The sequence below is a fragment of the Corvus moneduloides genome, chromosome 3 (assembly GCF_009650955.1).
Source record: "Corvus moneduloides isolate bCorMon1 chromosome 3, bCorMon1.pri, whole genome shotgun sequence".
Taxonomy (NCBI): Eukaryota; Metazoa; Chordata; class Aves; order Passeriformes; family Corvidae; genus Corvus; species Corvus moneduloides.
Genome location: NC_045478.1, coordinates 86,425,743 through 86,497,831, shown reverse-complemented (window position 1 = coordinate 86,497,831; position 72,089 = coordinate 86,425,743). Strand labels below are relative to the sequence as shown.

The 72,089-nt window shown below is 38.7% G+C and overlaps 1 long non-coding RNA gene across 1 annotated transcript; it reads right to left on the bottom strand.

Moving 5' to 3' along the window:
* Nucleotides 1–46,421: 46,421 nt before the first annotated feature.
* Nucleotides 46,422–69,114, bottom strand: LOC116441064. Its single transcript, XR_004238867.1, has 3 exons — nt 69,091–69,114; nt 52,629–52,696; nt 46,422–48,793 (listed from the first exon to the last, which is right to left on the bottom strand). It is a non-coding gene; the product is annotated as an uncharacterized LOC116441064 (long non-coding RNA).
* Nucleotides 69,115–72,089: the final 2,975 nt, after the last annotated feature.

Genomic DNA, 72,089 nt, shown 5'->3' with positions numbered 1-72,089 from the left:
TCACCTGGGAAATGCCTTTCTTTTAAGCCTTGCTGAAGAAAGTCATGTAGGGATGAATCTAGGAAATTGAAACAGAAATGACCAGAAGTCACGGTGAACAGTCAATGCAGCAATGACCTGTTTCTTGTATCTGAGACAGACCTCTACACTGCAAAGTCTCCATATTTTAAATACATTCAAAGCTGAAGAACCACCAAATCTCTCCTGACTGGCCTCCTACTGGCCTGTCTCCAGCTTTGAACTGATTCTTGCCTGGATGTGCCTGGCCTCTCCTAGAGCTTAGGCTATCCCTGAACAACCACACAGACAAAGCACAGGGACAGTGCCCATATCACAGGGGCTTTAGGAACTTAAGGTTGGCACCTAGCCAGTGAAAGTGCTGTCCCTGGAAGCATCCAGGGCATTGGCTTCTACTAAGGGGGATGTGCAGCAGGATCACTGATAAGGTCTGAAGTATAATTAACCCCCATCAAGATCCATAGGAGCTTGTTCTTCTTAACAAGGTTCCCACAGGGTTTGGTTTCATCACTGCTGCCCCTCTGAAGGACCTTTCAGAGTTGTTAGTTGTCGTCCCTGACAGTTTACAAAATCATTTATGTCAAGCTTAAAATGAAGATCCTTGCTTTTAATAACATCTCCTCTGTCACTCTGTCAGGGAAGTCTGCATCTCAGGTAATTCTCTGACAGAGGCTTTCATGCAATACTGCTATTCAAAACCACCAGAAAAAAACCCCAAACTGTATTTTGTCTAATAGCAAAATTTAACAGCTTATGGCTGAAAGTTTACCTTGGTAAGATTAAACTTGAAATAATGGAAAAACTCTGACTGTCAGGATAATTAGCCATTCAAATATGTTATTGAACAAATTCTGATTTTTCTTTTCTGAATTGGTATTTATTTTTTGTCTTCCACATTTATACATACTCATTTTTCTCTCTCATGTTTGATTGCTGATTTCATCATAGCATACAACATCAAAGGCTTATTTGTTTTATCACATAAACCAAGATTTTCCTAAATATTTGATGATCTGAAATCCTCTAATTTTTCCGGTGCTATTGTTCTTAAAACTATCAGTCTTGTTTGTACAAGTTGCATATCTCAATGTCATTAATTCCTAAAAAATAGCTGTTTGTAGCTTATAAATCCCAGTGCAGTGGCTTCCTTGTAAAGCTTATGAAAAATGGTGTGGTCTGTAGCTCCTTGCTCATGTCTAAGATGATTCTTCAGTGGATCTGACTTGAGTTATCCTTGTTAGCTTGGCAGAGGGTCTAGACAGTCTGTCACTTAACTGCTGTTCTTCCCATGAGCATTAAATAAAGGCTTAAATTAGGGCAGGAATGACTATATTAGCTTCTGTGTTTTGTGTGGTGCAAGCTGGAAGAGGAAATCATAGAGGAAACACTGTGGCTGCTATTAGCTTAATGTATTTCATGCTAAATAATAGAGTCCTTGGCCTCTGCTTTCATAGCAGGCACACACCTCTCCCCATTTTCATACCTGATTTGTGGAAAAAGTCAGGGCTCCCTCCTGAGAGTCAAGTCAGTCAAGTGACTCACAAGCATTTGAATCTTCAGGCATTTGTCCGCTGGGCCCTGAGGGTTTCTGGGTTTCTTGATTTTACAAGAGATTAAGTCTGGAATGGCAAAAGTAGTGTAAAGGGGTTGTGCTATGAAACAGTGATCTTGCTAACCTTTGCAAGACCACTCATGCTTTATTTGAGGCTGAGTGGGCTACGAGAGCATTTGAAATAAAATAGAGAGTGCAGAAGAAAACTCCTCAAAAAATCTCCCTCATGGCTTCCTGAAGGGGTAGGTTTCTAGGCAGAGGAGGGGAATTAAAAGGTCTGGTCTTGGCACCCATCCTTTGAAACCAGCAACCTGTTTTGAGGTGGATGCTCTCCAACAGCTTCTCTTCTCTTTCCCAGAGATGAGGTGAATGGAGGTCATTGCCTGCCTTGATGATCCATACTGACTTTGGGCTCCCCTAGATGGTGTCTGCACTCTCAAGCTGTAAGCTTTGTAATGGCAGTTACCCTCTTTTGTTCTGCTGTTCTGTGGCTATGGACACTGAGCAAGAGTAGTTGTTTTCCATGACCTGGGCTGGTACAGAGAACCTCAGAAATGCCACAGAAAACAGCAATAAATGGTCATAAGTGAATGCACAGTAAGCACACCCAGGACAAAAGTTTTCATCTGAAACACAGAAAGAACTTCAAGAATCCAGCTTCTCATCTGGATAGGAAAATACCTTTTCAATTCAGGTTCATAAACCCACAGCTTTTTCCAATAGATGCAATGCCAACTTGTTCAGTCATTAGATTAATTACTGTTATCTGCTCCATGTGATGTAACGATTTGTGCTATTACAAGAGGGCCCAATAGGTCTGAGAACCCAGGAAGTGAAGTCCTATACTTGGCTGCAAGTAGAATATCTCTAAACTTGTTTCCCCCCAAAAGCAGGGATTATAAGAGAGCAGTGCTCATGAAAAGCAGTGCCTTGCTGAGAGTCACTCACAAGGGTGGAGCAGAGTTGGAAATTGGACCTAAATGTATTGTCTTACCTGGGAGGGCCAAGCCTGGTCTGTGTCCTAGCTCAACAGATGTCATTCCTCAGTTTCTTAAGATTTAAAATCCATCACTTAATATAAAGTAGCTGATACTGTTTTAGAAGCACAGTTTCCCAGGTGGTCTCCCATGTCATGTTTCAATTCTTTATATCATACTGGGATGAGCAAGGTGAATTTTCATACACCTACCTGAAACTGAACACATCAAGAAATAACTGAATGAAACATCCCCAGAGGAAGAGGCCTGAAAAGACTATTTTCTTGCCCAGTTATTCTATTTGTTGTGACAATTTGCATTTCCCTGGAATGCATCCAGATGACAAGGAATGCAGCTGACTTTATTACACATGACAGAAAAACATCATGAAGGATAACTCATTTAAAAGCCTTTGGTCTTTGTCTGTTGTTCTTTTCATTACATTTTTTTTGTATGAGATTGCCTGCCTTTGAGGCTTAGCCAGTGCCTAAAGGGACAGCAAACCACAGGGCTATAGGGAGTACAGGGAACAAAGGGAAGAAAACTAAGGAGCTGCTCTTTGAGAGAAAAGCAAAGAGCACCTGTTCAAACCAAACCTCAAACCCCCTTTTTTTCTGGGTATAAAACCTTTAAGTATGTAAAGATTTGATTGCTCCTGTGAGCTCTCCAACCTTTCTCTGAAGTATCCACTTGCTTCCAACACCACCCAGATGGAAAAATCTTAATTTTCCTCAATTTTCCTCTTATCAGCTTCTCCCCCCAGAAAGGCTAACCCCACTTTTTTTGGGCTGCATGGGTAGTATAAACTGTGGGGCTGACACCCAGGCTGTCATGCTGTACCTCCCCTGTGTATACCTCATGACCCAAATTCCAGCCAGTCCAGATATAATCCTCACCCTGCCACTCCTGGCCTTGAACATAACCTCTGTTCACCACCACCCACCCAGCAACATCCTGTAAGTTTTGTTCCCTGTTTGTTTTCTTCATGTTGCTTGTAGTGAATACAGCAATACCACAGTCAGTGCAAATGCTGGTAGGATAGGAAAACACTCTTCTGAAACCTGCGGCATCACCAGCAGTGCTTTTCTGTCAAGTTTCTGAACTCAGCTCTCCCATCTGCCTGCTTCTTCCTTCCCTGTCTGGCTTTGCATCTGCAGGAGAGGGGTAAGTGTCCTGTAGAGCACTGTGGTGGCCAGGCTCTCCCAAGGCTTCCTCCACAGTGCAGCAGGTGGTTTGTGCTGAAAAGACAAAGTTTTACTCTGGAGAATAAGGATGCCAAGGGAAGTTGCATAACACAACATTATAGCTGAAGTCATGGAAATCTATCAGGCATGGAAAAGCAGGTCTTCCTGCGAAGCTGAGACTACCTGATTTGAATTTCTTATGCTCATTCAGAAATGCTATTTCCAAGAAGTAAAATCCCCTAAAATATAATTCCCGAACTATTTGTGTAGGACATGCTTCATCAAACAGAGCTTATATGTTGAATAGAGGGACTTTCAATAGGAATAAAACACAGATTTTTCTTCTGCTCCATGTTTTGGTTTTGGAGATGGTCTATTCATAAAATACAACCAGTTTTGTCACAGGCCATCATTTGCCTTTTATACCAAAATGTGTGTTGGGATTATTGGAATTCAGTGATGATGCAAGACTTCTCAGAAACATAGTCAAATTGAGTTTTTCATCTTCCTCAAACGAAGGTTCTGGTTTGGGCTGTGGCTGGGAAAATCCTGCCTTAGGAAGAAGAGAGGCAAGATGGAAGAAGAGACCTGGGATGCTTTTTGCAATGGCCGGTCACTAGATTGTGGTCCCACTTATTACAAAATGAGAGCTTGAAACTCTGAAACTTCCTTCCTAATGGAGAGTGCTTTTATGGTCTCTATGCCTGAAAATAAATTGGGTTACATTTCCTTCCCTCTGTGTGCTCCAAATGACTGACTATAATTTGAAAGTGTCAAAGCTCACCAGAGAAATAAAATTGTAGAGAGATTTTAGAGCCACGGCTGTCCAGCTGAATCTGCAAGGCAATCCTGGAGCTACAGGCACTGAGGTAACAGACTTTGATATAGCTGCCAGATCCTTAAGGGGCCATATGGAGCTGTGCCAAGGAGCACACCAGGCTTTACTGAGGTCCCTGGCTCAGCCTCCTGCTACAGAAGGGATGTAGCAAAGGGACCAGATGCAAACTGAGGGAAGTCAAAATTGGCTGGGCTGTCACCAAACAGTCGTGCAGCAGCAGGCCCCATCTCACACGCCCCTGCTCGGCCTTTGGCTCCAGCAGCAGAGGTCAGACCTTGGCTTCCAGTGCTCTGGCAGGAGTTATGCATATCCTTATGCCCTTATGTCCAGACAACTGCCAGTCTATCTGCTTTTTACACATATATATGCAGATTATCTGTGTGTGCCTCTATGTGTCTGTTAGTGTTATTCAAAATATGAGAAGAAATAAAACTAACCCTGAACGAACTAACAAAAATTCAATCAGTGAACACTTCTAGCAAGGCTTTTCACATCTACACTGCTACATAATGCACTTGCATCACCCACACATGGTTGAATTTGCCCTCTAACTATTTATTATTGTTTATTTCTGGGTATCAGCAATAACACATGCAAAAGTCCTGATGAATTTAGTGCCTATAGTTTTTCCTTTTCAGTTTAATAATGAAGGTTAGACATGGAAATAAACTTCAACACTCTAGAGCAAAATTGCCCCTGTTCAGCACATATACCTGATACTTATCATCTCTGCTCATCCTAAAAACTTATTCTGCATAGTCTGATTCATCATCTCCATGATCCCTTGCTTTTTCTGGGGAATTATTTGAAACAGAAGACTTACCAAAGTGCAAAGCACTTGTGCTAACAGTTTATATTTGTAGTGGAAGCTGTTCTGGTATTTTTCTTCTGTTTAAAAAAAGTAAAAAACTCAACTATAAGTAAAACCCAAAATCCAACAATTAAGCATCCCAGAGACTAAAAAATTATTAGAGAGAAAGCCATGGGCCTGTGTGTTAGTTATAGTGACATATTAGTCTTAACTAATATTTAATGAAAGTCAACTAGAATGAAGGTACCAGAGAAAAAGAAAGCAACAGAAATTACACATTGGAAAACATGATCCCAGCCAAGAATGAATGGCTGGATTGGCACAGAAAGCTCTACAGGGGAAAACAGTGGAATACTTTAATACTGTCCCTGCTTGGCTCTGTGGGGTCCCGCGTGCACCCACAGAAGCATGGGTGGGTTCAGTGTTACAGTCGGTAGTGTAATAAATGGTTAAAAGTTTTTTCTTTTGGTTAAAAAGAAGTTAATAGTTACTTGTTATATACAGTTAATAAGTTGATTATTATTGTGACTGTAGGGTGTAATGCTGCTATGTGATTGCTAGATGGTGACACCAATGGGGGAGAGTGGTGGGTCTATAGAAAAGAGGGGAACGTTCTGGAATGTTCTTGAGATGACTCAATAATTTATGATGTAAACATCTTGAGGAATTATTGGTTAGGGGGCAAACCAATCACTCGACGCCCCAGAGACTGACGGAGCTGAACACCAATGAGGACCCTAGCAACAAGCCATCAGAGGGAGGATCGGAGCTCCACCAATCATAACATCAGAGAGACTATATAACAGCCCCGGGGCTCAGCCCCTCGTGGGGGTCTTCCTGAGGAACCTGAGTCCGAAGGAATGCCCTGTGCGTCGCACTGTTGTTTTTTTCTGGGTTGCCGAGTGGGACTCGGGCTTATCTCGAGTCTCCGCTTCTGGTTTTTCTTTTTAAATAAACGAGCAGACTTTTACTCCACCCAAAAAAGTCCACGCCTCGTTTATAACAGGTAGCAAAGAGTCGAGAAGGGCATTTGCGTGCGTTCCGCCAGGAGCATTTATTGCTGCTACACTGTCGAAGGTTGCAGGGGCAAATGCAAACACAATCCCGAAACTCACAGTTTTATCTGGGGCAGGGAAAAGGCGGGACTAGGGAACGGGGACCAATGGGGAAGCTCTGGGGGAGTGACGAGGGGTAGAGGCTGACAGCCAACCGGGGAATTCAAACTGGGATAGATTAACATAACAGAGCAAGCATCCTGGGAGAAGCCTTTTTCGTCACCCTAATGTAAAGTGGTTCTTGTGGTACTGGGGACTTGTCTTACTGAAAACTCTCTGTCCGTTGTAATGTGTGTTCACCGGCCACCACAATACTTAGCCAAGAGTTAACAGTGATGCTAAGGGAAGCACAGTGCTAAAACACAAATAATCCTGGAAAAATAGGTGACCTTAAACATGTCTGTGAAATGTTCTGTTGCTTTCATCTGCCATTCACCTGTTTATATAAGTCCTATAATTTTAATTTTCTACAGAAGGGAAATTGAAATTAGTCTTAATATTGTACTTATTTCACAGTGACTATTGATTGTTGTAATAAATAATATCTCTTTAATCAATGTGTCGTGTATTTGGCTGGCTCAGGCAATCATTTATTTCCCGTTGTTTTGGAGATCCGTTGCTCTTCTTGAAGTGACATTTGCTAGAAGCTCCTCTCTGCAATTTTGTTTCTCTTGTGAGTTCTGACACTTTCACACTGCAGTCAATCATTTGGAGCACACAGATGGAGGAAATTAATCAATCAGATTTCAAAAAATATTGACCATAATGTGGAACCCATGAGGTGCTAAAAAAATTCCAGGACTTCAGTATTTTGTTGGAGACCATAATTTGTGACCAAATATCCACACAGTCACAGGGTAAATGAGTGTTAGATAAGCTTGGGCCAAAAAGAGAGGTTAAAAATTTTTGTATTCATTCAAAGAAGGTTTAGCATCAAAGATCAGGGGGCTCATTGCCTTGTCTGGACTGTCAGACTTCCTGCCATGTCTAGATCTCTGTGATGGTGAGGAAACACGGACTTCAACAGAGGAAAAATCACTGTCTTTTCAGCACTGTTTACTTTGCTTTACAAACATAAATTTGAGGTTGACTCAAGTCTAGACCTGCTCTGCGTCCACAGCCCCCAGAAGTGCATGCAAGCAAAGTGTCTGTACACCTTTGGACACACCTTAATTACACAATATTCATTACAGATATCCTGGCTATTGCTATACCTGCCAAGGTGGATTCTCAATCCCAAACACCACAGTCTTGCTGCATCAGAGTCACAGGGCTTCCTGTCACATAGAGGGCTGACACTAAGGAAGACAGGGTGTGATTGTAGACAACTGGACTGGTCTACTGCCATGAGGTAGCTCACATGAGCACAGGGTAAGAAATGCCTGAAGGTTCAGCCTGTCAATACATATTTTCATGAAAGAAGAAATGTAGCTTAAACAGCAGACTCTGAGATGAGGAGAGTTGGAGTGTGAAGCTGTAGCCACACGTTCAGCCAGCCCATAGTCAGGAGTAACACAGGGGTACGTTGTAAGGGCTTCTCATATAGACTTACTGCCTAGCAAAGAGTCTTCTTCTACACGTAAAGTTTCTTTTCCTGCTCAGAAAAAATTTTACCCTCCCGTTTCCTCCAATTTCGGCCCATTTATCAGTTTTGTTTGCATTCAAATTTTCCTAATTAAGTAGGGGAAAAAATGCATCATTATTCCTGTCTTTCATGCAGGTTCTTCTTGAAGCAGTTCATGATTACATAAAAGTGTAGAAAGAGGCTTGCACATCTCAGAAACTGGGAATGAGGTTTGGGGTACTCTGGCTTCCTGTGCTTGGTATTTTCCTTATCTAACAGCTCAGTCTGTTATCTCCTCCAATAACCAGTTTATTTCTTTGTCCAGTCAACTGCTGCATGCATCCTCTGCAACTCCAGAGAACATCTTTGTTACTGGGCACTCGGATCATGTAAAGTGCCTTCTGCTCACGAGCACTATCCTTCCTGGAGTCACAATTTTCGAATGTGTTTGGACATGAGCTTTTATTACTAACACCTCACTGTTAAATGCAATTTTTTAAGGATATCACCAGAGTTTACCAGCATTTTGGACATGCTCATAATTCTCCTGTCATCCATTTCTAATCCAAAAATATAATTCTATATCTGTTACTTACCCCTTTCAGACTGTCTTCAGAATATCCTGTAACGAGAGCCATCTATCAGAAGTTCCGAGGACAGGTCTCCTAAGTATATAATCAATATGATCCTTATTCCTTTTCGTATCTAGAAACTGGGCTTGTCTTTTAGAATTTACATTATTACAGTGCTTATTTGTACATATGAAAGATTACCATTAAATTGTGAAATTAGGTTATACTTAGCAGTAGGTCACTATATCAAACAGGGCACAGCCCACAGAAATACTTCATTGCAAACTAGTTAGTTCTTCATGTTAGTGCTCCAAGTTACCGGTTTAGAAAAACAGTTAATCTTATCCAGATGTGCATAGGATGGATGCACTCCATTTCTATTTCACTAGATCAGCTAAAATCTTGGTAGTTTTCCAGACAGGGTCCAAATCTGGAAACATTTGCACAGCTATTTCAATGATGACCATAAAATACTACCTTGCAACCCAGTACAGAGCAAGCCAAAATCTGTCTGGGTGGGGACGGTCTTCACCTAAAGCACTGACAAGGCTTGGATACCTAGCAAGGCCTTCTCTCAGCTTTGCTGTTAAAGCATTCACTAGTTTTAGAAACAAAAGGAGATTGTGTTGGGAAAAGGGACAAGAAGAAAGGATTCCAGAAGGCTGCCTGTTTTGTGTGCCTAAGATTCTTGCAAAGATGTCTGTCCAGAACCTCAGCACTGATGAGAGAAAGGCTCAGCCCAGCCTTAGACAGCTGTATTTTGAGTGTGCTAGATAGGAAAGAGTTGTGGTTGCAGTGGCTGTCAAAATGTTAAGCTGTGAAGATCAAGTCTCCCAGTCAATTGAATGTTAGAATCACAAAGTATGAATCTCTACTACCTCCTTTCTGAATAAAATATTCCTATACATTTTTTTAAATGAAAATGGAAAACTACCTTCCATCAGGAGAATGCTCTAACATTGAGTTGGACAGAAGTGACTCTGACTCTGACTCAAGTATTAAGTTCCAGAGAAGAAAAATGAATTTAAATAATACTTGAATTCAGCATTATGAGTTAAATAGCTCTACTGACCTTGCTAGGCAGCTTAAAGTCTTTTTGATCTGCCCTCTTAAGAGATCCAGTTCCTTTCATGTGCATATAGGATTTATGATTTGAAAGCTTGGATTGAGGTCCAAGGAATAGATCCAGAGAAACCTATACTCTCTCTTTTCAGATACATTTAATTATCTACTGACTCTTTCAAATTTCTCTGTGATCTTTGTTTTTGTTGAGATCACTTCCCATCCTTCTTCATGTTTATTACTGAAGGTCTGTACCCTCACTGTGTCCCCTAAGCCATTTACCTGTGCAATGTTGTCTGCATTTAATGTACACTGTAAACTTTTTGCAACATGGTGTTTTCAGCCTAGAACAAGAATAATAGCTTGGGTTATTAACCTCAGTATGTATTTTGAGAAAAATCAACAGTCTCAGTTGACACGATGCTGACCTAGTTAAATGTCAAAAAATATAATTCATACTGTAGTTAGGATCTTTCTTTTCAAAAGCTGCCACAGCCAATTGTTCTCTCCTTCTTTCCAGACTAATATCATGCCAATTCTATGTATTGCTCCCTGCTGTAGTAAAGTGAAGTCTTGCAAAATGAAAACAGGAGTGCTTTGTAAATTCCTTCTCTTATGCTCAATATTTTGTGGCAAATTTCCCAACAAGTTTAAGGATTTTCCCAATAGACCACACAGATAGAATCAATGAAAAGTCTACCCAACCATGTCCCTAGCTGTCTTGTATTTCCAGTTGTTCTTACTTCACGAAATCCAGCCTTTTCTGATTGCTTTTATTAATAGACAATAAGAACGATGACTTAACTTACTGATTATTCTCCTTTGGCTTTTAAACTGCTCTGAAATCATCACAGTGAGGTTATTTTTCTGTATAGAAGTAGATGGAGGAGAATAGTAGCATCGCATCTTTATGTAAATGAGTTTGTTAGGTTTATGACGTTACCAGCACCAGGAAGAAATGGCCTTAATGAGGAAACGAGCTACATAATACAAGATGAAGTGTTTCATTAAGACTGAATGCTATTGTTCAGGTATTATTGCTGGAGAATTTGGATGAAAGTAAGTTCATCTTTACTCGGATGAAAGTAAGTTCAACTTACCGTCTCGTGGCTCAGTAGGCCTAAAATCAGTAAATTGAAGAGTCTGGGGAGTTTCAGTTATTCCTTCTAGTTTTCCTGGCTGAAGATAACCAGTTTGTTTTATAGTGTGCTATGTCTTGAATATTGGTACTGTAAAATTTCAAATTTTTCTTTTCCTGTCCTCCTCCACTAGCTCAGGAAAACCACTCACCCATCACACAAAGCTAAAGAGAAAATTCAGTCTACCTTAATTTCCTGTTGTATTTTATGTTTCTGGATGAAAACTCTCTTACTCTCAAGTTGTAGGTGGGTGAAACCCATAGTCATGGGAAGCCTCACCAAAATGAAATTGTTTGGGGAAAGGAGAGAGCTGGAAGGAGTGTTAAAACACCAGGACAAGGGTTGATGAAGGAAGCTGCCGACAGGTCTTCATGCAAGTACAGTGATCGCACCCTGCAAGGGTGAAACAGGATGATGCTTTCCTCTTCTAGACAGATTTGCTTCACTACAAAAATGAAAGAACAGGTGATACTCACTTTCTTTTGTGGGTGATGGGGGGAAGGGGTCAGTAACTTCTCTCATTTCAGGAAAGCAGAAAAGGAGAAGGACTAAGGGGAAGGGGGTTTGTTTCTAGCTGTGTTACAGCAGGCACTCAGCTTTTTTTTGGTCTTACATCTCAGGAATGTCTGATAGCTAGGAAGAGCTGTAAGAAGCTGGATCTTCAGTATCAACTAGGTAGCATCTCACTGCTGATGCTCACAACTCAGGGAGCTGGGCTGTAGGAAACTTTTATGTTCATTTTTATTTCCTTTCCTAGGCTCTATGGAACCAATTTGAGCTTGTGGGATGTAATATTGGAACTCATGTCTTTGAAGTATAATGTCTCATGTAATACCTTCTTAGCATGTGAACAGAAGGCAACTGGACCCTTGCAAGGCAGCTGTTGGTCTCCAAAAGCATAGGCATTTTCCAAGCTACCTGTCTGATAATATGTGTGTTTTTCAGGGCTCCTGTATCATAACACTGTCTTCTAGATACATCCCACTGAAGCCCGACTTCCTTCTGTAAAAAATCAGCATGGGTGGGCATTTCTTTGGGTGTTTTTTGTTTGTTTTTCAAAAAAAAAAAAGAAAAAAAGAAAATAGATTCTCTGAATCTGTGACAGCATTGATTGGTACCAACAGCTGAGTGTCACTGGTCAGATTGCTGGCACAAATACAAGGTCAAAATCTAACTGTTGATGTGACTTATCCAAAATAGCCTTCCTTTTTTGTAGAATGGAAAATATATTTTCAAGCATATTCTTTTCAATCTGTTCTGTACTGGCTTTGCAATTATCAAGCAGACTTCATGGGTATCTTGTTATGGGAAGCAATGAAAGACAAAAGTAGGCAGAAATACTGATATTTTCATAATATTATCTACAATTTTCTGCAATATGTGGATATCTCCCAATATTAATGGAATTCTCATTTTCTATCCAGATCAGAAACTAGAATGAAAAACTTCTAACATATCTGATCGTATAATACGCTAAATTTAGGTTGTCAATTGTTTCCAAAAAGACTGTCACATTCCAGTTTTTTAAGAAGGAAAACCACCAGCAAGAGTTGGCTTTCTGGTCCAGGAGTCAGTGTTATTCAATTAAATGTGTTGGCATTTGTCTATACATTTTTTCTTGAACATCAGTCACAATTAATGAGTCCATTGACTTTCACCATGAGAGTTAAACTCGATTTGCAGTTGTCGGGTGCTTTTTTGGAAATAAGGGAAGATTGGCTGAAATCCTAGAAGACTCCATCTGCCCCATTTTTTTGCTCCATAGAGGAAAGTGATGCATAATCTGTTATCACCATGCCATCCAGCTCTGACCAAATTTGATCACCTGAGACTGTGAAGTACCTACAGACTTTTCTGGTTTAGCACAAGAGGAAAAGCTTGATTCTGAATTTAAAACAGGGGTTCATCATCACCAAAGGCAGATTTTTTTAAATGCTGTCATTCTGTATCACAAACTTTGAAAGAAAGAGAAACACATTATCTCAACTCCAGCAATAGTCTATAACAACAGCAAAGTTTGCTAAATGTGATCTGTCTTCTACAGCACAAATAGAGGGAGGAAGTGCCAGGTTTTATGAAATGGCTTAACCCTACATTTTGTAGCATGTAACATTTTAAGCTGGCAGGAACAGATTCTACAGCTCCACAAACAGCGTGCTTCTGCTCCCAACAGATAAGAAAATGCTATGCGCAGTGCATTGATTTTCCTTCTAGTACAACACAATAATGCTGCCAAAATTATAATGAAATTAGCAGATATTTAGTATGGATATAGATGAAGTGTGCAGTCTTTTGTATTTACAGGGAAATTACAAGAAGACTTTGTATATTTTTTCCTACACACAAACAAACACATACTTTGACCTTTTTTAATCATTTTCTCCTTTATACTTAGTTTTTGTTCTTTTTGCTTTCATCCACAAGGCCTGTTTCTATTTGAATTATTTTTGGATATCATCCCAGATGCAACAGGTTGCTGTGCTAATTTATAAATAATATAAATTCAGTAACCATAAAATTGGGTTCCATGTTTCAAATTGTTTTCAGTGACCTTCTTGTTTGCATTATGACCGTTTTTCATGAGCAGCGATTTGCATCATCAATTCCACCTGCTCCTTCAGGAGATTTGTTATCCCTGTTTTTTGCTGGGAAGAAAAGAGTAGAAGTGACAAGTGATATGTGTCTTGCTTCATGCATGTTGAAATGAGCTGCGTAATTTGATATCATAACTATTAGCAGTAATCTTAAGGGTTTTCCAGAATAGTGTGTTCGGTAAATTGCTACTAATGTTGTGAATTATTAGTCCTGGCTACTTTTTTGCTTAGTATGTCTAATGGTTTTGCCCTTATAACTCTGCCTGCCTCAGCTGAACTATAAACTATGACCCTTTCCAGTTAACCTGATGCTCTTCTTCATCATAAAAAAAAAGTCGCTGATTGATGCTATGTAAAGTACAATGCTCAGTTCTTGCAGGCAAATTTTGACCCAGTGGGAGCAGAACTTTTCCACCTGAGAGGTTCTTATGGACAACAGTGAATGATAAAAAATTCTTTGGTCAAGGATCTTTGATGTTCGAATGTACTACAGGACACTATACTGAACAATATATTCTAACACTAAGAGATAGTGCATGCAATGCTGGGGTATAGCACTGCCTTTGGCTCCCTCCTTTTACAAGAAAAATTTCTGATCTCTTCTGGTCTGAGACAGATTCCTATGTGTGGTCTTGGAACAATGCCAATCTCTTTAATTCATATGAAACCAATTTATATGTGTGGGAGGGAAAATATTGCTCAGTTAATCAAAGTTCTCCAACATATTGTTCAAGCAAGAGTCTGGCTTTCTTCTACAACTTTCATGGCATCTTGACAGAGGGTTATTTACTGACTTTGCTACTGAGACAGAAGACATCATGAATATTAGCTCCATTTTCTTCCAAGATTTAAGTCCTTTCATTCAGATATAGATTTGATGTTCCATTGACAGAGTTTAGAACTTACTTGATAGGTCAAGTAAAGTGATCTATTAAAACAACTTTCCAAATCCAACAGGTTTTACCATCTAGATAAGAGATAAACCACGGTCTGATAACAACAGCATTTCCTAATTAAGCACAGTAAAAGATGGGATACAGCTATTTAAACAGAAAGAGGTATACTTGACCAGTGTCTACAGAGAACTAAAGGTCTATATAATATATCAAAGCTCTCAACCCAACACAAGCCTTGTCCCTAAACCTAAACCTAAAGCTGACCAAACCTAACAAAACCCTAACACAAACACAAAAAAACCCCCAAAACCTAACACTAAAACAAACCAAAACAATAAACTGTAATCATAATAACCCCAACCATAACATCAAACAGAATATTAAAGCTAAATCAAATCCTAAATCTAATCAAACTCCTAACACTACTCCTAACCCTAACCCTAATCCTAAAATTAATGGGAAGCTAACCCTAAAACTAAACTGAGAAATAAATCCTAACCCTAAAACTAATCCAAACCTAACACTTACTCAAAGGCTAAACCTAACCTTAACCCTAACCCTACTCCTAACCCTAAACCTAACCCTAACACTAACCCAAACCCTAAACCTAACCGTAACCCTAACCAAGTAATAAAAATTGTTCTGCCATCCAAGCCTTTCTGCCAACCTCTCACCAAATTTTGTGTGACAGGAACATGGAGATTAATTATATTAACATTTTTTACAACATAAAAGAAACACAACTCTTTGTTTAAAAGTAGAAAATATTAAGCTATTGTGACTTTATTCTAAAAGCCTGTTTGAAACTCTGCGAAGCTGTCCTCTCCTAATTTCTTTCCTCATCCTTAATTTTGTATCTCCTTATAATCTCCTCTCTTTGTAAATCCTTGTGTTGTCAATTCCAATTGCCTGTTTCAGGGAAGTAACTTAAAGACTTTCATTGCCCTGTCTTACAGACATTGTTCCCAGCAGGCATCTAATTCTTACATCAGGCAGCATCTAAACTTTGTCTCCTATTCATCAGTGGTACCAGGTCCCTCTGTAAAAGTTTAAGGTAAATAGGTCTGAATTATAGAGGATGTGTAGATATTGGAATGCCTTCTTGGCATTTATTATTGGCATGTCAATGTACATCCATCAAACGGCAAAAAATACTGGAAACCCTTCTCTCTTTAGAGTAGCTGTGTATGAAGGCTAATGACACCCAGGAGGGCCAGCCTCTGTACACAATCATTTGTATCCTTAGCAGACAATGTTCATTTCTTGACTGACAGGTTTGTGGGTGCTCTGTGGAGACTTGTTCCTGGGGTTTGAGCAGGCTGGCCATATGAGGAACAGAACAAATATCCATACTGCTTGCAGAGATAAATACTTCTGGTGTAGCACTTAGTTTGATGCAACCAGATTATTCAAAGTGGCTGATGGATAGGAATCATGTTAAAAATGTAATTGTTCTGTCCCTGCTCCTGATCTGATCTGAGGGTGCAGTCTAGATGTGTGCAAGTCAGTCAATCATCCGCTGCTCCTCAAGCTATATTTTATGTCAGGGACACTTCTTTTCTCTGTCCTGACCAATTTGTGGTTTATGGTCATAAAATTCTTCACAAATTACACACTTCTGATTTCTCCAGTGACCACCTCAATAATCAGTCTCACCCTCACCTGTATTTTATAAACAGCTTCATCAAGGGAAACTCTCCTTCTTCTGCCCCTGTCTGCTCCAAAAGTCACAATGGCTGACAGCTATAGTCTCAGTGGTTTTGGTCTACTTTCCAGGGAAAAACTGTTCAGGAATAGGCCTTTGCCTAAAAGTAATAATAGTATGTTTCCTTGCTATAACAACAAATTCAGGTTGGCTCTTTTACAGATATTTGCCTAGGAGTACTAAATTAGGAAAAATCATGCTAAATATAAAATACAGCAAAGTGTCGTGTTTTAGAAGTCTTCCCTTCTGAGATGAAAGGTATTAAAATAATATTTATTTACATGGAAGAAAAGCAAATATTCAATTCATATTAAATTATTGAATTAAATTCACAATTTTTTTTGAATTTAATTGTTTGGTTGTTTGCCTGCAAATAAAATTCTATTAATGACAGTCATGTTTGGATATATTTGTGTAAAATATGTAGTGGCTACTTATAAACCAATGAAAATTTATATTCTTGCTTAATTAATCACTATGGTGGGTTTTTTTTAACTATAGTTGTGCCCCTTCATTAAATCTGCAATTTATTAAAAATATTTAAATTTATTAAAAATAGTTTGAGATTAATAAATAACAGACCTTGCTCTAATGAAGCTTTTCTCAGAATCAGTATTAGCTTCAAAACTTTACATAGTCAAAAGTACAGTGAATGCAACTAGCTAAGTATAGGTGCTGGAGTTCATGCTAGAGTTATTTTGGCCGCAGCCACTGCAAATACTGAAGTAGTGGAGTAGTAAAGGCTTTTGGGGGGTTTTAGTGCACAATTGTTATTTTAAGCCTCAGGAACTTTTGAGGCTAATTCTTGTATGGAAATAGTTAAAAACCCAGCCTCTTTTACTATGAATGAAAAGGATATCTATGGCTTTTAACTAAGTATAACCTAAGAATGAAGGGTCCAACAGGGTGCACTGTAATCGTCTCTTTGCCAACTTGCCAAAAGAGGCCCCCAGCTAAACTTGAAAGGTTCTTTTTAGTTAAAGGTCATGTTTACTGTTGAGTTTTCTACCTACTTAAAAGTGTGCCATTTACTAACAGAACATATGTTCTGCTAAACTTCTGTGTTTGAAGAACTTTGTTCTTTGCAGTGTGCATGATAGTTTCCCAGAAGAAACACTGGCGACAGGCTTGAGCAGTTCCTCTGTGTGATTTTTAATGCATCATTTAAAAAAAAAAATCTCTAAATATCTCTAAAATGTGCTTGTACTGGTAGGGCAACGTCTCCTGACTCCTTATTAGCTGACTTTAATGATGTATAGTTATTTATGGCACAGACTGCAAGTATAAATTCCTCTTCATTAGTCTATGACTCAGGTTTAATCAGTGGTGAGATTTGGGGTCTGGGGACCATTAATGCAGCTCTACCATTTACCCAGCTCTGTGACATCACTACGAGTTAAACATTACCTCACAAACTAACAGTATTCTTGCCATCTACTAATTGCCTTCTGGGAGTGAAATGCCTCTTGGCTTCATTCAGTGCAGCTTTTTGCTTTGCAGATTTCTCAACCATCAATCACTACACTCAGGATTCAAAATATTTCAGCATAAGAGTAATGATCCTGGGAAAGGAATTTAGTTTTTTTCCATATTTTGATGGGGAATTAGGAGAAATATATGTGCTTTGATCTCTAACCACCGGATCTGTTCTGGTCTGAACAGATAAAACTGGTGTCAGTAATTGAAGACAACATTTCTGGGCCTTAAATAGAAAGTTTTTTTAAGTGTTTTGCAGGAGAGAAGGAGGAAAAAGACATACAATTATTTCTAAGTTATTTTTTCCGAAAAGGGACTAGAATTTTGGCAAATTCTTATGCTAAGTAGACTAATATTGAAAATGAGGTAGAAGTGTTTTGTTTTCATAAATGCACAGATAAGTGTAAGATGTTTGGAAAAAGAACACCTAATTCAACATATTTATTTTAAAGAAAAATTGTGTGAACTCTATGATCTTTAACTATCTTTTAGGTCTGCTAACTGTATTTGTTACCCAAATATACTGTCTACAAAAGAGAGAGTTAAAAAGATTAACTAGTACATTTCGTGTTAAATTCATTTGTTAAAAATTTTTGTGCACTTTTTGAGATCATGGAGATTATGTGATAAAAATTGCTGAGAAATGTCTTTGAGGAGCAAATATTTCTTGAGTGTAAACTGGAAGACTTCTCTTAAGCTTCCTCTTTCACTCCGTGAACTCTTTGCACAGTGGTTGCTTTTTAGTAGCCTGCCATGGTTTGCCCTGTGAAGAGCACTTTTAGTTACTTGGCATCCTCTGAACAGACCTGGTAACTTTGCATTTTGTAAGTGATTGGGTGACCATGTTTTGGGCTGTAAGTGCTAAGATTTTGGAGGATTAAGTGGCTTTCCTAAGAAGAAATGCCCATTGAAAATAGAGCAAAGCTGGTAAAGGAGATATCATCTCTTTCATTACATAGGGGAAAAAAAATCTAATTTTTGGTGAGCAAAAGGAAACTATGGAGAGAAATTTAACAGAAACAAAAGTAGAATGGAAGAAGGACAGCATAGAAACCCTGTAAAGGACCACTAATTACAACTGTTTTCATAAAACTGTTGAGGTTGAAAAAGACCTTTAAGATTGTCAAGTCCAACGATCAATTTAGCACCACTACCATGTTCACCATTAAACCATGTCCTCAAGCATTGGGGTCCCTCCCCTGCCGTGTAGCCCTGGGAGAGGGGCCCTGAGGGCACAGACACGGGGCTTCCCTGCCCCTGCTCAGCCTCGTTCCCATTGGTTGGTTTGTGTTCCCTGCGCGGGCAGAAGGACCCTCGGGTCCCGTGACTGGGACAGTTCCTCGGCAGAGCCCCAGCCATGCGGCTGGAGAAATAAACATCTCTGAAACAGCTATCAAGAATCTGTCCATATATATTTCTTTCCACGGGCCTCGTTGTCTGATACACGTGTTGCAACATCCCCATTGCAACACTCAAGTGCCATATCCACACATTTTCTGAACACTTCCAGGGATGGTGACTTCACAGTTCCCCTGGGCAGACTTCTCCAGTGCTTTACAATCCTTTCCATACAGAAATTTTCTTTAATATTAGATCTAAATGTCTCCTGGTGCAACTTAAAGACATTTCCTCTCATCCTGTCACTTGGTACCTGGGAGAGGAGACTGACACCCACCTGACTACAACCTCCTTTCTGATAGTTGTGGAGAGTGATAAGGCCTTCTTTCTTCCTTCAGCCTTCTTTCTTCCAAGATAAACAACCTCAGCTCCTCACTAGAGGTTCACGATGATTTCCTGAGCCCTGCAGCAGACAACTCTGTTGGCATTTCTATTTGATGTAATTCAGAGCAATTAGAAGTCAGGGTCAGCATACTGCCTGACAGTGGGAGCTAAACTACCACCTCCCTTTACCAGAGTAAATAGCACCAACTAGCAAGGTGTGAGGTGTAGATGGAGGACTAAATGACTTTGCTGTGAAATGAGGTCTGACGGTGTTAAACAACTGCACTTTAGTCCACATCTTTATGAGTGTATATTATAATACACTATAAATAGTTCATATTTAGTCCATATTCAGTCCAGAAGAGGCATTCTCATATTCCTTGCGTAAGTCAAATTTGATTGCTGAATGTCATTAGTATGTTCAGCTGCATATGTTGCAGTACTTACTATTTACTATCTAGAAGTAATATCACTACACAGAAGCAAATAGAAATGTATGATAGATGGTTCAGGACAAGTGGCCGTAATATTAAGTAAGGTTAGGAGTTAAAAGCAAACTTAGAGCAGAAAGGATCATTTTGTATTGTCTTTGCATACATTGTCTTTGTATTGTCTAGCTGCTGTCATTTACTCCCTTAAAGCCTACAAGTTTGACTGACATATGCAACACTCATATGAATTAATTTCAGAGCCCTTTTATGAATTTATTTTTCTAACAGAAGTGCACTTGTCCTGCCCTCTTCCTTTCCTCTTCTTGCCTTCAAAATCTTCTGTTTTTCTAAGCAAGTTTGGCTGTAGTTCAGATTCTGCAGTTAGTTTTCTTGTGTGATGTCTACCCCTTACAGTTGGACACCTACATAACCTCCAAGGCTGGGCTGTTTTCCAGCTCCAGGTGGAGGATCTTAGTGAGAATCATGTAGCGAAATAACTACTTGCTATTAATTTAGTAAGGAACTTCATTTACATCACAGAATAAACCCGGGAGATATGACAAAGAAAAAAGAGGCAAGTGGGAACCAGCTCTTGGTGACCACAGGAATGCAACATTTCTGAGACAGAAGTGGTAAATCAGTTCCAATTCCAGTACACAAATCGGTGAAAAGAAATTAGAAGCCATTGAGGTGCAAAGAGAAAGTGGCTTAGGTAACTTTGGAAATTGTTCAACTGCAAATGCCTGAGAGCAGTTAGTAAGCAAAAGTGATGGAACTGTCTAAACTCACAAAAGCCAGACAAGACGCAGTAGAAGCAGAGAAAAAGTTGTTTGAAATTTTACAACTTTGGAAAATGCAAGATTTTTAAAAAGGCTGAGACTGCTTTCTGCTGTGACACCCTCTTCCCCCATAAGAGCAGCACACTAAGGTAGGGAGTCAGCTCTCTTACTAGGGTTCTGTAATTTACAGACTGATGTCAAATTCCTGAACACAATTTGTGTCATGAAAACAGACTTTAAATATTAGGTACATTGAAATAAAAGCAAAAGAGAAACGTCAGGGTATTCTCTGACTGATTTGCCCATGCTCCATTCTGCAGAGTTCAAACTTTGTTACATCTTGCATTTAATGAGATGGAGATGTTGCAGTGGGAACACAAAGTCATGCATGAGCTCTTAGGTGATTCCTCCACTCCTGAAATAGGTGTTAGGCTTCAAATTTCACACGCCTCAGGTCTAAGCATGATGGATGCACTGTGTTAGACTGGGTCCATTTTCTAGGTAATACAGGCCACGATAAACAGTGTTTGTGAGGATGTTCCTAATAGCAATGGCAGTAACATTTTGGCTGACAACTTCTTTTATCACCTGTAATCACAGTCACCATACAGACATTCCATCACTTACAAATGCTCTCATTTTAGGAACCCAAATAATTTTGAACCCAAATTTTAATTTATTTTTCACTCCAGAAAATTAAAACCAAATATGGCTTCTCCCAGCCTGGAAAAGCACTCTGAAAAAATTATGAACCTGACCTCCCACACATATGCATCCCAATGCCCTTTAAGTGTCGTGTTGATTAACTGCAATGCTGATGGTAAAGCACAAAGGCACAGTTCTGCATTGGGCTCCTGGCACTGAGAAGCCAAATATAACATCATTGACTATCATACAATTAAGGTCAAACTAGTCTCAAGTATACAAATATGATAGAAATACGGAATATTTCTTGTGAATATCGTGTGAATGAGCTTGCATTTCCATTCTGCAGGGACATAAGCATGCAACACAGCTGCAGTCCACATCTCTGGTACAGGTCATTGCCTTTCTGCATGCTCCCTTCCTAAAGACATGGTCACAGAGGCAGTCCATGCTTGGAATCATACTTTTCTGCTATGGCAATTCCTCCACTGATGCATTTTTCACATATGTACCCTGGCAGTCTCACATGTGTGGATTGTGGGAAGTTTTTCATAATGTTCTCAGTGGGCTTCCAACATCAGAGATCTACTGCAAGGACAGTAGAAATATCGCCAAAGGGACTTTATGTTTGGGGAAAACCAGCCCTACAATGTTCTTATTTGCAGCAACACAGTCACTGGCAGCCCACCAAGCTGTGCAGATCCCTGTTTATTGTGTTTTGAATGGAGCTAGCTTCTGGTGTGTATAAATGGGAAATTATAAGTGTATTAAATCCCATGTGTAGACACTAGTTTATAAAGACTGAAATTGTGAACTTAAACAGTGAAGGATAAAGCCTGGTAGCAGCCAGTACAAGCTTTAAAATTGAGGTTTGTTTCCTTTCTGGGATATGCTCCATAATCAGTCCCATAGATCTCTGGTTTTATTACCATGATGGCTTATCATGCTGCAGACTAGATGCTCCTAACAGGATGTGCACATATAAATATAAAGATATAAAGTGTTCTATAATAGCACCCCTACAACTTATTTACTAGATTTGTAAGCTGGTTTCCATAGAGCCACACAGCTTTCCATAAGCTTTGTGCCAATACATTTAAAAGCAATTCATAGTCTTTTTTGGCTCTGTGTGTTCCTAATGAATGATTAAATATTTATTACCTTCAGTGCCTGCTGATGGCATGAAGTGATCTGACAATTATGGATACTTGTTGTGCTTACCAATGTGCTCACAGGCTATTACTCTGGAGAACAACACTATTGTCAGTGGAATAAAGCTAGGCAAACCAGGCATTGTGCATTTTATTAGTGTTTTCAAAAAAATCAATACTTGCATGCTGGGGAAAGACTTAAATCATAACTGCTATGCACACTTTGTTAACCAATGGCAGTTTTTCTGGCTGAAGGGATTTCAGACAACCTCTTCAGATGGCCTTGCACTCTGAGCTGTTGGTATGTAGTTCCAAGCCTGCTGGTTGCTTATGAATCTTTGATGGAGAACCTTTCAAAATTAGTAACAGTACTTGTGAGCCTTCCACCAAAAATGTTCTGATAAATAGATGAATCTATTTTAACATTGCTAAAAATAGGAAATAAATTCAAGAACACATACACACGAAGCTCCAAAAATAAAAATGAAAAATCTAAAATTCACTAACCAAAAAAAATACAATAAAATAAAAATATTAAAATATTAAAAATACCTGGGGAGTACAGTATAACTCTCTAGATAAATAGTCTTGTTATGCAAGTCTATGTTTGTACAGAGTCCTGGAAACTAGGTGTCAAAAACCTACACAAAATATAGGTAAGATCATACCATTTTCCTTTAGCCACAGTAGAAAAAAAAGACAAAAAAATCCCCCCCCAAAAAACCAAACAAAAACCCCCCTATTATGACCCATATTAGTTCACTGTTTAAGATATTAATATTTGGTACTCTAAATATTTTTCAATGCCTGGAAGACATGTTAGGCTTGCATTAAATTGTAGAAATAGTGAACACTCGTGGCCCTAGCACCAACATCCTTAAAAAGAAAAGTGTATAAAAATGGTTAAGGCTTTTCAAGTTTTTTATTATAATTCCAAAAGTGAGATTTGCCATGATTCATTCACTGTACTCAATGGATTTCATCAGCCAGACTTAAATATAATTTGTTTAGTGTGGTGATACAATCTAAAGAGCTGGACAATACCCATGATATGAGAGACATTTTATGTTCTAGGCAACAGGTACTTCTCAGTCATGTGTGTTTACAATCATCCAAAAATTTTGTTTTAAAGAAAAAATTTAGCAAAACATTCAAGCAAAAATTTGATTCTTCAGGGATCCTCTTTGATTTCAAATTCAGTTCTTACCACTTCAGGTTTTCTCATGACTTTGATTTGAGAGTCTTTCCCACATGTGGAATACAATATTCTCTGACAGAAGATATTGGCTGATACAGCAGGAGCCTGTCTCTGACTCATTCAGAATACCACAATTCCTGCATGTTAAATAGGGCATTTACAAGGACAACATCCTGTAAAAATGTTTGAGTTTTTTGTTTGATTCCTTTACTTTCTGCCAAAATCCAGAATTTCTTGAACTGCTTTTCTGTACATTCTTCCCAAGCAATCAGGTGACTTACAAGGAAGTCCAAATAGACTAACAGGTACCTGTCTAAGGCCAAGTAGAGGAAATAATTCTGATGGGTCGTCATATGCCCAAATCACCATGGAAGTATTGTAATCTATTATTACAGGCACAACATAATAAAAAATGCTACTCTTCAGTCAATACTGATAGTAAAGTCTGGGTTTACAGATCCAGTTTATGGGCATATCCTTTTACACAGATAATTTTCAGATTTTTTTAGATCACCTTCAACAATCATAGTCAGTCTCTCAGAGCTTACTATCTGTGCCTAACAGCTTTGGTTTGATAAACCCAGAAATGCACAAAACAACTGTGTAATAATGTTGCTACACTTTTCCTGTGTCATGAGAGGAACTGCTTAGTGAGACCAAATTGTATTGCAAGCAATGGGGGAATCTGTCTGACATGACCAAAAGTAATAGCTCATACATAAATACTATGGATCAAAAACTATTTGTTGAGTGATGGATTGAATAGGAGTAAAAATGCTAGTTATTTTATTTTCTGGTGGCCCTAATGCCAATGTTAAGTTTGTGTTTTATTTTCTTTTTACCATTTTCCAAATGTTTAGTACAGTGTTATTTAAAACCCTGATAGTGTTACTATATTAATAAGTTCCTTTTCCATGCAGCACCTGTAAATTTTGTTTGCTGAGACACACAATCAAACTACTTCACAGCAGCAATGTGGTCCCAAGGGCTTGGAATCTCCTACCCTGAGGGAAGAATGTAGGTGTTGAAACCCACCTTGTACCTCAAATAATTTTGTTATAAGAATTTATTGCTCTTGTCAGGCAGTAACTGGTTGTGAAATTAACTTTTACAATACATTCAGCGATGGTAGATTTGCAGTTAACAAAATCTTTCAGAATCAGGACTGATCAACCTGATAACACTTCAAATTTTACAGGTACCACGAAGCTCACCAAAGAGTCTTCTGAGTTTAAAAGAGCACATCCTTCAGATTTATTCACTCAGATGTTCACTCAGTTTCAATTTTCTTTTCCTCTATTTTCATCACTATCCCAGCAGTTACTAAAACTGATTTTTTGTTAGCATTAGCCACTGTATTAATAAACAAAAAAAATATATATACCTGCCTCCTATTTTGCAGAATCCCATGACAGCTCTGTGAGAAGAATGTTTATATTCAGGGATGTTGTTCTGGGACAGTTTGGACAGAGTAGGGCATGGTGAGCTGTACACGTCTGCTCTCGGCTAAGAGAGACTTCCTCCAGCAATCCCTTCCTTTTGCTTCCTACTTTTCCCCTGTAGCCGCTTCCTGCCCTTGTGTTCTCTGTGTCATCAACTCCCCCATCACCCACGCCAGCATGTCTCCCCTCAAGAGGCTAGTGGCTGAGCTGAGCATGGGCCACCCTCTGTGTCCCCTTGCCAGCCACTGGCAGGCACTGGTGCTCTCTGCAGAGCTGCTGTCATCCCCTCACTGTCCACTGGGTCTTTCCTCCACTTGGGATCTGCACCCCTGTCTTCAGCTCTGTCTGCAAGAGCTTTTTCACATTTGAACGCTGGTGAGAGGTGAGAAGTCAGCATGCTGGGGGGAAGCAGGTGGGAAAGAGAGCTGTTAGCAACAGGGACCAGGGAGTGAAGCTACATAGGGTAGGAACAGGTATCAGGACAGCAGGGGAGCCAGCTCATGTCAGCCCCACCATCACATCACTCATCTCTGGGATGGATGATCCAGAAGATCTTTTGCAGTGACAGTGCTTCAGATGACAATCTATATTGCTGAATTACTGCCCAGGTTAATGGGGGATTCATTGAATCCTGAGTAAAAGAAAATACTTAACTCAGAAGTTATATTTAGCCTAACTTTGGACTCCAGCCTATCATAGAAGAAGATTTGCAACCAAGCTTTTCATGTAGTTACAACTAATTTCTTCTCTTGACTTGTTCAAATGCAGTTAATTTATTTTCAGGACATGAATTGCACTGAACTAATAATAAAATTTTACTAAAATAAAAGCATCAGTTGCATTCTGACAGACTGCTCTGTAAAGTATTCAAAATCTCAGGAAGAAATTTTAAGCTTCCACATACTGTGGAAGAGACAGTATTCTAAATTTTTTCAGACTTCTTAAGAAGGAAGCAAACTGTTGAACTGAAGCATCATAGCTCCTCCAGGCTAGATTACACTATTAGTTCTGTTTTGTTAGTTAAATGTATGAATTATATAAAATTGTGGTTCTGTCAATGCCATGTGTTTCCCGAACAACAGAAGAGAAAAGATATCCCAAAGAACCTTGTTAGTGGAAACCACACAGCAGTTAAGCAATGGTTTACAAGTCTTTAGAACAGGAAACACAATTCACTCTCTTGAAAAGTAGTAATTTCATGCATGGTCCACCGTGTTTATGGATACAAAAAAATGATGACTTATGCCTAATAAAAATGTTAATGTAGGTATTACATATTCATTAGGAAACCACTGAAGCTCTACTTGGTAGTGGAATATGTTGGTTTGATTTGTTCATTCAAGATGGTGATAATCCTCAGATGAAAAACACTTTTTAGTATTTTGAAATTAAGGTATAAGACATCAATCTTATAATTTATTTTATTTATATTACAGAACACCTAAACAACATGCCCATGCACATTTCATAAAATCAGAATCATTTAGGTTGGAAAAGACTTTTAAAATCATCCACTCCAGCTGGTAACCCAGGACTGCCAAGTCCACCACTAAACCATGTCCCTAAGGGCCATGTCTACAGATATTTTAAATACCTCCAGGGATAAAAGATGTGATTAATTTAACTTCCAATAAACATCTAATGTTCTTCTTGTCTCTTTGCTCTCCCTATCCCCATACACTATAAATTCACTAATGATTTCTCAATGGCTCTATTCAGACATCCATGTACTAAAAGACATTGAATTTCCTTCTTTGTATATGCTGACTTTGTGCTCTCACAACTATTTTGACATCCATAAACCCAAAGGATGTCTCCCATTTTATGTAAATCTGTGTATTTTTCTATCAGCTTAATTTTAACTTGCTAAAACCACATCTGAAATAACTAATTGGGCATTACTAATAACTGTGCACTCCTCAAGCCCCTGAGGTAAGTCACTCTACTGGCAAATTGAATAAATTCGCTAAATGAATAGCATAAAACAGTAATGACAATTATCATTAGAAGAATTTTTGGAGTTAATTTAGAAACCTTCCTTAACAAGTCAATATCCATTTTGGTCCAAACATATCTGAGAAGGATATACAGTCATAATGGATAAGCTAAGACAAAAGCCAGTACTGCACTGACAGAGGAGCTTGTGTATGGTGGCTTTTCTACTTGAGGAGAGCTATTGAAAGCATGACAGAGGCACTAATTATATGGAAAGATCCATTGCAAAGCAACTGTTTTAGTTTTATTTGCAGATATGGCATGAGGACTTGTTGCAACACACTGACATCTGTGGGTATTTAAACATATTTGGTTTGCTGAGCAAGCACGGGCACTGGTTTCAATGTTTTCCCACATCTGTGAATATTTAAATGTGCTTATTGTGTTTATAAATCTTTGCCTGTGTACTTCACAAACAAAACATTGGATTGGTTGACAAAACAAGAATAGAGTACGAAGAGAGCAAGACAGTTTCAGTGACAGAGATTTGTTACACCGTAATTCAATTTGTCACTAAAAAATCAATTTCCATATTGGTTACAATTAAATCCAAATGTTATCTAGTACTGAAATAAGAAAACAAAAGTAGGATGTGCAGAAGATGTCTAACCAGGAAGCACCTCCTCTTAGTATACCAGTGGCTCTTAGGCGCTCAGTCCATACTGCTCACTTCATTCCTCACGTCCTAACCTCTCCTGCAACCTGCTGAGTAGAACTTTCCAAACCATTCAGAGTGGTAAGGGGATATAAAGGCAGCATTATTCCACTAGCTATCATGTTTAATAACAGCTATCTCCATTACCATTTGATAGAGTTAAGCAGGTCTGAAACAAAATTGTAAGACCTGGTGCACTATGCTGATTTTGAGATTATTTGACCTCATTAGAAAAGGTATACAGGGTTGTACTGGTTCAACACAACAATGCTCTGAATGCTTCTGTTATACCTGCAAGGCCTTTTCTGGAAGTCCTTGTGATCTGCCCAGATACAACTCAGCTCACATGTCAGCTTCAGAGTGCTCTGCATTTGGCTACCCACCCTAGCACTCTATCCAGGCCAGCCCTCGGTGCCAGATGCCAAACATTTCTCCACTTTATTGTTCCACCAGATTTATATCCATCTACTTTCTCCATTATCTCCTCCAAGCACCTTCATACTCCTGCTGAGGAATGCTTTAATTGTGATAAAATTGACTTTTGAGACCTGGAGCTCTCCTGGCAGTAATATCATTAGTCTGAGGGTCCTCTGCAGTACATCCAGGGAGGCAAATATTCATCCTCATGGAGTGTGGCTGCAAGTTATGTTTTATTGTATATGTCCCAAAACTATCTCTTTCAAGCCTCAAAGAGGACAGTAAATGTCTTTAGTGTATTCAGGTAACAGTGAATAAAAGTCTATACCCAGGGTGCCTGGTGGAGAACTCATGAGGCAAGCCAGGATGCAGAGAACAGGTTGGTAATTTGGTAGCTGTGGGAATGAGCAATGGACAGACAGGAGTAGTTGAGAATCAATATATATACTGTTTATTTACCAAGTGTTTGCCTCCTAGAGTTCCAGAGCTGTCAAGTCTAGAAAAACAGACATGGTCAAAAAAGTTGACCGTGGTTCCTGCCTACCAATTTCAGAGATCAAAATTTGTGTTTCTCTTTTTCTCATAGGCTGAGAAGAACTGATTGGTGTAGTTTTTATTGCTGAGTTTTGTTATATATGCAGATCAGGAGAAGTGGATCAGAAGAGCAACTGCAATACCAAGGCTATTTTGTGAAAGGGAATTTTTGAATACATGAAAAGTGATACAGAAGTATGGAAGGGGCATAAAATCTTGGGAATTGTAGAGGGCATGTCATGAGAGTATGCTGCCAACTGATTCCAGCTAGCATCTAAGAAGATTGTTAAGATGAATGCCTATCCCACTGCGAATCAGAGAGCTGAAGCTTCATGAAATGGCTTTCATTATAACTAAATATTATAACTAATAACTAAATAACTAAATATGTGATTCAATGTGTGCCAGAATCCATTGGATCATAAAGAGATCACTAGTCTATGTTGCTTTTATTTCAACTACTTCCATTTTTTTGTGCTTGCCTTCTTCCTTCCGTATCAGGTGGGAAGTTTACAGATGATACCAGCAGGTTTTTTTATTCATATAATTCTGTCACTTGTCCTTAGTTCCTATCATTCCAGCGTCATCCCCAGTGAAAGTTTATTCAATTATGTTGCAGTATGCTAAGATAGTGTTTTCATGCTGTGTAACAAAGTGCATGATAAATATGCCTTTAACAGCCCTGAATTCTGGCCTTTACTGGAACATAAGCTGTTGGAAGGCAGTTTCTTGCATTCACTCATGGGTTTCTTGTTCTCATGCTGTGACAAATTTTGCTGTTGAGGCGATATTTTGATGCTGACAGAAAAATAATGTTAACTTTACTTGTTCTAGGTCTTCCTCTATGTGGCTTTCAGCATAGAAATTCCTCCATTTCAATCACTTTTTCTCATTAGAAAACCAGTTTTGGGATGATGATGATGATTATTCTTACTCCAGCACAGCAGTCTTTCCTCTTTGGAAGGTACCACAGGGCTTGTGGACACTATCCAAGCTTAGGTATATGAGAAAGTGACTCTAAGGGGATGTTCAACTTCCTTTATAAGCAAGCTTTAAGGAGTTTGGTGATGATAACTGATAGAGCCATCCTTTACTTCTAGGCTTGGGAAACAAAGCAGTAATCTGTTTTCCTTGGCAGAGAAATGAAGGAGGAATTTAGGCAGAGATATATGCACAGATATATAGAAGTATCTAAAAAGGCTTCCTGAATTTGTTACAATCTAGGTGGCTAATACGACATTTAATCGCAACTCAACAAAGTAAAGGTTCGAGTTGCCATATTATGCATGCATCCACATCAGAGAGAGAAAAAATAGAGAATCATCAATAGTGACTAGAGAATGCCTCGGAAATTCTATTAGAAATTACATTCTGAGGAAAAAAGCTGAAAGCAGTAGAAGTCCTTTTTATGAAAATTACATTTGTCGAAACTGTCAGGAGAAATCAGAAACAATTTAAATAAAACATTACCTCATGAGGAAACACAGACAGTAATTGATGATCTCATTTCAGTAAAACGTCAAGTCCAGATGGGATTAGTATTGAATTCCCCCCAAAATACACTGATATAATTTTATCTTGCTCACAATATACATTTACACTCTTTTATAAAATAAGTATTTTCTTCCTTGTTCGGAGGCATAGCTACAATTAATTGCATTGAGCGCTCTCAGAATATTGCAATGGGAACATTTTAATGCTTTCCAAGTGAAAATATGTCATAATAAAACAAAAATAAAAACAGTGCAATAAAGATTTTTTTCTTGTGTTGTACATAATGTCGTAGAAAAAATACTTGCAAAAGATTGTCTGTGTTGTGCCTCCAGCCATTTGGCCTGTGAGATGAGGTTGCTTTAACCAAGCTGAGATGCTCTACTGTGTTACAGCTGACTTGGGTTCCCAGAAACGAGGCAAGCACAAGCTGTAACCTTACTTGTGTGGTGTGTCAAAATATAGCTGCAGCAGATCTCCTGAATGGCCAGAATAATAATTATGATCAAAGATCCTTTTGACTTTAGATGGAGAGTACATCTTTCTTAACCTCAAAGTGATATTGCAACTTTTCTATTATCCTTGAGATTTAAGGACTTCAGACAGAGGAACTGATCTTTTAAAGGTAAGAAAGTAAGAGCGGGAGAAGGATATCAGAGAAACTTTTGACAAGGCAGTGTCAGAACAGAGCAGGAATTTTGCCATAAGGGATCTAAAATAAAGTTTTTTACATTGAGACCATATTTACACTACTCTTCTTCTATCATCAGTAGGGAAGGATAGATATTTCCAAAGGTCATTCAGTTTTGAGGCACCCCAAAAAGTGACCCAGAGACTCCAATTGTATGGGGACTGTTAGGCATGTTATTTAGCTGCCTAAAATTAAGCAAGGTGAATTAAACTTAATCAATTAAAGAGATGAGACCTCCCCTGTCAATACTAGAGTGGAGATTGTCACCTACCTTCTTGGCCCTATGGTTCTGGCAGAAAAATGCAGAGCAACAGCTGTTGGAGCCCTGCTCTGCTACCTAAACAGTATTGATGGCATGTGTTGAGCACTGTCTCAGCCCAATAAATGCACTCAGTTGGTGACTGTGCAAAGAATGATACCCCTTATCGAGGCACCAGTGTTCCTTGGTGGTTAAACCATGCCATGCTCATGGCTAAAGAGGTGTTCTGGTTATCATTTTCCCCTGCTCAGGTTTGACTGACTCTTTCTTATCCTGCTAAAGGGGGTGGAAATTAGGAAATAGGACTGATGGTTCTGGAGACAGTGCGGTGTCCTCTATGGACCATAATGCAAGTAAATCAAAGGAAACGCAGACTCTTCTTTTTTGTTTGCAGTTTTTTATTCTTCTTTCTATGGACAGGTTGTCTAATGCTGCCTCAGCCAGCAGTGATTCAAAGAAACATATGCTTTTAGTAGCAAAAGAACTTCCAGAGTGTGTCTTTGATGGGGTTTTTTTTTCTGCTGAGCAAGAGGTTCAATAATTAGACACTCTATCTGTTTGCTTTGTGTATAGCTTTTCCACCTCTGTTCATTCCTATTATAATTCCAGAGGTACAATGAACAAGGTGTTTTCCATACAACCTGCAGCTCAGTGACCCTGAAAGGCAATGGATTCAGAGCTCTCAACTCTGCCTGAACTATTGTTCACAATGAGGTACTTGTCATATCCATCACATCCCTCCAGGGCCTGAACCATGTCATGGGAGAACTTTATAAAAGCATGCAGCAGAATAGAAGGGTACTGAGGATTATTTCGATTGCCCCTGCAGTCAATTGTCATTTAATGGGCACATTTTTAAAGAATTTTAAGTATTTGGTCACATGTAGCTCCAAATAACAAAATCACAGACTACCCAGGAGCACCAGGATAGCTTCTGAGAGTCTCATACTCAGACATTGAAGTGTTATCTGCCATCCACCTATGCCTACACGGAATGCAAGTAAGGAGATAATTTGTGCATTCAACTCTTTAACTGGGGTTGTGCTCATGAATCCAGAGGTACACCAGGTATATTCTGATAGATCTGACTTGAGATTCAAACAGGCACTTATGCAAGCAACACACACATGCACAGACTTACGGAGTCAGGGAAGAGATACAGTATTGCTGCAGTCTGAGAATGCTGAAAGAAACAGGGCTGAGATGAACACGGGGCCTGAAACAGTCAAGCTGGTTGGAAACATCTGAAGTCAGTCTTGCCTTCTCTAGAGAGCTTAGCTAATCCTTGTCCTAGGCAATGACGATCCTATTTAAGTAGCAGACACACTCATTTTGGAGTCCCTGAGGCTGGTAGTATTGACAATCGCTGTTGTCATTGCTTGTTCTTCATCTGCAATAGCCCAAGGCAGTCATTGTATTGGGTTCTGCCTACAGCCTCTGAAGTTACAGCCTCTGAAGTTACAGCCTTTGTTTCTTTCACCATCTTCTCCAAGCTAAGGCAGATTTCATGCAGCAGCTAGGTATTTATAAACCAGCAGTGAATCTGCCAAAAGCTTAACCAAGGAATTATACAGAATATATAGACAAGGTTAACATTACATTTCTTAATATTTAATTTTAGGTTCCATTAAAGAACAACATAAGAAAGAGAATGTATACCTGGAAAATAAAAACACTTCTGTTTTCCCCAGATGTCTTTTCAGCAAGGGAATTGGTAATACTGTCGTAATCTATCGCCCACCAAACGGTCACTGCACACCTATAAAACTTCATTACCTTGCATACAGAGAAACTGATGAAATGTGAAATGTCAAGGCATATGTTAAGTTAGAGACTGTTCACTCTGGTCTCCTTCAGTCCTCTCTTCTCCTCCCATACGTCTGCCTCTCTAGGGGCTCTGCCACCCTGGCCTTACAGTGGAGAGGTTTTCAGCCACTGGGAGCTGTCAGAAGGGGGTTTTACCCCTCACATACCAACACAAAGCAGCCCGGAGGTCAACGCTGAAACCTCTCTGGAAAGTGGCACTCAGTGCCCAACACACAATGAAAATGGGGCAGAGCTCCTCACCCAAAAGGGGCTGTATCTTCCTGTCACCGTTAAGCAGGCACGCAGGCGAAGGCAAAGAAGTAAAGAGAGGGGACTCTCCATATGTGTTCCGCGCAGGAAAAAACAGGGACGAAGAGTCCAGTTGGTGGGAGGGTCCAGGGCTCTTATACTGGGTACAGAATAGGTGGGGAAAGGGATCACAGCCAATGGGATAGGGGCAAGCAGGTGGGATTGACAGGAAGGGAACCAATGGGAACAACACTTAGGAGGGACTCAGGGAAGGATCCAATGGGGTGTCGAGGAATAAAGAACTTTCTAGAACTGATACATATTAAAGAAGGAAAATGAATATACATAACTTCGTCTGTAAGACAAGGAGATAAAATATTAACCAATCAGGGGAAAACATGCAAAAGGTAAAACAAGGGAAACATGGGTGCTCACCATGACTGAAAGTTACATGCTAAACTTGTGTTGCTAACCACCACAGCTGGTTGTCTGAGTTCTCCTCAGACAAAGAGTAGCTGCAGCCACCCGCAGTGCTATGTTACAGCACCTGCCTGAGATTTGTTGCAGCAGGAAGCTACAATAACCCTGTAACTTTGAACGGTGGTTTTTTTTGGTAAAAAGCCTGGGGTAAGGGAGAGATGAACCGATCTCTGACAACGCCAGTATGTCCTGCTGGTCTTCAGATACAGTGTAATTAGTGTTGTACCTTGGTATGAAAGGCTACCTTCATAACTTATACTCTGAACTGCAACTGATTATGCTCTGCCCCTTCCTCTCCATAGCCCTCAGATGTTCTTCATGCCTCCCCCGCCAAACTTGAGACCAAGCAGCTTCTCTGCCTTCTTGACTTACCGCTTTTCAGCTGATGGCCACAGGATGAGGGAGACCAACACAGATACTGAAGGCGTCCCTGGTGCTCTTCTTCATTTTTGCTGTTTGCATCCTCCACAGTCCTGTGTAAAGGAGTCAGATACCAGTGACATAGTAGCCTGCGAGGTTTCTGCCTCCTGGATGTTTAACTGGGGAAAAGAGGATTCACAGAAAAGAGCCACATAACCTCACAACCTCCCGTACGGCAGTACGGCAGCTTCTACTGTTTCAGGGTTCTTGCAAAAATTTGCACTTCCCAAACAAATGCTGGAAAGGGATGAGAAACATTTATTCCTCAAAAAGATGCCTTTGCTTTCCCATGTTATTATTTTGATAATCTGATCTCCACAGCTGAAGCCATGGTGGACAAGTCTGCTTAGGCAGAGGTTACCTCTGAGGCAGATAAATCTGCACTTCTTGAGCACCAGTGACCAGCTTGCCCAGACAGTGTCCTACCAGGATGGCAGGAAACAGTGGAACAGAATCAGTGCAGACTCTGACTATCAGAACCCATAGACTTGATGTATTTCAATCCTTTTAACAGCTGGAATTCTGTGAGTGTCCTGAAAGCTATTCCTGTTAATACACGGTGTAAACCACTGATGGGGTCAGCTCCAAAGGTCTAGGTGTGAGAGCTTTGACTGGGCCTTGCAGACAAAGACATTCTTTTCTATGATGATAAACTGGAGGAATTCTCAAAAAATATTATAGAAGAATTGGGCTTAAATGCTTTCCTAGTTGATGTACTTTTAAGGAATGGGCCGAAAGAGTATGTGACATTGGATTGAGAAGAGTGTTTTTCTTCCATTAGAGTAATGAATGGAATAAATGTTAACTTCCACCTTCTTTATTTATTTTTTGTAGACATAACATCAAACTACCAGAGCTTCTGCACTGCCTTTGTTAATCTACCATTGTGAGAAATGCATTGCTTTTCAAAAACAATGAATTAACCAAAAAATTAATGGGTTGAGCTGGGCTGATCAATGACACAGTCACTGTGCTCTCCTCTCCTTCCTGCCCCCGGTCTGCCTTGTGCTACCTACAGCTGCTGCCTGAGACCATCAGAAGCTGGGTTTGAGACATTTTCATTTTTGGCTTAGAAGTATGTTTTTTTTCTGAAAGCAAGTATAACCTTACCAAATTTCAAGCTACAGAAAATAATAAAGGTCCTGTACTCCAGGAATAATAAGAAATGTAGGAAAATATGGGATTTAGATACCTAAAATTGATAATATACATTCAATACCTTTCCTGTCTATAATGACCATGGCTTTTTAAGTCAGCCCACAGTGCTCATATGTAGTACATGGCATTGCCCTAGCAGATGCAGCAATCTTGTCTCCAGCCACTCAGATATCTGTTTCTTGCAAGGCTGTGTCTGAAACACAAATGTCCTGTCCTGTGCTGTCATCACCAGTCTCTGAAAGGCAGGAATACTGCAATATGTATCTGTAATACGTGGATGTCACTTAGCTACACATATTACAGGGGAAAACAGTGGTTCTTCGTGCTGTCACCACTCAGTCCAGCTGTCTCAGGGTCTCTGCCTTAGCTTTGGAACAGGAAATGGCCTTGCACTGCCTCGGTAGTACAAATAAAAAAGTGAAATTGCAATGCTCAAGCAAGGCAGCATGAAACCTGAGCAACTATTAAAGATAAAGCATTATTAGGAAATACTTCAAGACATAAACAACTCAGGATTCATATTTCTCAAATACTTCTGTCCTAATTATCCCCCTTGAAACCTCTCATTTGCACTTGCCTCATCATTATTTTTGCACAGGAGAAAAATGGATAAAGTGATGGTCACAGGCTGCTTTTCTGCTGGGTCTCAGCAGAGTTACTGGGGAATCTGATACAAAGGAAGTATCTATCAATACTATAACAGAGTCTGTAGTACAGCGCTTTTACAACCAGCACTAAAGCACAAAGACAGCTAAATGACATCTTTTTCTTAATGTAGTAACATTTCAGTGATTTAATCAAAGCTTCTGAGGAAAAATGCCCTTCAGAAAGTTCATGTAATTGCACAGCTCTGTCTTTAATCTGAACCTTTATCTCAGAGCTCATATGAAAAATCAAAATCTGGCAACATATTTGCTCTGGTTCTTTGGAAGACTAACTGGCAGCAGTAGAAGCTCCCTACCCAAAGCCTAGTATTTTTGATTTGTCAGAGGCCAGGAAAAGCTAAATGCTTCTGAAGATGTGAAGGTTCACTGGGGTAAAATAAGAAAAGGGAAAAAGACAGCAGGGATCTCTAAAGGGATTGCAATCTGAAAGTGGTGAGTCTGCTCACAAGATTTATTAGCTGTTGACCTCCTTCCACCACTTAGGCTATAACATGATGACAGCCTGGCGGCAATAGAGAGAAGCCACTTTTCCTCCTTGATGCTGACCTAGAGAATTAGGATCGTGAACCAGTCACACAAGCACGCCTTATAAAACCATTCATGGTGATTGTATTGCCACCTGCTCCCCTGCTTTTTAGTACATCAAGGGCAGTTGTCAATTCCTTGAAAGTCAAAACCATTTGAGATCCTCCAGCTGTCTCCAGTCCTCAGAGAATAGATGCAAATAAAATGTTTCTGTGATTTCCTTTACTGTATGATCTCACATTAAGTATTTTATTTTAATTGGGAAATTCACTGTATTGTCGCTTCATTTTGATGCTTTAAAAATTACTGAAGATGGAACAGTTTAAGAAGTGGATCTGGGAAGGAATGAATCTCTGGATTTTTGTAGAAGTCTGGCAAAAGGTTCACCTTATACTGGGGGGGGGGGTAGGTGTGGGGCAAAACCAAACCCATGCTGCTTTCCATCCAGCTGGCCCAGATCACAGGCCCTTGAGCAAATAGCCTACCCTCTGTCTTTAAACCCTAGAACAGTGTATAAACAAATTAAAATAGAAATGTGATATCAAAAAGATTATTTGAAACACTTTTATTGACATTTTGCTAGATGTGAGAAAGCAACAGGCTTTTTTGACATGTTTTTCAAATCCCCACACAATTCCACATTGTTTTAATTTTAAAAAATAGTTTGGAAAATCTCATATGAAAATGGAAACCCTTAACCAGAACAACCGTTTCATGATCACATAAGTCCTAAAAACATGATATTAAAACACTTGACTTTAAAATCAAGTATTATTTTGAAATAAAAATAAGTATAAATTATTCCTTTAGAAGAAGTCCAAACAGAAGATATCTTCTCGTCTTTTTCTTCCCACACATTCCACTTCCCATTCTGGAAGGGAAAAGACTTCCCCAAATTCACAAAATATTACAATATTCTGAAACTGCGGCTTTAGGTGAATTTATTCTTCATTCCCAAATGCACTGGTCTCCAATCTAGACAGAGATTAGGATGCCAGATTAATTTTTTTCAGTTTCTGGTTTTATATCTTTCTGTAGTTGTTTTATTCCCTGTAGTGTCACTACAAAATTACAGTACCATCAAAAACATGTACTCTATTTTTTCTTTTTTTTACACATACCACAGTGATAAGAGGGAATTCAAGATTGTGATTAATTATAATATTATGGAAATAAAGTCTTGTCAGAAATGGTGTTTAAATATAAACATCTGGACTTTTGGCAGGCAAAATTAAACTAGATGATATTTCTGTATAGTTGTTGAAGTTACAGCGCATAATTGAAGTTTCCAGCCAAAAGAATTTCAATAGCTATGAAGAACATGCAGCCTGCCCTGTCTCACTGAGAAGAAGCTCAACTTTACCATTCAGTGCAAATAAGGTCATGAGATAACTTGGTCTCACAGGAAAGAGGAGAAATGTGGGAAAGGAAATGGCAAGTGGCTCTATATTTTCACCTATTATACAATAAACCCACCTCTGTAATACAACACTAGTACTGGTCAGTTGAGCTAAGGCATTGTTAAAGAAAAGAAAATCCAGAAATTATGCAAATATATGCTCTCAGCCTTGCTTCTTTATTTAAAAAATGCAAACAAGGGTTAGGTCATACTTTTTATGGATATCTTCGTTTTTAGCAATTATACCATGGAAAATGAATTAGATTTCTCATTCTTTTGAGAGAAGAAAAAAAAAGAATTTTCCTGAGTCCTTTTTTTAGACATAAAAATACAATTTCAAATAGACATTTAAAATACCATTCTTACTGAAAGAGCCTTCTGGACCACATGATCTGCCAGAAGAAGAGGCCCTTCTCCAACTGGTACTAGACCATGCCTGAGGGCTGCTGTGCAACTCTGAAACACCAGGCTGCTCTGGGACCTTGGCTGCTCCCTGGGGTGGCCAAGATGCAGGGAATTCACCCTCAATTGCCCCTCTCCTCTTGCCTCCCTCCTCCAGGGATAAGAAACTTGAGATTCATTTCCCCTCACATTTTAAAATGTCGCTGCCTTTCCATCTCCTCGTGTTCCTCATCTTCACAATCTTTGGGCAAGAGGTACCCTGGGAACAACTCTTGGCACCCATGAGTGCAGGAATGAGAGGGCAAGGAAAAGATCTACCTGGCACCTTTCACTGTTTCCCAGCCATGAGAAGAGGAAACCCTTCTCTGCCATTCCCTGTTCCACACCAAAACGCCCTCATGGAGGAATTGCAGTGTTGTCCACGCTGGTGGTTTTATTGTAATTTCACACCTTCAAAATAGTTCTCACAGTCACAGCTCCTGGAATCATGATCTTATGGTAGATCTACTTTTAAATTTTAACGAAAGTTTTTAACTTTTGTGGTTGTGGATAAAAAAGACTTCTTGTGTGAAGTGAGTCCAAGGTAAAAAACCAGAAGGCAAATAAAAAGAAAACCTTAAAGCATGACTATTATTACTTAATCATCATATTTCTGGGGGAGGAAAAGAGTGTGACTCATGGTTTTAAGTGGTTTTAGGGATGGGAACAGTTAAATGGGAGAAGCAGAATATCCTGCTTTTTCTGAATGTTGCAGTTATTGTTTAAGTGACAGAATTAATTTTTCGTATTTGGGAGTAGCAGGATCCATTCTGGATGTGAAAATGTTGTGACTCCAGAGAAAAAAGAAAGATTTTGAAGAAAGAAATCAAGGAAAGGGCAAGTAGAAACAAAGGCTGTACAGCTTGTTTTATAAGTATTGTTTCGAAAAGAGCAAATTCAGCTCTGCACCTTCATTAGGTGTGCACACAATACACTGGTTCATTAGTGACTATGAGAATGCTGTCTGTCTTGATTATGGAATGTTTCCCTGTCAGAAACAACATTTTTACGCGCTTTTGGGTTTTGTCATCTACTACTTAGGTATTTTCCATTCCTAAGATAATTTCCTGCAGAGGAAATGTTATTGTTCTCATTCAAGTAGCATTTTTTAGCAACTGTTGTTGTTTCCTATCAGCAATTCTGTGATTTGGGACAGAACCAAATTGTCTGCTTTAAATTCCATCTCTGCTACACTTTCTCCAGAATTGCTTATGAGATAGCAATTTCCCAGCCCATCATCTGGAAAGATTATGATAGAATCTACATAAGAGTTTGTTCTGCATTTATATCAGATTACAGGTGATAGTGCTGCTTCTTCTGTTCATTATGATCATCTGGTACCAAGAGATCTCCTTGCTTTCACAGGCCAGCATGATTCTAGCGGTGAATCTGATTCTACAGTGCTAAAATGTGGACATCTATAGCTGTAAGCACCATCTTTCTGCCTTATTTTGTCTAGAAAATGTGTCTTATCTCTACCTGTGAAAGTCCTACATAACCCACATACATCTTGAGGAGGACTACCATGATGATGGCACACCCAGAAACAGATACTACTCCCTCAAATCTAATCCTTTTCTTTGAAATTAAATACGTGTGAGAAAGAACCATAACACAGTTCCAGATAACCATGCATGGACTCCTATGTGCATTCCACTGTTGTTCTCTGGAGACAGTGTTGTGTGTCCCTGGTACAAATAAAACCAGTCATGGTATTTTATTAAGTTTTTATTGTGTTTGTCTGTGTATGTGGGCTTGCAAGCAATTATATGTTAGCATTAAAGAACCCCTAAACCCTACATTTTTTTTTATGTCACAATGAAGTGTACAGGGATGAGATTGCAAGATATTAAAGGTGTGTTTTAAGTGATGCAAATTCCATTCTGAGTTCAACAATCATTGACTGCATTACATACTCCATCAAGGGTCCAACACCACCTTCACACATCCTGTATCCTATTTCTCCAGTCTGCTCTGGCATTTGTCTGGATATTTTTCCACCAAAAGGTGTTGACAATTATGGGCGGGTGCAAAACCAGTTCTTGTGTGGTGTAAATCACTGCAAGTCAAATGAAGTCAGTCAGGACTTGTACAAGTCCAGTGCAGAAGGGTACTGAAAGAGAAGCTTGGAGACGAATTCTTTACTGGATAGCACAATTCAGCTTTATACTGGATATAACTCTTTTAGAGCCTTATCTAACCAAATGTGTCGAGTTTCCAAATGAAAAAGAATATAATTGGAGGCCTGGGTTGTATAAGTAGAGGAGACCTTCAACAATGTTATGTCATTTTCTTATGTCATTACTCGCTGATGTAAGAAAAAATTTTCCGGAAGATGTAAGGGATCACTTCAGGCTCTTTACACTCTAGCTGTATATTTTAACTGAGCCGGCAATTTCTCTTACCTAGCCAGGCAGCACAGCCAGTTGACCCAATACTGTAAGTGATAGCACTATATAAGTCATTTCCCTGTCAGTAGGCTCTGAAGGATATTGTGGTAAATAGTACTTTTTTCTTCCAGTTTAATCTTCTTCTCAATTATTTGTTGCCTAATTTAGCTCATCACTGAGAAACGAAAACTCAGCTTTTAGCATTTAATGGAGATGCTCTTTTCTCCAGACAGGAATTTCTGCAAGATGCACATCTTTCCAAGGGGATACCCTTGAACTGTCCCCCTGAAGTCACAGCAGAGGACAGAAGCCCAGGAAATTAAATCATGTGTCCACAGAAGTTAGCTGGATCTGGAGCCTATCCAGAGCCTTTAGTCAAGGTGGCAGTTCTTTGCCTTGGCCATCGCTGCTGAGGCTTCCAGACCAATCTTATAATTAACTGTCAGAAACTAATGAGAACTAAAATATAATTCAAAGCAAACAATTACTTTAACACATGCCCAGAGTCTTCTTACAGTTTGGAAACTATGACTCAGGTGGGACTTCTCAAGCCTGTTACTGAAGAGCCAAAATTTCATCTTCGTTCATACAAGTAAATTTACGTAACCTAAGTCACAACTCCTGAAGAATCTCTTGAAAGCGGTGCCTGAGGCTCTTTCTTTTCATCCCTACCCATGAGCAGCAGCTAACACCTGCTTGCTGAGGTGGGAGGCTGCTGCTATATCACAGGCATTACCAAGCACCTGTGTTTCCCTGGCTTTGGTAATTGTCCACTGATCTCTCCCTGGTTTAAAAAGAACAAACTTATATTTTCGTCCCTAGAAAAGTCTTAGACTGTGAAAATCTCCGTTATATTGTGTTCTCCAGGGAGAATAGTTATTTATTGAATGCAAGTGCATTTGTTTCCTCAGATATTGTAATCTGAGAAGATGCTATAATGCAATGTTTATCCTTTCTAAGATGTTACATAAGATTTGCACATTTTAAAACTTACATTCTAAAAATGTACTGCAAGCATGTGTATATTCTTCATAGTTAAAGAGGCAGTGTGCAATATAAATGGGTAAGCTGAACTCAAGGTATACCTGCAGTATAACTTAAGCAGATTTTCGTGGAGTATGACTTGAATGCAATTAAGATCCCAAAAGGTAAAATATGAACTACTACTCTATATCAGCAGTGTTCCAAAACCAAGGGACATTCCTATTTTTTAACTTTCAAGTGAATTCCAGACAGAAAAAATATGCACTTTTCCCAATTTACCATCATTACTTGCATTTCTCATAGCTTTTTCTTTTCTCTACCCATGCATTTTCTTTGGATGTTTAAGTTTCATCAGGGCAGAACCAATTATTTATGACATAGTTTCCTATGTAAAATTTGTTTGGAAAAACCGTTCCTATGGAAACTGCTGTTTTCAAACAGGCTTGTATTAAAGTCAGAAATATGATTGCATCTACAATAGAGAATACATCTTTTATTATCAGACATATTCTAATGACTTTGAAAACCAAAAAAATTGCACAGAGGAACAAAATGAGTTCCATTCTGTGATATCATCAAGTGGATATTCAACTGTCATCTGGCCATTACAGGGAATTAGAGTATTAACTCAGGTCATTTTACCAAGATCCAATTTGAAGGTCTCTTAAAATTTCAAAACAAAGCTTTTAAAAATATCAATCAAAAGCCTGCACTGCAATGCTATGAAAGACCAGCAAGAGCCATATGCACAAATAAAACACTGAAGGTTTTTATTTCAGAAATGTCAAATTTCATGTGTATGACATACCTACACTGCACAACTTTGGCACTGGAAGTAGATTGACAGGTCAAGATGCTACAGACAATTGATTTCTGTGGCTTCAGGATCAAGCTCTTGTAATTAGGTTTTGCCTTTGTGGTGTTTTGCTGTTAGGTCTCTCTTCACTATACCTCCTGCTTATCTTCTGGTCTTTGCAGTCCTCCAGAAAAAAATGAAGCACAGAGCAGCTGCATCACAGCTCACCTGAGCAGGTTTTTAATGAAAAAGAAAAGTAATAATTTTCATCTGCCTGAAAAGGCAATTTGCCATTTAAAAAAAAGTAATTTAAGAACCTGCTTCATTAATTGCCTTGGTGGTATTATTAGATTTTTAGAACAGTAATACCTAGAAGTAATCTCGTCAGGAACATGACAGAGCAGGTGGATGGGCATCTCATAAAACATCCCAGTCCTCCAGCTTGGACTCTTTCTTTGGTCCTGTGCAGAAGTTAATGCTGTTAATACAAAACCTCAGCTGGCCACCTTCACATAGGCAGGCTTGTAGCACTTGCTTATCTTCTGAGTCATCTTCTTTGGGGAGATTTGGGAGAAAATTACTTCCATGCATTCTGTGTGTTCAAGTGGCCCTTCACTTATTTAAACAATTAACCAGGAGTTCTTTATTTTATAAAAGGAACTAATTCAGCCAGGGACTGAATAAAATCCAAGGCCACAAAATATAAAGGAAATAAACTGTGAATTCAAGTTGGAGAGTTTTCACATTTCAAGTTAAGCTGACTGCAGGACTATCAGGAAAAAAACCCTCACTTCGCTATGGTGGAGCACCTGAGTGTATTGTTATATGTATGTGAAAGGAGAAATGTGTATAAACCCATTTGTTTGGTGAACTGCTAGAATGCAACATTGCCAACACAAGAATTAAAATATTGTGAACTTGATCACTCAAAAACAGTGACTGCTCATTTTTCTAAGCTGACCTTGTGAGACTGCTAGGAAATGCTTGGGATTTGGAGCCATGATAAAGAATTATTTTCAATCCCCTTTTTATGTAATAAAAGTTCCATGGTGGTACAAACCTGTCAAAGAACTGTTGGTGGCAAAAATGTTCCTGCAGCTGGGGACTCAAGTTATCTGGTGGGACATTTGTTAGGTTTGTTAGGTAGTCTTGGTTTCTACACAACCTAGGAAAAAGGAGCTTCCTTCTTATCCTGAACGGCCCTAAAATCTTTTCCAGAATTGCCTAAGCTCAGGCAAATAATGTGTTAAAATTGGTCTCTCTTTCAGATCTGAAGAGATTTTCCCATGGCTGAAGAAAACCTAAATAAAATTAAAATACATAATTTTAGAATATAATATATAGAGTGCAATATTTTAAAAAGTATTAGTACTTATGAAAGTGACTGAAGTAACTTCTGTACCCAATGGGCAATGGAGAAGGTCCTACCCTAGTATAAACAGTTGGAAACTGTCCACTCTGTAAGACTATGAAAAAATTCTGAGCCCACTTGTATGTGATGTCTTTTTTTGTTCTCATGTGTTGCTTTTAAAAATGGAATGGTTTGGCCTGTGATAGTCAGTGCATTTTCTTAGACTCACCCTTTGTACAGCCTGAACTGGCTGCATCTGGCTCCAACTCGTGGATTAGATTTAGCCATTTTATTTGTACTGAATCCCATGATGTTTCACTGAGCTGCTGGAGGCAGCACATCTTCTGTCCCACAGGTTGCTTTCCCAGGGTTTATCAATCCATTTTTGGGAAGAACTTATTTGCTGATTCCAATATGATAATGAAACATGCATTGATTTATTTTTCACCCTCTCATCCCACAAATGAGGCTAAAAGACTTGAATGCAGGAAACACAGGAATTTCTAGCCCCTTATCATGATAATCTTTACCTTTTAACCTCTCACAGATTGCTGATCTACCTCTCAGTTAAAAAAACAACAGTAAATACTGTTTATTTACTTTACTTGAAGAAGATCCATAGTGACCTGCCGGCTCATAACTAAATTAATCTCTCTAATTGATATTCCCGGCGTTCTCAGCTTCTTTGATTTTTATTGGATTTTCTACTCTATAATTCCAAAGCCTGGTCCACTATGTTCCTGTGAGAATCTTTACTTTCATCTCTGTGTGGCAACACTAATAAGCAAAACAGCTCAGGACCCAGAAGGCAGATGGATTTTCATAATTAATGATGTATATTCTCACATTAATGGTCATTGGGAAAGTAATCATTTTTAATGTTTAATGTGATGAGAACTTCCTGAGTCAGACTTCCAGTTACATGAAAACTGGAAGAAAGAGCATATTTAAATATGTATACATTGCATAACAAAAATGAAGGCATTTTTATTTATCTTCCAGGTGTGATTGTTAGCACAAAAATGAAGAGTGCTAGCAAAACCAGGGCTCTGAAATTTGCTGAAGATGAGATTTTCAGAAAAGTTGATGATTCTAATCTTTTTGTGCTGCTTGATATGATATTTATTGGGTTTTTTCCCAAGTCAGTGCAGGGCATTTTTAAAAATCTCACTCTTACCTCAGGAAGTTTCCCTTGCTGAGAAGTTGTGGAATGGGTAGATTTCATCTCTCCTGTTTCTACTTTTTGTTATTATATTTCTGTGTTCACTGAAGAAGGGATGTGTATGCAAGTATTCCAGGTTAATAAGAAGGTCATTGTGGTTTTGAAACATTCTCAATCTCTGTCTATTTAATGAATCTTTAAACTTGTGCTTGAGGAAAAGAGGTCAACGGCCACTATTCTTTCTTCTTTTTCTGGGATAAAATATAATTAAGATTGGCTCAGACACTTCAGTACAAGAAGGAGTTAATGATTGCAAGAGAGGTATATTTCTATCCAGTCTAACATGAGAAACATAGTACATTTTGGAGGAAAAATCCATGAGTCTCTGTTCTTCTCCAATTTCCCATGGACTAGCACCACCTGATTCTGCAGCCAGCTTGTTGGCATCTCTGTATGTACTTCTACAATTCCACATGGCCCTCCAAGAAAGAGATGGGAAGTCAAATCTGAGGTTACAAATTCCCCTGAGCAGACAGGGGCCAAAATTTTGAAATATAGTGCTGAATACTTCAGTATCTAATCCTCCCTTGCAAACCTTGTATTTCTGTAGGTACTGTACTGAACCAAAAAGAGTTGCTATATCTTCTTGTATGAGAAAATAAAAGTTTTAGTAAAACAGAAGCTGATCCAATGCATCATTAAAAATCAGAAATCTGGAAAGAGAACAGTAGACTTGCCTTTCTCTCCTTGCACAGGAGAATTAGGAGAGAAGTTAATATTGATGCTTCTAATATCATATTTCAAAGCCTAAGTATCTGACAAGAGGAAAAGATTGTTTTTAATACACACATACACACAACAGGAAAATGACTCAGAGAATGGAATAAATATCTTTATTTTTAGAAAACTGCTTGTTTACTTGAGGTGCCACAGCAGCTTTGCTCCACGTACATAGCAGCCTGATAAAAGCTAAACAAAATTTGATATATTTGAACATTCAAGTATTTTAATATTCAGAAATTACAGGATAGTACAAATCTAACATATACCCCAGTATTTTTAATTTATTTGTCCTCTACCAAGAGAATTAAATTAGTCATTTCTCTACAGAATTAGTGTTTCCTTTTCTCTGATTTCTCTATTCCCTGATGATATTTATACTTATAGTATTACTGATTAGTTTTAAAATACACAAAAAAATGTAGTATTCATTTGCTCGTTCCATCTTAATCAGCTATAAAAAGCCACAAAAGTGATGACCACTGTGTTTCATTACATTCGTAGATGAATCTTAATACCAAGTTGCAAAGCTTCATTTCCAGCAGGGATATGTCCTTTAGAGGCTTGTCTACTATACCAAGATAACAGTACATCACAACATCTTTGTGGGGTCATAAACATGTGAACACCACAGGTTCACTTAGCAAAGGCATTTGTGAGGAAAAACAGACTCCATGGCTGCTAGTAACCTCTGCCTAAAAATGTAGAGAGGTTATAAAATCATAGAATCATAGAATCATAGAATGTGTTTAGTTGGAAGGAACCCACAAGGATCATAGAGCCCAGCTCCTGGCCCTGTATGGGACACCCCAAGAATCACACCATGTACCTAAGTGTGTTGTCCAAACATTTCTTGAGCTCTGTCAGGCTGGTGCTGTGACCACTTCTCTGGGGAGCCTGTTCCAGTGCCCAGCCACCCTCTGAGTGAAGAACCTTCTCCTGATATCCAATCTAAACCTCCCCTCAGCTTCATGTTGTTTCCTCAAGTCCTGTCACTGGACACAAGAAGGGATTGGTTGTCATATTCCAGGTCACACTGAAACTTCAGGACATGAGGAAACTGTATTCAGTTTCTGGACAATTTCTGTGCTTGTTTCTGCACAATTACATTTCTTATGCCTTTTCATCTAGTAAATTTCATTTATTTGTTTTGCGTTTTCAAGTATTTATGTTTTCCCACAAGAAATTATCTGGAACTGGTTAACTTACAGCTAGTCCAGGGATGGGTACTAGTTGTATCTGGTGCACAATATGGAGCCTTCTCCCAGCAAATTCGGGTGATGATTACCAGCATGAATTTGTGGTACATATGCTTGGCATCTGCCTTGACTGCCAATCAGATTTTCAAGCCAGTCAAAATCTTTATTATGACCTCTGTGGAGAATAGTTTCTTTTCCCTTCCCATCATTGTTTCCTGTTCATCACTAGCAACAGAGTCTGAGGGAGTCCGTTTTCTATCCTCCTAATAGATGAGAGGAAAAATTTTGGAAAGGGAAATAAAATCCAACAGGATTTTTATGGAACAGAGTTCCACACCAGATCTGGTTGAGCCTGAATCTTCCCAGTTTTAGAGTGCGCAACAAAACTCATCTATTAAAATAAATATGTGCCAACTAATAGCCAAATAGAAAGTAAAGGAAACTGCCAGCAACTTATTTTATTTGAAAAAAACCTGGTTTGAAAGAACAAGAAAAGAAAGACTAATTTGGAGGCCAAAAGGATGAGCTTCTTTTTATCTTTGCTGGAAAGACAACATGAATACACCCAGCTCAGCTCTTCACCAACCCCAGACACTGGTAGCTAATACCTGTAGGGGCTGGTTAATTGGGAGGGGAAAGAAGTGAGCATGAGTACAACCACATGAAATGGAAAGAACATTGCATAAAGATGAGTGAGGCAAGTACCTAGAAGAAGATTCCCCTGGGAAAATAAAGGAAGAAGGGTGTCAGACAGGGGGGGTTTGTTGGTGGTATTTTGGATGGGATTTTTGTCAAATTTGGAGAAAATTAATTTGGCTTAAACCCCATAATGGGATGTGGACTATGTGAAGGCAACATATCCTTAAAGGTGACCAGATGAACGTGCAACAAACCATGTATGTTCTACTTAACAGCAGTTAACGCCTGTGGGGAAAACTGACTGCAAGATACTCAAGTCCTCCTGATTTTCTCTCAATGATTGTTCCAATAGGATTTTAAAAATTCTGAAGTCCCTATTAATTGCCACCGATAGGCATTACAACACTGTTGATACAGTGAGGTTTGTTGGGGTTTTTCCCCAGGAAATCACTAGTTAATAAAACTCTGCTAACCTTTCTATTAATTTCAATATTGAAGCAAGCATTATAACCTGGAGAAGTCTAAGATGTACAATTAAGAGAGCAAGAGAATCATAAATACAAACAACCCTAAAAGCATGTTTAAACCTTGAATGGAAACATAAGGTCAGTTTTGGTTAACCATTTGGATAAATTTAGCCGTTAATGGAATCTAGAACAACAGAAGCATTTTCTTTTTTTAGACATTCTATTGGAAACAGAATGAAGAGGAAAATTGTCTTGCAATGCAAGGACAAAAGTTTTGGACTAAATCAACGGATGAGAATATGAAACTCAGAAGTCTATACTTGTTATCCAGGCTAACAGAAATGCAAAACATGTGCATGGCAGACAAGTAAATGAGAGACAAAATTCTGACTATAGTTACACCCATAAAATTTCAGTGATCATACTTGGGCTATCTGGTGATACGTTTTTAAAATGTTGCCTTCTTAGTCAATTAAGGGTGTGATTTTGAAATAGGACAAACAAGCACTTCCTTAACCTGGAACCACTTTTTTTTAAAATGATAATTTAGTGCTTTAGAAAATGAATATTTGCTGCAGATTTTTTAGCAAAATATCTTAATAAAATAGGAGCTTGATTCAATCTATATACAGATTTTATGTGCATGAACCAAAGCTATTATACTAACACATTTCTAAACTATAAAGCATATACAGAAGTCCATTTACATTTCATTGTTAGAGCAGGAAATCCACTTCCAACAGAGCGCAAAAATAATGATTTTATATATAAATAATTCTCCTTACAAAAACCTTCATAGGATACTATTTTTATCATCTGTCTCTGTTCAGTTCTGTTTGTAAGGAAATAGTATTCAGAGATCTACTGAGCAGATTAGCCTTCTCATTTAATGAACATCAGTAGGGTCTAGGAAGCAGGCAGCTTCAGCAAGAGTGATCTCTACTTCCTGGTTTGGTGTTACAGTCAGATTCCCATGATGGGGTGTAGCAAGAAGGCTTTCTCATCTGTGCTGCACGTTTGGTACTTGCCCTGGAGATGGAGGAAAGGTGTTTAGGGGTAGCAAGAAATGAGAGCTGCCAAAATTTTTATCTGGTGCATTTTAGGTGTATTCTCAGCTGTGGATGTTTGAGGAAAATCCTTGTGTTGTGGGTTGACCATTTCTGGGCACCAGGTGCCCACCAAGCTGCTCTGTTAGTCCCCCTTCTCAGCTGGACAGAAAATCAGATGGAGAACAAATTGTAGGCTGAGATAAGGCAGTTTACTGAAGCAAAAGTTAAAGGTTGCACACACACAAGCAAAGGGAAAATACCAAAGATTTTTATTCTCTTCTTTCCATCAGCAAGTAACATCTGGCCACTTCCCAGGAAACAGGTCTTCAACACGTAGTGGAAGGCAAACATTCTAAATAATGAATGCTCCCCACCCCTTCCTCCTCCTTTCCTTAGCTTTTATATCCAAGAAGTCACAGGGTATAGAATACCCTTTGGTCAGTTCAGGTCAGCTGTCCTAGTTGTGTGCCCTCCCAGGATCTCACCCACACCCAGCCCCTTGATGGGGTGGAATGTTGGAGAGACATTGCTGGTGCTGTGCCAGCGCTGCTGGGCAGTAGCCAAAACACTGAAGTGTCACCATCACTTGTGTAGCTGCCACTGTGAAGCACAGCACTGTGCGGGCTGCTGAGGGGAAAATTATCTCAATCTCAGCCAGACCCAATACCCCTGGATGAGGAACAACCAGATTTAGGAGCATTTTCTGAGCAATACACCAAGTGAAATCATCCAGATAAATCAAGGCAGAATATTCTAAGGTCTTACCAGAAACCCAAAATCTGCACTGTGGTACAACTCAAAAATATGAATCTAAATCCTCCACATTTCCAGGAGAGAACTTTCTTACATGGTGCTGGTTCTGGGATTAATGTTGCTCATGCACCGCTGTGCACTTCCAGCATTTTAACAAACAAACCTACTCCAGTCTGTATGGATGGCAACAGCACACTTGTAGCTACCTGACTACATGTCTCTTCTACTCTCTCTGCTTCTTCTCAGGTTTTACAAGGTCCTTATTCCTTGAAACTAATACAGATGAGAGCAAAAATTCCTTGCAGAAATGAGGTTCCACATCTTTCAGAAACCTTAGCCTTGGAGTTTCCACAGATCTCTTCTGTTCTCATGCTTCGAGACCCTTAGTGGAAATGTATTACAAATCCACACATGCCACCGCTGAAATACATGGTAGGTTGTTTCCCCTTCTCTCTTAAATGGGAGTGAAAAAGAAATTACTGAACACTGAATCTCAGCCTTGAAAAGGCTGGAGTGATTTTGGTCAGAAGGAAAAAGAAGTTCGAAGAACTAATCATGCCTACTCTCCTGTTCTCTTCGTTTCAAACTTCTCTTGGCTGTCTGGTAAAGGGATACAAAATCCTGCAAGGTGAAAAGAGAAGGCTGCTTCCAGGTTCAGCACTTAGCCAAGCAGGTGAACATACAGAGTCTCTGAAAGCAGCTGCCTGACTCCTTGTCAAGCTTAGTCATTGAGAGCAGGCTAGGTGCAGGAGTGAGCCACAGATGATGCCACTTCTCCACTTCAGTCAGGGCCATGCTCACATAGGGAAAATACACAGTGTTTGCAACGGCCAGAGCACAGTCCCATCTTGGTTTTATTTAGAATTAATTTTAAATATAGAGTGGTTCTTATTTTTTTAAATTTAGAATTGTTCTTTTCCCGTTCTAGTTTTTTTTTTTTTTTTGTTTCAGGCAATATTTTCTCTTTAATCTAGGTTTTTAAAATTAAAAAGACTTCTATAATGAATTTAGGCCCAGGGAATTCTTGAAGAACTGGACATGTTACCTTTGTGATATTTGTCTGTCACTACAAGATATACTACAGATAACTCTCATCAGTAGGTCAGATATTTTTATATAAAATATGAAAATATCATAATGTGGGTTTAATAGCAAGTGTTATATTTTTTAAATTTAATTTTTAAATGAAAAAAACAGAGCAATTACCTTTTAACTGCCTTAACCAAATGGATATGATACCCATCTAGCCTTGGAGATTTGCCTTTCCTGGAATCCAAAATAAATAGGGAACGGCAGCAGAATTAAAAAAAAAAGCAATTCAACACAACCCCAAACCTTTAATTTGCAAGTAATGTCATTGATATGAGCTCTGTTTATCTGGGAGTAATACATAAGACTGAAAAAAAGTGTTTAATGGCTGCCTTAATTTCAGTTAGCTTGGTCAGTGTTCTTTTGGGCACATTTTGTAAGCCAATGGGGTATTATTCTGTCAGGTTTATTGCTATTTCCTCTATAGAATCTTAAACTCGTGCTTTTTATTAAGAACATTGTTATCTTCTAAGTAGCACATTTAATTCTCCTCCTAGAGTAACAGGATGAGAACCTCTTCCTACAGCTTCTGCTTGCTTTTGGTTTTATGTAACTTTTCAAACGTAGTGTTGTCAATTCTTCTAAAATGCCTGTGCCTTCAATCTATTCTCCTGTGTAGCTGGAAAATCTGTCCCAATTTTTAATTCACGGTTTTTCATCTTTAGACTGTTTATTTCATGTTATTTCATCTCTTTAAATTGGAGTTCAGAAATTCAGTTAATTTCTCAGGATATTTTAAATTATTGCTTTTGCCAAAGGAAACTGGATTTTGGTTTACATCATCATTCTCCTGTAAATCATCTATGTCAGTCACGTGCAGAAGGCACAGTTTTGATTTCTGTTTCATTTTTGGGAACATTTTGAAGACAAAGTGAAACCCACCTCTCTCGTTTATTTTTACTTCAACTGTTGTCTTTGTTTAAAGCTAATCCCAACTGAACAGGGTTAAATGATTAGATTTTCATTAAATTTAAATTAATTCTTAAACTTGATGAGCTTTTTAATTGATCAGTCTTATTCTGGAGTAGAAAACAATTGTTGATCTGCTATCATTCTGCCCACAAGGGAAAAAGCACAAGCAAAGGAGAAGCCAGGGAATTACGCATATAAAAAAGTTGATTTTTAATGCCCCCCAAAAGTTCTGGAATAAATAATCTAACTCACCATTTAGAAACACTGGAAAGAAGAATAGGGAAATGAATAAAAGACAACATGAATTAGTGCACAAACCATATTGAATAGATCTAATTTCAATTTAAAGCAGAATATGAGGGCTCATGGACAGGAGAACAGCATGTGATGTTATTGTAAGCAGTTAAGAAAATGTGTTCTGTATGAATATTTGGGTAGGATCAGCTCAAAAGTGTTGCTTCGATCACCTGTTTTTTATTATCTGTAATAACTACGGTAAATATTTAACAAACTCAACCTTTCATGTAGTTCCACACTCAGTATCTCTTGATTTCAAAAATGATTCATTGATAACCACTTCTCGGGTGTATTTTTAAGAACTCCTCTGGATTAAAAAAAAAAAAAATTAGAATTCAAAATTATCTTGGTAATTTGGTTTGAAAAAACTATGTGCTACTAAATATGGTCAAGAGGGAGACCCCTCACCTGGAAAAGAATAATATGCCAGGCAAAAAACAGATCAGGGATTAACTGGTGGGGTGTCAGCTCTGCAGGAAAAGATCTAAGGGTCTGAATAGGAAGCTAAATAAGAATCAATATTGTTATACTTGTGAGAAAGACAAGAAATCTACTTGAATGCATAAATAGGAATGTAGTATATAAAAAGCCATGATAATAATTCTTCTCTGCTCAGACTTGTTTTCAGCTAGGGTGCTGCAGACAATTTTTGGTGCTGCAACTTGAGAAGTATTTATACCAATTAAAAGAGGAAGGCAACAAGAATGGTTAATAGTTTAGGAATTACTATATGGAAGGAAAGCTTGAGATTATACTTTCTATACCTTTTAGGAGTGATGACAGGGTCTTATTTCTGAGAGCTAATTTTCCAGGTTCAGGTACAGAGTCTGTCCTGTGGCACAGGAACAGAACAAAAAAAAATTAGAGATTTAACACTCATCCAACCTTAAGTATCCAAAGAAATTACCAATTCTTGCCCCAATGTCACAGTGTCAAGGACCCTATGGCTGAATTACTGACTACACACATATTAATATATGAAATATGGACAGGACATAGGCTCAGGTCTCGATATGTGACTGTTGATTCTGCATCCAATAGACGTGAGCCCTGGCAGAGTTTTGGTCATGCCAAGGAATTGTCTGGGGCACAAGTCTGACCCAGGCATTTCTCTCAGCCAGCTGAATATACAAGGCCACCTTGTCCTTGGGGCTGTGGCAGGAGCATAGCTGTGTTCTGTCCTTTTCATCAGGGCAGAAGAACAGCCCATACCCTGTTGAATCTGTTAGCATAGGCAGCAACATGATGTCTTCATAGACATCCAAGGAATTTTCAGGTCTTCTACACAGTGGACTCATTCAGATCAGTCATAGAGCTGCTCTTGACTACCTTGGACTTGCTTCCTCTGGTTCCAACTAAGTTTCCCCAATTATCCTCAAATTACCCTAATTGTCCTCAAAAAAGCTGCTTTCAAACTCCCAGACTTCCAAATCTAACTGTGAATAACTGCTCCCATTTCCTTCTGGTTTGGCTCTGACTGAGCATGCAGGAGTTCAGCTCGCAAAAAAAAAAAAAAAAGCCAAGCAGTACTGAAGCAAAAAGCCAAGGTCAGGCAGTGGTATTACAGTGATATTACAGAACCCTCAGCCCCCTGTCCCAGTGTGGTAGAAGCAAAGAGGCATCAATTTGGAGCGAACATGGGAAATATCACAGGAGGTAGGAGGGGGAACAGCTAGAACTGGGAGGAGGAAGCATGCATTTGAGGGTTGCAGCTATGGTCACTGTCATAAACAGCTGTCAGCACCCAGCAGCAGCCCTGTCACTGACAGGTCTTCAGAGGTTCAGTCAGACAGTGTTACTGTCTCTGATCAAAGCAAGTGGCTGAGGGAATAAACATGCTGACCTCACGGTCTGCCTATAATAAACACCAGTGATACTGCTCGCTCTAACTCTGGGCAATTCGGACTGCTTTCTCTAGTAGTGTTTGCTGGAAATCAATTCCTAGTGAACAAGGTAGGTGGAAGATAAATGAAAACATCCTATCAATACTGGCAAAATATCACAAAGGCTTATTTCACCTTCATCATCAACTCATCTGGCTGAGTGTGAATCCTCACATATTCTCTCTTTTCACTGTAGTAGCAGCAAATAATTGTAGGTACAAAAATGCTGCTACTGAGGATTTTCTTGCTATTTTCTAAGTCCGTGAGAGACTTTTCTCTCTCACAGAAGAGGTAGCAGGGAATGTAAACAACCAAGCCACCTGCAACCTTGGAAAGTCTTGTTTATGATATAGTAGAAAATATTTTGACAATGGATGTTTTAGGATTTTGGCCAATCACCCCCAAGGGGTGGCTGGTCCTTTGTCCAATTAGACTATGAAGAAAAAAATCTATAAAAGAGTTTGTAAAATAATTAAATAAATCAATCTTGCTGCACAATTCCTGCCTGCTGGATCTTCTCTCCTCCTCCTCCTCCCTATGGCTGCGGGACACGGTGATATACCGTAGGAACCAGGCCTGCGGTAATAAATAATTTTTACAGTATTCCCCCAAATAGAGCATTTCCTCTAGTTGCTATGGGGAAAATAACAAATATCTAGTAATGCAAGCATTTCAATTAGTTAACAAGAAAGTGGTTTTCTTTTTCTAGGAAGCTGGACCATTTGCAAACTGAAAACTCAAATGCTGCAGGTAAACGACTGTCTGGCATGTGTAAAAAAAAAATTATTTATCAAGCAGATGTTGTTACTTTGGTTTGAAATGGGAACTTGAAAAACAAAAACAGAAACAAACCCCCAAAGCAAAATCAACAACAAGCCAAACCAAACAAGTTTTAGTAGGTTATACTTCAGAACTGCCAAGTTACCATATTCTTCAATTATATGGACAAGGTCTACAGAACTTTTTTAAACCTTTAAATAGAGGTTTTAAGTCTCTCACAGATGGAAACCTTTCTCTACTACAGAAACTGTATTTCCTAGGTGACAAGTGGAGAGTCTCATCACCTATGCAGTCAGCAGCTGGCGCAAGATTAATTAGTGAAGCTGAGAAGGTTGTTGTGCCTGAGCCTGGAACACAAAGAGAAAAAATATCCTTGCCCTTAGAGCAGACATCAAGAGGAACATAAATAACTTATTTTTCTTTTATATGACTATGAGTGAGTTTCACTCACCTATTCAAAGCTGATATATATTTTAGATATAGAGGAACAGCTGAACACAAGTGATAGTCAACAACATAAAAGTTAGAGATGAGCCATAATATTTTTTTCAGGACAGTTCTCAGGTTTACTAACAAAAATTTAGAGTTACTTATGTCAGAAAACTGTAATTCTTGTGGGAGTTATTTATGACTGTCTATCAGCTTGATATAAACCTAATTTTTGAGCTGAATTTTAACTTACATTTCTTGTTAAGTTAGGATGGAATTTCATCTCACATTAAAGGGACAGTTAATCCAATGAAGGTGAGGAACTCATTCTTTTTCCAAACATGTATGGATCTAGCTCATTGGGATATATGGCTGTTAAACAAACATTAAAGACGGTCTAAGAACTTTCTTATTTACATGGTTGTTTAGCATTATTTTATATATAAATGTGTGTATATATATATATTATATATATACACACGAAACATATTTCAAAATCATAATGTCCCCCCAATGCAGGACATTCAGTTCCTGGTGTAATCCTAACTGTGAGCTCTGTTAATAATGTCGTTGAATTTAGTAGCTTTTAAATCTAGTCCCTATTGTCTCTATGAGAATATCTACAACTTCCTCATAAAACCAGGGCAATGCTAGTGTAAAGGATGGTGGATGAAAGATTTCTGTGATATTAGCACATAATTGTTTATGAAAGTGTTATGAAAAAAAAATCAATTCACAAAACAATTTGCAGTGCAAATCTCACTTCTACAGCATGCCTGCTGAATTATCTATTATAACTTAGCTCATTTTAAAATTGGTGAAGTCTGCAGAATGTTACATTCCCTCTAGACTGGGAGTTCTACACATATGGTCTTGTAGGGAATAAAAAAGTAATTACTGAAGATCACCCTTTCCCAGACAAGTGCTGTGGACTGTTCAACCACTCATTTACAATTTAATCATAGGGCCCGCATTGAAATAGGTTTTTAGGTGTTAAGTCAAGCTAACAAAATGGTTATTTAAATTCATTACATTTGAAAAAACAGAAAACATACTTCCAATTTTGTGGTAGAATTGAGGCTGTTATTTTTGTACAGAAAAGCAGAAACAATGGAATCGGATTGTGTGACGGTTATGTTGGTGGGGGTTTTAATTTTCACAGACATATAGACTGCTTCTGATCCAATATAATTTCTACCATTTTCTTAAGATTTTCAGTAAGTCGAGTGATAAATGATAGTTTACTGTGTCACAAGCTTTTTGAAGCCATTTCAAGCTTTCCATACATATATTAAAAAAATATCTTTTTATGTTTCTTTGAGAAGTAAAAGTTTAAGCATCTTATACAGAATACAACAGGATAGAGTCTTACTTCTCAAAAATGAGAGTTTTTATGTGTATGTATATATATAATTATATATATTTGTTTTGGAAACAGTTCATGAGGGCAACCAAGCTATAAGAGCTGGTTTTTTTTATAATGAAGTGTGTGCTACATGTCAACAAGGTATGTTGGGGTTTTTTCTAACTCCCCTTCAGTGGCTCTTTCTTTATTACTCTGTTTAATGAAAGACTCAGTTCATGTTCAAAGAATCAGATTTTCTTTCAGTTTAAGTGAATTGATAGCTGAGCACTGATCATTTAAACCATCTAAGATTCTGCTTCTTCTTGTGGTCTTTTCCACCCCTTTCTATCCATTTCAAACAGCATTGCTAAAAGACACTGAGGTCCAGATTTGCAAAGTTATTTTAGTGCCTATCCTTTCTCACTGGTAATTTTAACATGAGTAAAGCATTATACACCTTAACAACTTAAACAAGGAACACCCAGGTGATCCCCCTGTCATTCCTAGTTCTCAGTCTAGAAGCATACACATGTCAATACCATAAGTTTGCTTTGCCTGGGCTATAATATCTCTTCTTAGAGGTTCACTGAAATGCTGTGTCCCACACTGACAGACCAACTACAGTTCTGCAGAATTCAGTGGGGATCATCTCAGGTACAAGATGGAGATCAGCACAGCTCTCACTCAGATCACATTTCAAATTAAAAAATCAGGTTCGTGATATATTGAAGCTGTTCTTTTTCGTAAAAGTCCAATACCTCAAATTCTCAACTTTCAGGTAAACTGGTATATTAGAAAAACATAAAAACCAGCAGGTAATCAAAATCATAAAAATATTATCTTAGTGTTTATTATTATCCACCTACAGAGATAAGTGAAATGTATCGTGTACTGCCAAGAACAATGTATTGTCAAAATGGCATTTGTCAAAAGATGTCTCATACCTCACAGTGATTTTGGATTCATATATTGCATTGAAATATGTGCTGCAAATCTGAAAAAAGTATGATGCAAAAGATCCCTTGCAAAACGTGTTGTTGGTCTGAGAAGGTGCCATACCAGTTGATACCTGATAAAAGAATGCAGTGATGAGCCTGTGGCTTTTGTGTTTTCCTACTCAGTCACTGAAAGCATGTTGCAGCTTTTAGCCTATTGCTTGGAGTCGGTCCAAAGTATCTGCACCCATATAGCTGGCAGCAAAGCAAAGTGCTGTGGAGTCAAGCTTGCACTTTGTGAACAAAAGGCAGTTTTGGGCTGTCTGAAATTTATTGATTTCTGGTGTTTGCAGATGACACTGTTAGGTATTTTGCATGAAGTAGTTGAAGGGCATTGAATGGGCAAAGAAACTTTTGTGAAAGCTGTATGTAATACTCTGGTTCAATTCAGCTGTGGAGGGTCTCCTGGCAGCCACCAGCTGAAAACCCCATGGAATCAGTGGAAATCATCTGCTGGCCAAAGTTAGGATCATCTCTTAAACAGCAACATCACATTTAATCAAAGTGCTTTCTATGAAAAGTATGAGTTACTGAAGATATGTGAAAATTTTCCCATGTTTTTAAAGGAATTCTGGTTGCCTCTGATGCTATTTAACTTGCTCTATAAATTCTTGCACTTTAACAGGATGACGAACGAGGCTTTGATATGAGCTACTCAGATGGTGAAATATCATTCTTCCAGTGTTTGGCAAACAAATTTAAATAGGTAATAGAATGCTCTTCTCACAAGTTCTCTTTAGACTGTAGGCAGTGAGAACGACTTATATCCAGGTTTTTTTTTTTAAAAAAAAGTCTAAGTCCTGTTATTTACAGTAAAATAGATTCATCCTGTTTATCTCAAGAAGTAGAGTTTTCCTTCCTTAATCAATAATTTTACAGTTATATAAAAATGTGTGCTATAAGCTGTATTCATACCACGTTCATAGTGATATAACATAAACTGGAAAAAACCCAGACGTTCTTGTTCTGAAATAAGCTGATCTCCTCAGAACGACATCAGCCAATTTCCTTATTCACACCACTTCATATTAAAGGTGGAAGACCATGAGTGTCTGCTATCTAGTACTTGAATCTTAAGTGGCAGGAAGATTACATAATTTACCTTTATACAAGGAAGTCTTTTTCTCTTCCTTTTCCTTCTTCTTTTAATTGAGACACGTAACATGTAATTAGAAATAAGTCATTATATTAGGATACCAACAGATGACACAAAAATATGCATTACACAGAGATGAATTTTGTAGTTGCTCCATTTGTTTTTATTGATTACAGTTTGCTGTTATACACTTTCCATAACAGACTCTATTCAACTCAGGAGCTTGGTTTTTCCCCTCAGGAGTATATATCCATAACACCTCTCCCTGTATCTTTTGTCACCTGAAATTTCAAGAACTCCTTTTTTTTTCTTCATAATCACTATGGTATCATTTCCATAGACAGTATATGATATAGATCATATCATATATGTGTGTCAAGCAAAGAGTTTCTTGGGTCTGATGCATATAAGAAAACTTGCAAAGGGTTAATTAGGGAATTATACATTTCTGTTATTTTAAGGAAGTTAATATATAATCTCTTTGTCTCTGCTTTGACAAAATAAGGCATCTAACAATCACCTAAAAATTTAGCCTTAAATTAGAATGATTAGTATGTATCCTTATCTGTGCTCTTCTTCATTTAAACCTTTTAGTTATCTGCCGAAATTGATTTTGAATTGGTCTACTTAGGGACACTGAACAACAGTCCTGGTTAAGCAGGTCTATACCCTGCTCAGCCAATTCAATTTAGCAGTCTCCAGATTCAAGCTGAGAAAGTTTTTAATCAAAACGTAAACTGGGGCAAGTGAATATATAAAGAATGGTTGCAAAAACTGAACTGAAAATCAGATATCCTTCCAAATCAGGACTGTAGTGGAGAGCCTCTGAATTTGTAACACCTCAGCAGATGGTTGTACAAGAACGTGTACAGAGATGTGTGCTATCTCTTCAAAAGCAGCTGGAGGAAACCAGGCAGTGGGAGCCCTGGGGAACACATGGTAGTAAATTAAATAAAATAAGAGAGACTTATGGGCAAATAATAGTTTTCTGTATTCTAATATTGATCTTTGAGAGTGCTGGGAGAAATTCTTTACAGTGGCTGCTCTTGTCCTTAAATTTCAGTGCCATGTTTGAACGGAGTCCTTAGCATAAGTCCAGGCATTATTTTCAGTTATTGGTCTGTGAGTAAAAAGTCAAAAGGCTTGCTTAAAAAAAATACGTTAAACCTGATTCTTTCTAAATCAGAGGTTTCCTGATGTCAGTGCTTGTATCTGCAAACAGCAACTTTGAGACACCACACTAATGCTGACTCAATCTCTACATCTAACTTTCCTGTGAACAGCATTTAAAGATGGAAGTCTTTCTGGTTTCTCAGAGCAAGAACAACCTGCAGCTTTCCCAGATCATACCCACAAAGAAACTTGTTTATGCTACTGGGATACAGCTGCAGGGCCACCACAGCGCTGAGCTGAGAAATGAGAGAGAGATGGTGCTGGCTTCCTGTCTGTTTTGAAACAGGTAACAAAGAGGAGTGTATGGGGTTTTTTTAATTTAATTTAATTTCATTTCATTTCATTTTTAAAAAGTGAGTAAAAAATTTCTTATTCAGTTCAACCTTTTATTAAGGAATCCATCATGGATGCAAATGTGTCTGAATGAATTTCTTACCCCAGTGTGATGCCTGTTCCGACGATAAATGGAATGAAAATAGTGCCAAAGCCAGCAGACTGCACAGGTGCCGGGGGTGAAGGCAGATCTCATGGTGCAATGGCTCTCAGCAGGATCAGGGGTCAGACTTCCTTGCCAAGCCCTGAGTGCTGGTACAATACAATTGCCAAGCTGCTGAGGGGTTTTTGACTCAGTCTACAGCATGGGTACTACGGTTAGGGATCCCTTTGTCCATATTTCTTCCTAAGGGCCAGAAGCAACAGGATAACAACTAGCACAGAGAAAACTTCGTGTTCTGTGTTGTATCCCATCCCTGGAGAGTGCAATTAAATGCTATAAAATCAGTCTCCATGTGCTGAATCATTCAAAACTGAAGGTGAAAAGGGGGATGAAAAATTTGTTTTGGATTAAAATTCATGTGGAATCACACGGGTGAGGACTCCTAAATCTTTCCGAACTTTGCAGCCGACAGTTTGTTTTTCCTTTGCACTACATTGCACCTTGGTAGATCTTAGTCCAAAAAGCCTTTGAAATCACTGTCCTGAGTTTGCTTCAGTCTCTTGATCTTAAATATATTGTTTGTCACAAGCAGCTTCTAAACCCAATAGTCCATTAATTAATTAATGGAACCTAAAACTTGTGCCATAAATTCTTTTTCTGTCCATACACATTCCTATTTGTCTAAATGCCTTCTTACCAGTCATGTTGATAAATTCCCCTCCCCTTAATTCACTTTTGTGTTTCAGGTACCTCCTTTTCACACAAAATGCCATGTTTTCCTTCTAACCTTCAAGACATTGTAAACGTCCTTTGCTGATTAGCTGCTGCTGTTTTCTTCTCATGGGGACTTTCATACTGATCCATTCTGCCAGTGTGTCAAGCTTTGAATGCCTCCTTGCTGCCTGAATTCTGTTTCTGCCTTCAGACTCTTTCATGCCAACACTTTATGCATATTTTCATTGCCCTGGATTTCTTTAAGGCTCCAAAAACCTCCTTCTTCCAATTCTGCCTCCTCACTAATGAAATCTGTTTCAAGAGTCACATTCCCTGTATCTGCAAACTGCAGCTAGCTTTGCAAGATTCAGAAAATATATATATCCATCATACCCCCTCTAAATATATTAATGCTTTCCTGTTATCCCTGTCTTTCCTTGTTCCTTAATGTTTATTGGACAAACCAAGACAGGGGGCCTACATCCTCAGAAATTATGTCTGGTTCATCCTCCAAGGCAAAAGATTCTTTCTATTGTTTCCCTAGAACTATTTTAAAATAATATAAATTTTCTATCTTTTGGTAGTACAAGCATATGTGAATGTATTTCTTCATCTAACCCCATCTTAATTGTATTTTAAGTAATTAACTGAGCAATTATCCTATCTATCTTATGTAATACCTTAAAATTAATATGATTATTGGTGTTTTGTTGGTTTCATGTGGGTTTTTCCCTTCCCCAGGGGAAAAAAATTCAGACCTATGAAATCTGGAAAATAAGTTAGAAAATGAATTCCTAATTACAGTCTTGGCTGTAAACACATTTAAGTGCATCTTGCTAAAACTTTGAAGGATGTCAAAGAAGCATACCTATAAGCTGAAGATACTTATTCTGTTGCTTCCCTAGAACTTCAGAAATAATGTGAGGTAGAAATCATGCATGGAAAACAAGGCAAGTAGCCACTGGAATTGCATGGAATTTCTTGTTGTGAAAATTTACTTTTTAATTAGTCTAGAAATTACATAGATATCTTAGACACAATATTTAAACTATGAAAACACTATATAGTTTCATTCACAAGAGGATGACTTACCAAGAGTCTGAAAAAGTAGTGACAGGGTCTTTTCTACCCATAAAAAAATACTGAAGAGAGCACATATATGCTAAACAAAGATACCTAAGAGTAAGCATACATAACAAGCAGAATTAATAAAACAAGCTGACCCCACAGCTCTCCTTCCTGTAGTTCTCTGGAGAAACTGCTACCTGCTCTGACCATAGGGAACTAAAGGACAGTTTTGAGATGAGGCCCACAATGAACCTGATTAGCCCAAATTAATGCTGGGGGCTAGAAAAATGTCAGATGCAGGTTGCAGAAATAGTTTTCTCAAACATTGAATAAGTGCTTTAAAAATATTCAGCAGTGATTTTTGCTTGCTTTTTACTGTTCTATTTTACAAAAGTGCAGAGTTTAGGTCTATATCTTGTATTTCCTGTCATTCTGAATGCTGTTCATTGAATGACACTTGAATGAAACTCTCTTTGGAAGCATATATGGTAGGACACAGCCTCAAAGGAGTGTTTTAAGATCACTTAAAGAATCACTGGCAAAGGTATTGGCATAAGCAGGTTTAATACAAAGCTGGTTGGCAAGGTTCAGTCTACTAAATGGTTTAAGCGCACAAAGAGCAAAGCAAATGAAAATCTAAAATCAATCAAACTGAAACTAAAATCAATCACAAATTACCTATGTGGATGCTGGGCATGGAAAGGGGTAAGGATGGGAAAAGGTAAGAATAGAAGGAATAAAGGAAGACCCTCCCATTGAATCACAAAGTTCAGAGGGGACTCCCTTGCCAAACTTAGCCCCGGAACTGACCAATAGTTTAGGCCTAAATGTTTAACAGCAACAATTTAACAAAATATTCCATAGAACATATATAGTTTGTTGTGGCCTGCTGTGAACCACGAGAGCTCAAAGGGTCTCACTCAGGACTGCTGCTTATGGGTGTATTGGGTTTGCATGGCCAGGTTTTGATAGCTGGGGGGCCACAGGGGTGGTATCTGCGAGAAGCTGCCAGAAGCTTCCTCCATGTCCAGCAGAGCCAATGCCAGCAGGCCCCAAGACGAAGGTGCAAGGCCCCAGGCCAATCAGAAATGGTGGGAACGCCTCTGTGATAATGTATTTAAGGGAAAAAAAAGTTATAGCGCTGATGTAATTGTGGCCAGAGAAGAGCAGGGTGAGAACATGTGAGAGGAATAACTCTGCAGACACCAAGGCCAGAGGAGAAGGAGGGAGAGGGGATGCTCCAGGCACCACAGCTGGGATTCCTCTGCAGCCTGTGGTGAAGACCATGGTAAGGCAGCTGTGCCCATGGAGGAGAACAGGGATGCAGAGGTCCACCTAGCCGTGCAAACCCAATACAATAGGGTTATAAGACAGTTGCCTTTAGTCACAGTAATTTTCCATCCCAGCTACAATTTAGGTCAGTAACTTTCTCTGAAAGTTCAATAACAAAAATGTTCTGCTTGGGTTGTTATGCAGGCAGGAAAAATAAATTTCCAAGGCTGTTCATTAAAAAGCAGGAGCTTGTTAGACAGCATAAGTTCCTGGGAGCAGACAGTGTTTCTGATAAGCTCGGGAGGAGCTTAGCCCAGGTGCTGTTCATCAAGACTGAGGCCTAATGAGCATTTCTGAGAGCATCATGCAGCTCAAGAAGGAGTGGGGGAAGAATGCACCACCACAGATACATACATTCTGAAGAATATATTTGGTTTAAAAAATGGGTAATTTCCTTATTTATGCCCCTATTAATCACAGGCTATATACTGTCAGAAAACTATCTAGTGTAGAGACATGGCAAGCACATAATTAGACTTTTAATTACTATGTGGATTCCAAACTTTGCAGGTTTTTATTTCATTGCTATTCAAAAGATGCAAGTATCATTATTTTGTTAGAAATCACACTCATTCACCCTAGTTACTGTAAGTAAACATATAATTATAGAATGCAACACATTACTGAAATCAAATTATCTTTTGAGAAGATGCATTCTGATAGTACTGAAGATTCTGGTAAGGAAACTTTACTGTGACCAGAGCCATATGGGTGGTTAGCACAATGGAGCAGTACAACATATGTGGCAAAAAATGAGGAGAGAATTTTGAGAAATTAATATGCTTTTGTTCCCCATTTTGAAATCATGGGGTGTGTTGATAGTACGAATATTTGGATTTCCTCAAATCTCCTTTTTTTGTCTTTGTTATGCTCAGCACTACTTTTACATCTTCCTTCCCTGGTTGATGAGCAAGGTCCTTAGGTCACTAGTAAAATAAAACTCATTGCTTCTGCCTTCTGTGAATGTAACATTGTTAGCTAGATTCGTCAACAGTGATTCATGCTACTGTATTGAGAGAAATATTAATTTTGGGGGAGTGCATGAAGGCAGAGCATCAATGTAGGAGAGGATTTGAGTCTGTGGGGGATGAGAAAGCACGCTGCACAACCTTCTTTTATGAAAATTAGAGATTAAAATATTAACATGCAGAGAGTGTTGGCAGACCTAGAAACAAGCAATTTTATCTGTGTAATCTCTGCTCCAGTGAGATCAATCAGATATACACCTTCCTTTTAACTAAGCTACATAACAAGGATGAGAAAAGAAAATAGTAGCCAGTATATGAGTATTTTTTTCAGTTTTTTCCCACTTTTGGAGATGGATAAATGCTTCACAGATGGCTTATGTCTTGCAGTGGGGCTGTGGAGACAGGGCGACCCTGTTCCTCATTCTGCCCTCCATCCTAGAACACGTGCCTTGGGTAAGCACAAATGCCTCTAGAAGTTCCAGGAGGGAAAAGCCCAACGTTACTCCACTCACACGTTACTCAGAGGGTAGCAGCAGCACAGCTTTCTCCCTGCATGGCTGGAATGAATCATGTAAATCCTAATTTTGTCTGTTTTTCTGTTTGCCTTGAAGAAATGTGAAAAAACGAGTCTATGCTTGAGCACAGCATTTGCATTTTCACCAGGCCAGTACTGAGATGAAGGATGGTTCTTCGCTCCCATTTCCAGGAAGGTCTGCCAAAATGTGATGATCACATCAAAGGCTCAGCTCCCTTTCTTCCCCCCCCCCCGCCCCCCTTTTTTTTCCCTTTTTTTTTTCCTTTTATTTTTTTATTCTTCATTTGAAATGAGGTAGTTATCTGGCTGTGTGTTCATTCCTTGACAAAGCTTAGATACAACAAGCTCCTACAGGCAAAAGATTAGTAACATTGGCTATTGCCTTGTGACTTTATTTGATTTGAGGGTGAATGTGCTGTAAGAGATGTTTCGAGCTGGTGGTGTGTGATTTCATGTATGAAAGCCTTTGTGTAAGGAGTATGTGCAACAGCCTTTGGCCATCATTCCAGCCTGCTTGTTCCCAGAAGAACCTGTGATTGGCTACAAAGCTAAGCCACAGCCTGCCTCTAGGCTCAGGAAGATTTTTAAAATTTTATCTCTTTTATTCTCACACTTTGTACGAAACCTATTATGAAGAGAAAAAAGTTTGGAGCCCAGAGAACTGTTCTAAATCTGATGTGTGGAGTTTCCTTAGATATGCCATTTTTTGTTTTTAAATTAAAAACTTTAGGTACTCTTTTAAGAGGATAATTCAGCAGTGCCTTTTGAGACAAGATGACAATATTTCCTCTAATTGTGTGGCAAAATTACAGTAAATTGTATTTTAAATCTCCATTACAGACAACAGAAGAATGAGAGCACTGGGAAAACAAAGATGCTGTCCCTCTGTCATACAGTCACACCTCGAGTCTGTGCAGTTCTGGTCTCTGCTTCTCAAGAGCGGTGTAAGAGGTACTAGAAAACATGCAAATGATCCAAGGCATACAGAAAGTGCGTTGGAAAAAATGATTAAAAAGTTTGGACTACTTAGTTTGGAGCAGAGAAGACTGAGGGAAAGCGTGACCAAGCAAATCATGCAGGTGATGGTAAGCAGAATGCAGATCCATGGTTCACCAATTCCCACAATACAGACACCAGGGGATTCTGGATGGTACTCAAATCAGTTCGAAATATTTAAAAGTACTTTACACAATGGGTGGTAAACTTTGAGAACTTTTCACCACAGGAGACTGAGGATAGCAGATGGTTTCATCGGGTTAAAATTTCAAATAATATGTATTAAATAAACAAGCAGGAATGTGACCTCCAATATCCTTAATTCAGTGGTAGTGTATCCTAGGGAAGGAGAAGGATGGATAGCACAAAATGTCAAGCTTTTGCCACTGTCAGAAAACAAATCCTGTACCAGATGGAGTATTGGCTTAATCCATCAAGTTACTTCTCATGGTCTTCCTTTTATCCTGGGAAGTTCAATTACCATGACCTGGCTCTTCTCAACAACACTGATTTTTGAATTTTTTTTCTCTGAAATATCCCAAATATTGAGATGAATGTGTTTATTTTGAAAGTTTTGTTGTATTGAGACTACTTCCTATGAATTCTTCAGTAAACCACAGGGAACTTTCTTTTTCCTTTTTTTGTGTATGTATTTCGACAGAAATTTGAATTTTCTACTAAAAAGAGTCTCTATATTATTTGTCACGATTTTCTTCATGCCTCTTCATCTGTATTAAATAATTCTCAAGAACTAACCAATTTAAGGCAATCAGACTTCAACTATGAATTTGATAATGCCTTTATAGCATTGATGCCTTAGGGTTTAACTTTTATGTTTTTCAAATCCTGCACTGCCTAGTGTGTAACTGAAGTTTCTTGTGGCCTGTTAGCTGTTGTTCTCTCCTGCTGGTTAGACACAACAAACCTCTCTGGGTTTGCTCTTCGAGGACACCAGGCCCCAAAATGTGTAAACTAAAGCCTAGAGGGGGGAAAATGTGGGTTAATTACATCATTAACTGAGGTTATAATTGGAGAATTAACCCTGATATGCAAATGGACCAAACCTATAAAAGTGTGAAGAACCCGTGACCCAGGGTCCATCTTGGCTCTAGCCTTTAGACTGCCCAGGGTGTACCTTTGAAGGGTCTTCAAATAAATACCTACTTTTATTCTCTTATTCTTGTCTAGTCTCTGTGTTTTAGGTGGCCACCTCAAGGCATCAGTTTTTGGCACTCCAGATGGGATACAAGGCTTCTGAAAATATTCTGGACTGAGAAAGATCCAGCTCAGCTCCCCCTGCCCCCCCCCAATTATAATTACAACTGCTATGAACAATTCTTTAACCCAGGGCCAGTTTGGTAACCATGAAGTCAGGGTGTGGAAGATATAATCAGAGCTCAGTGTGTTATCTTTGAATGCTATCTAATGTAAGATCTGAGTTGGTTCTCAAATTGTAAACAAATTTTGCTGATCTTTCCACTTTGGTTTACATGTCAACTGTTAGCTCTGTATCCACATAAACGTCCTTGGATGAGTTCTGGACTAGAATCATATGCAAATTTTGGTTCCAAACCTGAGTCAGGGTTATCAGCTGTGTAGATTACAAGCACAGGAAAAAAAATCATTTAAACTACATCATCTTAATTTGTATCAGTCTCTGTTTTCTCAGCTGTTTCAGGGGCAGAAGCCTTCTTGACACTTGAGTTAAGAAAGCTAAAGAGTTAAAATCTGGAGAAGCAGATTTTTTATTTGAATGACAACAGTACATACTGTAGGGCAAGGCAGTGTAGTTCTGCTGAGTTACGTGAAGCAGTTGTCTTAATAGGTCTCGACATAGCCTGAAGAATATTTATCTCCTGTAAGTTCAAAAGGCTGAACCTAAAAGGCCACTTGAGACAATTCCTAACAGGGCCAATTTATCTTATTTAACTTTAATCTTTGTCTGTGGCTGAAATGACGCTTTGTTTACTAATGTCATTGACTAAGACGTTGCCTGAGACTGTCTGAGATTGGAGCATGTGCGATGCAACCACGCCAGGCTTGTGCACCACTGAGTGTAAAGTGAGCTTTTGGAAAGAGAGGAGAGAGGTTTATCTCCCTAGCACTCTGAGCACTACTTTAATGATAATCTTTCCTCATCTCAACATTCATGCAAAGTAGTGTAAGCAACACACAGACCTGAGATTTGAATGTTGAAACAAGTGATTTCCAGAGGGCTGGGTAAAATCTTTTTTAGCAATGCCTCAGGTCTTGGGGATCTGTTTGATAACATTTTTTCTTGCAAGTGCCTGAGAAACAAAGAATTTTTTAAAGAATCTGCTTTCCTGCTCAACCTCTTCTGGGATGCTTAAATCTTCCTCACCATCCATCTCTTTTATTTCTGCAATCTCCCAAGCTCATTGTCCCAGTCCCAGAAAAAAATGGCCAGAAAAGTGAACAAGGAGTTTTGCAGTGAAAGTGATTTCAAACTGGTTTTGTTTGCTTGTTTGCTTATTTTTAAGATTGGAGCAATTGTTATTTGTCAAGTAAGCCCTTCTGCTTTTCCTGACCTTTCCAAGATCTCTTGTAGTAACAGAACACTGTTCAGAGAGATAATTGTGCCACACAATTAGCTGTGGGACATAATTATGAATTTGGAAGCTGCAAGTCTCGTATTAACTTGTACATTTTAAGTATGAGGTGTCTGAGGCTTGTTGTGTTTCTAAGGAATTCCTTAACTAAATCTTCTTTTTTAGTTCTTCTCCCTTCATGCACTTAGTAAATTGCTGGCAACAATACCGGCAAATTACTGAATACAAAAAAGTTTAGACAGAATGATAATTTAGTTCATTTTAGCACAGCCACCCACAGGAAATGTTTCTCTACCTATTTCCCATTCTGAAGTTGTACTTAAAATATTCCTTTTCTTAGGAATTTTCTGCTAATCTTTGATAATGAACATGTAATTTTCACTCTGTAATAATTTTAAAGGACTCATATTTTTTTCAAACTAACTGTCTTTCTTCTTGCACTAACAAAATTGACATTTCCTAATGCAGCTTCTTAATATGAAGGCATAAATCAGGAGATATTGCGAAACACAAATGACTCAAATGTCTTGCTTTTTTCTGTTCCTATCTGTGCAAAGTGGATGTAAAGTGTTGCCAGCCCTTGAATGCCGCCATTTTTACAGTCTTTACACTTGAGTTTTGTGTTGATCTAGTGAATAACTATATAGGCCCTGGGCTTGGGGATGTCATACCTATGGCTAACTTCCATAACCTTAATAACAACAATAGTAGCAGCAGTAGTAGTAATAATAATATTAATAATTTTAAGAAAAATAAAGATCACCTCCCCACCCTCCAAACCCAACATTCATTGCAAGAAGTAAAGCTCCTTTTCTCACGCTGTGCCTTAAACTCTGCCTTAGAAAGATCTTCAGAAGGAAAGTTGCAATCTCCCAGCAAACTACTTATACATGTGCTTACCCTTACCTGTCCTGCTGTCTTTAAGGAGCTTTGTTTCTGTACATGAAGATAGACTTTCAGTGGGTTTTTTTCTGTTGACTGTGAAACTTTCAATCTAAATTCAGGAATACCATACTGTACTTAATCCATATTCCAAAAGATTTGACTTCATTCCTTTTCTGTCTTTTCTTCCATCTTCCTTCACAAAGACAGTGAAAGCTCTCGAGGAGAAGTCGTATGAGGAGAGTCTGAAGTCAGTTTGGTTTGTTCAGCCTAAAGAAGAGGAGACTGAGGGGAGACCTCATTGCAGTTACAACTTCCTCATGAGAGGAAGAGGAGGGGCAGGCACTGATCTCTTCTCTGTGGTGACCAGTGACAGGATTCAAGGAGTGGAATGAAGCTGAGTCAGGGGAATGAATTAGGTTGAATATTAGGGAAAGGTTCTTCACCCAGAGAATGTTTGAGCCCTGGAACAGGCTCCCCAGGGAAGTGGTCACAGCACCAGCCTGACAGAGTTCAAGACATGTTTGGACAATGCTCTCAGGCACATGGTGTGATCCTTGGGGTGTCCTGTACAGAGCCAGGAGTTGGACTCAATGATCCTTGTGAGTCTCTTCCAACTCAGGACATTCTATGACTCTATGATCTAGTAGTTTTCTCCATAAGAATTACTGTTAGCGTAGTGTCAACATTTTTAGCTTTGAGCGTGCTTAGTTTTGTCATGTGCTAGCATTTGATTTATGATTTGTTCACCGGGACCTTCTGGCTTCACAGACAGTGAATTTATTCCCTAGTTTTTTACAAACAGGCCCAAAACATCTTTAATGCTGCAGAAGGTAAAAAGCAAATTAGTTGGGGTTCAAGATAATGCATGTACTGCTTCTATGACAAGCTTTCCAAAATTCTTTGTGGCTTGCAACAATGTTGAGGTATTCACTGAGAGCAGGGAATAGGGCTGCCTATGAAACTTCAGACTCCATATACTTACTGAATAGTAAGCGTCTTTCCTCTAGGAAAAATCCCACAAAATATTGCATATGTATATGCAATAAAATATTATGATGTAACACATTCATGAGGGATAAACAGCAATTTTACAAGCAATGGCCTTCTGTTGAAGGAAATTAAGGATGGTGTTTTAAGTGAGATCAAAACTTTCCAGCTGATACAGAATGCAGTCTTAATAAAATGAGAATTTTAGAGCCAAAGAAATTGGCAAGTTTATTTAGGTGGAGGAGGAAGCAGTACAGCATTGATTTAAACACAGTGTTTTTCATTAAGGAGTGTACAAGGCTGCATACAGTTTACAAGTCAGTTAAGTTAAAGACTGGGGATAAAAAATTAAAAATGCAGAGAAGGAAATAAGGAGGAGAATAAACTAATGTTTAGAAAATCACAGTAAGTAGTTCTACAAATACAGCTTGAAAAATCTAGTCACAGATTTTAATGGATGAGAAAATATTTTCCTGCCCAGTGTAGTGATTTATCAATTTTTATTTACATTTAGTTCCTCTCCAGGACTGCATATTTAGGTTTTAAATGGCTAATCCTTACCTGAGATAAGTGCAGTGTGATCATGGATGTATCCCAGTTGGGAATGCCAACTACCTCACTGGGTGCCATGCTCGCCAGCCATCTTTGCAGGGAGAATTTTGCAAATATAGTCAAACATACATCAATGCAGCATTATCTCATGGACACAATGTACTACATGGTTCTGCAGAGGCTTGTATTTCTGCATTTAAGAAAATATGGATCAGGTTCATGTTGCCCCCCAAATCCTGGAGCTGGACTGATAATACTACTAAATGCACTTCCACAGTGATTAGACCCCAGACAGTGGGATCATATTAGGGAGATGTTTTCCGTAGATGTAACCATTAGAACATCTTTATCAGCCGCATCTATTTTATGTGGCTTTCTGCTGTTAACTTTGTATTCTGTGGTGAGTGACATATGTTATTTCACCATTTTCTAGGTCAAACTGTTTAGGTCTACCTACATTAAAAATAAGAATTTATTTGCAGTATGTACCTACAAAATCTGAACAGATGTAGAACATTCAATTTATTACTAAATGCATCATGATTTGATTATTTGTGAGCTAAAAGGCGCTTGGGCACATAAAAGTCTCTGAGACAGTTGTGTACCCATCTCTCTAAGGGATCAATAAGTCTCCTGTTCTGAATACAGCTCAGAGCCACGAGAAGGAGGTACAGTAGGGCTGGGATCCATGCATCTGGACTTTGTTGTAGCAAGGGTGTCAACAAGACTCACTGTTTATGCCAGTCTCTGACAACTGATCAGCCAGATACATGTCCAGCTACAGTATAACCATATCGTTTTTGTCAGAAGTAAAAAAAAACCAAACCTGGCTTGAACTTCCTCCTCTTTCCACTCATGCAAACTTTTTTTCTTTTCCTTGCATTTTGAGCAAGACATTTTCCCCAAGTAGCATCATACAGGTGGTTAGTGGACTCTGTGCAGCCACAAAGTTCAAAATTCAGGTAGAATTCTTTATCAGTAGCAACCATCAGATTTTCTTTGATCCTCCTTTCCAAATGCCCTGTGTCCCTTCCTGGAGATTTGAAATCATATTTACATAAATCCTTAACTATGCTTTCTGCAATTTACAAAATATGTGGAAGATGGGATGTAAAGCTCCTTCCTGGAACACAGCAACACTTCAGCACGCCCCTTTGCTGTTTTTACCATAACATTCACCCAGAGAGCATCTGAAGTTACAAGAGCTTTGTTCTCAGTGAAAGGTGAATTATTAACATGCTAGCCCTAGAGAAGAGGAACAGGGTGGGTGGTGAAGTGAGGTTACTGTGAAGTGTGCACAAAGATGATCTCTCAGTTCAAGCAGTTATATAAACCATAAAGGACCACCCTTGCCTTGAAAACAGCAGTGTGGTCTTTTCTGTTGTTCAATGCTAGTCATGGGTGATGGAAGAACAAGAGAGTCTTACAGTCTTGCTACAGTCTTCTAATTGATCTGGACTTTGGTTAATCTAAATTAATGA